The sequence below is a fragment of the Ammospiza nelsoni genome, chromosome 2 (assembly GCF_027579445.1).
Source record: "Ammospiza nelsoni isolate bAmmNel1 chromosome 2, bAmmNel1.pri, whole genome shotgun sequence".
Taxonomy (NCBI): Eukaryota; Metazoa; Chordata; class Aves; order Passeriformes; family Passerellidae; genus Ammospiza; species Ammospiza nelsoni.
In genome coordinates, this window is record NC_080634.1 from 110407512 (window position 1) to 110479600 (window position 72089).

Below are 72089 nucleotides of genomic sequence, written 5' to 3' on the forward strand. Positions count from 1 at the left end.
TTGATTTCTTTAATGGCCGCAGCAGAGCAAGAGAAAGGGAATGACTCAGACAAACGGGGGTTGACACAACCAGAATTATATTTTATAATACCACTCTGTACCTGCAGAGTACCCAACTTGCAGATAAAGCCAGTGTTAGCTATCAATTGATTTTTATATGCTGAAATGCATCTTAACTTTTGGGGCACCCACACTGCACTGCAGCAGACTGAGAGATTTGTAACCCTTCCAGTTAAGTGAACTGTACTGCACAGAAAACCCTGAGAAGTCATCATAAATCAGCCATAAACCAAAAAATTCTTAGATAATAAAGATCAAGATAATTCACTATGATGCATTAATTTATAATAAGTCATAATTATAACATAATTAATGAACAAACATTCATTAAGGACAAACAAATCACCTTATCAGACAAGACACAAAAAAACCTACTCTATAACTCCATAATACATTTCCTCATCCTCTCTTAAGTCCCATTAAGTGCATGCATTCTAGAGGGTAACTGTAATAACCAAATATTCAAGGGCATGCAAGAAAACAATTATTTTTTAACAGAGGGAGGCAGAAAAAGCTTCTATTTTAATAGAGTTAAGGAAAAAATAAGCTGGACAAAGCTGAGTTTATTGTGTTTACAGTCAGTGGTCACAGTCCTTTAACACCATCACCCCCATTTGGGAATTACAAGGAGGAAAAAGCAAACAAGTGCATTTCCCTCAGGCAGTGGTGTTTGTTCAGCATTTTGAAAGAGTGCATAAGATTGCATCTGGCTTCTACAGACCCAAATAAGTGTCTTAAGAATGAAATTTTAAAAAAGAAAAAAAAAAAAAAAAAAAAAAAAAAAAAAAAAAAAAAAAAAGCTGTTGAAAAGAAAATGTGCCCTTAAAAAACAAATCTGCCTGGGGATATTGTTTGAGACAATGAAAGCTTTATCAGAATCCCAGAACCACTGAACATTCTGAGTGACCCATTGGTGCTTTTGGGGAAGCCAGGAGCAAATCTGCCCTTTGTCAGGGAAGCAGGATCTGTGGATCCTGCTCTGAGAACTCACTGGAAGGCCACACTCAACACCTTTCCTTCAACAGAGGTGACACAGAGCATGCTGGAGGCACTGTAAGGACTGCAGTGGAGAAAAGCACAGGGAGGATATGTAATAGAGAAGAATATAAATACAAGTTGCACATAAAGATCTTCACACTGGCTATTTATAGTAGCTAGCAAAGGTTCCTCTACATCTATGTCACTCTATTCACCTTAAAACAAAACAAACCAAAACAGAGATGGAGGTTAAGTATTTAAATAAATTTACATAGAGTACTTCACCAAGTTGTTTCATTAGCAGCTATCCAGTTTTAATCTGATTGTCCAGGCCACCCCCATCTTCTAGCAGTACCTGGAAATGTGCCTTACACAGCTGTGATGTCTCTGCCTGCAGAATGACCACAGGACCTCTGCTACCACTGGTAAATATAAAGAAAGCTTGTAGTCAGTGAGGCATCTGAGTAAAACTTTATTTGATGTACTGATGTTGAAGATTGCAATGCAAGATGTTTTCAATTACCATCTGTATGGCAGATTATCTTTTGTCAAGTGGGCAGTTTGCTTTATCTCTCTCTTTGAGTGACCACAATCATACCTCCCTTGGGAGGGGACATCTGCTGATAACAGACTGTTGAATGTCACTGCATGGCTGATAAGAACTACAACATCCCATTTGGAGATGCTCCGCCCAGGGGGAGGAGCCAAGCATTCCTACCCAGATATAATCCAGAGGTTTTGAGACACCAGCATGGCTTCTCCACAGGATTCCCCAGACAAACAGCAGCTGCCTCTACTTCCACTGGATCTTCAGAGGAAGAATACATCCTTCTCTACAGATCCCCCTTGCTCCAACAGAACCACCCCTGACACTGCAGGAGGGCTGCAGCCACATTTCCAGTGGGATTGCCACCAACACACCAACCCACAGGGTGTCAGGTTGGGTTCTGACTCTGTCAGTGTTGTTCTAGTGTACTGCATTGTTTATTTTATACTTTATTTTTCCTTTCCCTATTAAAGAACATTTTTTCCTGCTCCCATATTTTTTACCTGAGAGCCCCTTGATTTAAAATTTATAGCAGTTTGGAGGGGTGGGGAGGGTTTACATTCTCCATTTCAGGGGAGGTTCCTGCCTTCCTTGGCAGACTCCTGTCTTTCCAAACCCAGACAATTGCGAAACTCTTAATGAATAATGGCCAGGTGTTTTCATTTTCAGCTTATTAGAGGAGCTGTCCACACTAGAGCTTTGCTAATGTTTTGTCAAGCCAGCGTGTTATTCCTGGATATTACATCAACAGCAGCCCTTCTATATATCACCACTTCAGTAAAACCCTTAACATCACAACAAAGAGTTTTCACAGTGACTGGTCCTAATGCTCTTGAGCATTGGTGCTCAGCTTGAGGTCAGTCAGAGTTTTTCATGGAAAGCCATATGTCACTTTCTAAAGAATGGTGTTTCTTCAGATCTCTTCAGGTGGAATTGCAAGCTTTTGTACCTGGTGCCGCTTATGAAAAACTGTAGTCCCAAATTTTTATAATGGCCACATACAGAAAGAATGTCCCCATATTAACAGACCTGCATGGGCAGATCTAGGAACTATGTTATTAATTCCTTGGACATGAGGAAAATTCACCCTCCTACAGGAGCAGACCATCACACCAGCCAACACAGCTTAGCAGAAACATCAAGAAACAAGAAACTCCAGGAAACACCACCTCACTTCTGATAGGAAGGTTCATGGCCCACAGTTCTGGGTTACTCTCATTCTGAAATACTTGCATCTAAAGCAAGGGAGGGAAAAGTAAGGATTTGTACTCATGACAAGATTAACCTCTGTTCACTGGGAATTAGACAGTAGATGGATTTGTTTTATTGAGGCTGCTGCATGGCCATCTGAACATAAAGATTTTTTACCACCTCTGACTTGAGTGTGGTATAGAGCAGGCCTAGAACAGAATGACTCCACTTTTCATGAACACACCTTTGAAACATATAGATGCCTCATACCTGAATTTCCTTTTTCTAATGTTTTCCACCTGGAGGTACTTAGAGAAGTAGCAGCAGAGTTATTTTTACTTAAGATAGATTCTAGAAATATACTGGGGAAAAAAAAAAGAAACAAAAATCTAAAAAAAAAGGCATTTTCCAATAGTAAACTAAACTATTACTCCCTAACTGCGCACGCTGTTCTGATGAAAGAACAGTGAGACCATTTGCTGCTATTACCTAGGTAACAATCATATATATAGAAATAAATCCCACTGAATTCTTGTGTGTTAGCCTTAAAGAATAGATTACACATGAATACAATCCATAGCATAAGTCATGCTGTGCAAAAGCTGAAGGAATTAATAAGGTGTTCTCAGTACTTTTGATAAGGTGCAGCAGCTTGTGCCACCTTAGTGACTTAGAGGGAAAGGAAGGATTTTTCTTCCCCTCAATCTCCTTCAAACATACTTGCTGCAGAAAGGAGGATTTGTTAACCTTATAACACTGACATTTTAAAAGTACAGATAATTATAAACAAGGTGAGAAAACCCTACCAAATGGGTTTAAGTGGAATACTTATAAGGTCTCTTTTTTTTTTTTTTTCCAGCAGCTAAATATGTACTAGACAACTTTAATGAGGCAGCACAAACAGGAACTATCTCAAAAGACATTCACCCAGAGATAACACAATCCAATTTCTGTTTGGTACAGAATTTAACTCACAGTAGCAAACACTTATCCTGTTTAATTAAAAGAAACATTCATATAAGGAACATGAAGTTCTTGAATATGAAGTTAAATATAACAGCCTAAGAAAGCAGTTAAGATTAAGAATGGACTACAATTACAAGTTAAATTATCTGCAATCCTTACACTTCAGAAAATTCAATAGCTGTACAGATATTATAAGCTTGAATACAAGGTATCAGATCTCAGCTAATGCAATCTGTTCAGATCAGTTGATAGCTTATCTTTGGCTCTTTGTATGTATAAGGAACCTGAAATTATTCATACTGGAGTTGTTGCCGAATCCTGTAGTTACCTCTGTAGTTATGTGACTCCTTTTACCACAAAGCAAAATGTGTTTCTACTCAGAAATAGCTCAGTAGATTTGCTCTGTCAGTGTTTAGCCAGATGTTGTGACTTTGGTACCAGTTTCTTAAACAACACTAAAACTAAGGCTCAAAAATAAAGCTTAAATTTTTCCTTCCTTCCAGGCATATCGAGAAGGTGTCTGGGAACAACCAGACAGAGTTATCAGAAATGAATCATATTTTACCAACCTGATTGCCTTCTACCATCATCTACCAGCTGGGATGACTGGTAGCATGGATGATGGGAGAACTGTGGATGTCTTTATCTTACATTTATTAAGGTCTGCGAAGTTGTTTATCTTGGATTTATTAAGGTCTGTCTATTTTCCTACAGCAGCCCTATACCAAAATTAGAGAGATATAGATTAGAAAAACAGACAGTAAATAGCCTTGAAATTTGCCTGGACAGCCCAGCCCAAAGGTTCATCTCCAGACTTCAAAGTCCACCTAGTGGCCATTAACCAGACAAACTAATTCTTCAGGAGCCAGAACTGGAACCAATAATGTCCAGTAGTTTTATTAATTACCTAGATTATAGGACAGAAGGTGCTCTCAGCAAGTTTTCAGATGACACAAAACTGGGGAGAATAGTAAAATACAGTGGGGAGCAGGGCTTCCATTCAGAAGGACCTCAGTAAGGTACAGAATCTCACTAAATTCAACAAAATCAAAAGCAAATCCCTGCACCTGGGATGGGACAGCACAATTCACAAGAGACAGGATAGGAATGACTGATCAGGGAGTAGCTTTGCTAAAAAAAGCCTTTGAGTCCTGGTGGACAAATTCAACATGACCCAGAAATGAAGACCAAATGAATGCTGAAGACCAACAGCACCCTGGGCTGGTGGAAGTGCAACCAGGAGGTCCAGGAGGGTGGTCCTTAACCTCTGCTCAACACTTGTGAGAGCACAACTGGAGCTCTGTGAGTTTTGGGCTCCTCAGTAGAAGACAGGGACATCCCAGAGCAAATCCAGCACAGGCCAGCCAGGGTGGTCCAGGGCATGGAGCATTTGGCAGAGGGGATGAGCTGAGAGATGTGAGTTTGTTAAGCCCAGATAAGAAGACAGGTCAAAGGAACCTACTGCAGTCTAAAGCTAATTACTTGCAGGATATGAAGATATGAACAAAGATGGACAGTGGAAAGATGCAAGACACCATGGACATGCTGGAATACAGGAAATTAGACACAAGGAAAATGGGTGGTCAAACACTGGAACAGAGATCCAAAACTCCATCCTTGAAGTTACTCAATTTTCAGCAGGGCAGCTTTGTCTAGCTGACTCTTTTATGAGTAAGGACTGGACTAGTAGGCTTCCAGAAGCCCACCCAAAAACCCCATGATGACCATGATTCTGTGATTCTAGCTGTGGATTCAGCAAACAAAAGAAGTAAATGCGGTATATCTCAGCATATCAGCACCTTGATGTTTCTACCTAAACTATTTACAGATATTTTTTTTTGAAATTCTAGTTTATGTTACTCTTAGAAATGGTCTCTGTCTGCTGAAATGATCATTGGGCCCCCTTTACTTTACTTATCTGATCATGTGGTGTATTACAGCGACCTGATGAAGGTCTCCAGGGTGAGAGAAGGACGAGAATCTTGTTTCATGATCAGAAGGCTAGATTAATTGATATGTGATATATAATACATTATAACTATACTAAAAAGAATAAGGCGAGAAGTTGCAGAGGCTGCTAAGCTAAGAATAGCATAGAAAAGAATGAATAACAAAGTTCTGTGTCCAGCAGAAAGCAAGGACCAACTCTCGTGTGAGTGGTCAGCAAATCCAAACACTCACAGAAGCCCAATCACCGCTGCACCTTTTGCATTCCACACCAGCCAATAACAATTGTTTACATTCTTCTTCTGGGGCCCTTGCTTCCCAGAAGATGAACAAATCCCAAAGAAAGGATTTCTATGAAAAAATGTCTGCGACATGGTGTATATCCTCTTACTGCTGCCTCCTAAATTAATTATTTAAAAAGGTACCAAACCATCACCCCATCACAAGAATGAGGAAGAAAAATGTGAAAAGATCCAGAGATGCTCACAGAACCACACAAGAAGTTTTTGGGAAATCTTGGAATTCCACACATGCTCCCTGAATCTTTAGTGTAAACCTAAACTTAGATGTGTTCTTTCTTCTTCAGGAGGTGAGAGTAATTTTGCAAAGGTAAAGAAACTTCTGAAAACCCACAGCTCTCTCAAATTACCCAAAAAGAAGGCAATTTAGTGTCAGATTACTGTACGTGACACTGTGACTACCATGGCCAGCGTGTAGGACTAGAAGATGAAGGTAGGAATGGAAGTAATGAAAAAGCAAAGTGGAATGAACACCATAGGACATTGTACATATGGCAAGGCCCCATCATATACTTTTACAGCATTTTCAGAGTCCAGTCTCATTTTAGGCTCTGTGTGTTGAATGAGCCAACCAGTCAAGGGTGCCCCTAGACTGAGAGCATCTGTTTTAAAACAAAATCCCTGTGTTTTGACTCTGCCTTTTAAAGGGGTGACTGGACCAACCAAATCCTGTGTAGCTCCATCCTTTCACTGCACCAGGTAATGTGAAAAGCTCTTTAAGGTAAGCCTACAGCTGTTAGCTAGCAGTGATAAATGCTTTGAGTGCATTAGCATGAATATATTATCCTCACCCTCTGATTCCCACAATAAATTAAAAACTGGATCTGCTCAAATTGCATGCGTGTGGGGAGAAAGTTCAAAATCAGCAAAGTGTGACTGTATTGTAAAGTTAAATTTGTAGGTAGTTCTCATTTAAAGTTTTATGGGCTTGCAAAGATTGGATAATATGTCAGAATAGTTAGGAGGGGACTGGGAATCCTATTTGCAGTTCTCCAGCAGGCTCAGTCCTCAGGCTGATCTGCTAATAAAGGCAACCCTTGGACCATGGAAGAACTACTGAAGCAAAGAAAGGTGTAATGGTCAGATGCAGTATTAATACCAATTGTGAATTACATATTACTTTGGCCAAGTAGTGATATAAAAAAGGATGTTTCCTGTGCTGGCTAAATGAGGAGAGAGAAGAGGAAACTGCTGACTTTAATCATTACTTGGTATGCTTGGTTTCTCTGTTTATGAACAACAGGAAAAAAAATATACATTTCTCACTTAAACTTATTCATACAAAAAAGGGAGGCCAATAATATCAGGGTGCTACATGAAAGACTGCTGAATTATTTCAAGAAAGATGATGTACTACTAGGAATTCAATTAGAGCAAGGCAAGACAAAGAATGGTGGGAAGTGGAACCAGATCAAAGAGGACAAAGCTTAAAACTGTATTATTAGTAAAACACCAGTAGTAGTATCTTTACTATGTACTTAATATATGTGACATTAGGGTCAATCATCAGTGTGGGGGCTTGCAAGGAATCCCTTGACACTCACAGAGGGACCTGTCCAGCCTGTGCTTGGAGACAAAGGAAACATCTAAACAAAGGCAATTCACCTCAGTGTGCTGTACTCTGGTATTTCACTTCACCCAGGGAACATCAGGCTCCTCTAAGCACTGTGGTCCTTGCACTGTGCTGTAGTAGAAAACTTATAAGACTCTGCCTGTGCACAAAAAGGAATTTGCACCAGACTTTTATGAAAAAAAAAAATATTCCCAGCTCTAAGCAAGCAAGCAAGATAGGAGAAACGCTATGGGATAAAGATTTGAAACACTGCACAAAGCACCAAAGCTATAAAATCCTAGTTAATATACATGGAAAAATAATTAGTATGCATTGAAGCCTTGGGAAGAAAGCAGATGCACAAGCATTTTTACTGTAGATAAACACAGTGTGGCTGCTGCTGAATGTAAAATACAGAAGATAACTTTTTTCCTTCTTATCCCTCGTCATGCTTGATGATCTGGCAGCAGTTTGGGATGGTAATTAAGTAACAAACTCATGGAAATTAATGTTTTACCTTGTCCATTTAATCTCATTCCTAGCCTGTGAATGTATGGGATGAAATCAAGTATCCCTGTGGTGTCCCTGTTGTCTGAAGTATACTGTTGCTCTATGCTAAGAAAAGATGCAGGTATAAGGATTCTCTACATTTGGATATGAAAAATTGCTGTGAAGTGTGTGGAGAGGTTGTGTACTAAAGATATGTAATTAACTCTGGAAGTCTTCATCAGGCATATACTGTTATAAAAGTTAATAAGAGGTAATAATTTTAATAAAAGGTAATAATAACAATGATTTCCTTTGTTTTCTCTTCTTTTCTTGTTCATTCTTTTCCTTGTTCTCCATTGCTCACATTGTTCATTAGTGATCTTTTGAGGGTGGTTCAAGACCATCCCTGTTCAAGAGTTCCAGCTTCTTGAATTAAAAGTAGATAAATCACTCTAGCCCTAGAAAAACCTATGAAGAAAATAATTTTCTTTATCTTTCCCAGAAATTAATGTGCAGACTAGACCAGGAATAGATACTCTGAGAAGCTGCTATTATCTTGGTATTTGAGCTTACTACAGATATTCACAACATATGGGGTCAAATATAAACTTTCTCATTTCTCTTGACTGTCACTATTGGATCCATAACTAAAAAGGGGTTGAGCCATAATAGCTGCTTTCTTATCTGGCACTTATAGAACATGCTAAGCAAAAGCAGGATTTGACTTGATTCAAGACTTGAAGTGCAAGAAACTCATTATATGTCATAGCAGTGTGAAATTTTAAAAGTAAATAGAGATCCAAAGATGCAGCCTATGGCACACTGAAATACTCAAGAAATATGGAAAAGCAAAAAAGGGAATTAAAGGTTTGGTCTATTCTCTGTCATTGCTGAAGATACATCAAAGAGAAAGGAAATGTTGGGTCAGACTGTAGCTTACACTGGAATCAAGGTGATTGATTTTATATCATGTTTGAAACCCAAATTAAGTCTTGAGGTGAGGAGCTTCCATGGACTCTCCTCTTGCCTGGTGAGGCTGCCCAGCACCCAGAGCTCACTTCTCCCACTCAGGACTGATGGCAGTGCGCTGGAAGAAAGGGACAAACCAGCAGAGACAAAGGGCTTTTGTGTGGAGACAAGAAAGAGGTAAAATGTGATTCTCTGACAGACTGCATAAATCTGACCATATGTCCAATTCCTTAGCAGCCCTGGCGAGGGGAGCAGCATCAGAAGCTGAATAGGGGATATTGCCCAGTCTCCTGTGAAAAGCTGTGCCTGTGCCACCCACAGTCCTGCTGAAAACCAGCTCTGAAATGCAATCACTCCTCTTGCCAAAAGCGTCCTCTTCCCCACAGGAGTCCAAACCTTCCTTCTCTCTCCCCTTGTCATTAAGCAAACATTACAAACCCACTCAGCACTTTCTATTGTTGCCAGAAGAGCATTTCTGCTACTGACTTGTACAGCAGAAGAGGTACAAGTAGCCACATGTTCATCAGACATCTTAATTTACACTCCTTCCAAAACCAGCACGCATCTGAGAGCTCATCAGTTTCTAAAACAAATTACACATCACTTATGACATATCAAAACTGAAGCAAAGCTCAGCAGGACTTATCAATTCTCAGCAAAGACTAAATAGCATGGTGAGAGATTTCTAATGCCTGTTTAAAGGGCTTTTTAAAAATATGCATATGGATACCTTTAGCCAGAACATTTCATCATGACTATCTAAAGACAAACTGCAGCTGTCAAAATCAGAGGACAAAAACATCTTTGTGATTTTTGTTGTTTAATGATGAATTTGTCTCTTGCACACAGAATATCATATCTGTCTTATCTTGCTGGTATTTCAGGGCACATTATTTTACCATATAGGAGCTCAATTCCACATTCTTTGTGCCCCTTCAAGTATCAAGACAAATTTGTCTTTGTCCTGCTGCTCTGGGGTACAAAGAATTTTCCAATACCTTGAAATAAAATTGCCAAAAAAAAAGAAAACCAGGTGAAAGAGGAAAAGAGCTATCTCATGGTCGTTGTGTATGTATTGCAAAGAAGAATCTTCAATTTTAATTCAAGTTGCTGTTAGAATCAGATGCAACCAGAAGTGAAGTTCAGTAGCTCTTCCAAATATTACCTAACGTGCATTTGCTCTGGAAAAAAACATCTACCTCAAAATATCAGTGGAATAAAAAAGCAACACATATATTTAAAATCAATGTCTCTGCAGACAGCATCCATTCTCCATTGTCTTCACTTTGGCTTGGGAACTCTCTGTTTTCCTCAGTGTTAGGCTTACCTTCAGACTCTTCAAACACTGGGGAAGATGGCTGAGAAAATAAATTCCTGCCTGTTGGAGATGTTCTAACCAGACTCAATCACAGGGGCAAAGGATACCCCTTCTGATGGCCCTCATTTCCCTTCCAGCATCCAGTGACTGGTCTCACAAATACCATGGTTTTTTCTTCAGCTATATTCTAAGTGCTGTTAGTCCAGACACAACCCATTTGGTATAATTCAGATTAGCATTTAAGGTTAATTTTGGGGTCACACCAATATCTGGGAAGTCTCATTCTAAGGTGGTGGACAATTTTTTCCTCTAGCATCTCTTTCTGCCACAGATTCATCTTTTTAAACCCATGTTCTACAGGCAGCCATGGAAGTCAAGGCTGGAGGATACAAGCATGCATCTCTGAAATTAAAGACTGCAGTTTTGTTCTATGTGATGAGGTTCATAGAAGAAAAGTGTAGGAAATTGCTGCAGTGCATTTGGGACAGAGAGAGAATATTCTTCACTTTGTTCCAGGATTGTGCAACCAGTTTACATGGACTGGGCAACTTACACTTCACTGATGTTTGCTGCTCTAAAGCCCCTAAAACCAAAAGAAATCTTTTCATTGACTTCAGTGGTTTTGTATCCAGTTCATACTCTACAGTGCAATCTGTATTTCCCACTCAGATCAATAAAACACAAAGCAAAATATTCACTATGTCGTGTAATCCATCCTGTTCCAGCTCTGTAGCAGACAAATGAGATGTCCTTTTTTGAAGCTCACAATGAATAAATGAGACTTTCTGCAAGTTTTATATGTTCATCAATGATCATTACTGCTCAACTGATTTTCTAAGGTCTGAGATATTCTTCTACCTGCATTTAATATATGCCCTTGGTTTACTTTTTTTTGACTGCAGTTGAAAGTCTCCTGGCTCTGATTCCAGGCTGAAAGTTCCCTATTTTTTATGACTACAAGATGAAATAGTACTACTTGCATCCTTCACTAAAGAGTGGATACCTCGTCATTCATCAACATTTTACCGGCAAATGAATGAGCTTACTGAACAGAATATCTCTACTGAAAAAAAATTCCAATTACTATTATAGAATATTCACAGCAAACAAGAAATTGAATCCACCCATAGGGTTGAAATTGAGAAATCCTTTTTTATTAATCTTGTGCATTGAATCAAGGAACAAAAATGGTGGCACTATGAGTCACGTTGATAATTTAAATTACCTTAAAATTCCAAAGCCAAACATTCAGAATGGCCATCTGACTTGCATTTTTCAGTCCAAAAGCTGCAAAAATTATTAACTAGCTATTTTGAAATATACACTAGTTTTCATGTTTTCATCCACGGTACAGTTTGTTGAGGCCACTGATGCAATAACATATCAGTAAGAAAAATGACAGGTTTCCATACAAAGTGAGCCTTTGGGGAGAGTATCTAATGGCCTGTTGGGTCAGATTGTATCAGAATACCCGATTCTTGTTTCAGACACTGATTTTTTGCTTTTTTAACATTTTACAAAGCTTCTGTTTCATCTGCCCTGGGAAACAGACACAACCTGGGGCTTGCAACAGCAGCAGTGAAGGAACAGCTGTTGTCCTGAGTGCCACAGCAGAGGCTGGGTGTGACAAGGACAGGGCACAGCTCCCTCCATAGACAGCAGCAGGCACAAATTCCCAAGGATTTTTCCTGGGAAGGCAGTGAGAAGCACAGAGAGAAGAAGAGGAAACAATTCATATCTCTATTCACTGCTCCCGTTTTTGCACATGTGGAATGTGTTATGAAGATTGTTTACCCAGAGTGATTTGGTTAATTGGATATGGGTGAAAGTTGTTTTGAGTGATTAGCCAATCACTCAGAGCTGTGTCCTGGCTGTCTCAGACAGTCATGGGCTTTTCTTTACTACAGTGTATTATCTCCTGAGTGTAGTTATAATATAGCATTAGTGTAATATAGTATAGATTTAATAAAGCAATTGTTCAGCATTCTGAACCATGGAGTCAGAGCACATTATTCCCCACATCAGGAGCTCCCTGTATCGATACAGGAGTGCAGCTGGGGCCAGTTCTCCCCTGCCCACCCCTCCTGGTGTGCTGCTGCAATGGTCAGAGCTGACAACACTTCCCAACCACTTCACTGTGCAGTGGATCACTGAAATTATTCACATTTACCATGCAATCATGGAAAAATATTGTATTAGAACATCAGAGGTTGTGGTCATGGTATGGTGGGCAGGAACAAGAAGCCAAAGGAAAATATGGCATTAGAGCCTTGAAAACAAAATCTGCTGCAAGAAATCAGGAAAGACCAGAGGACCTTTTTCTATATTCTCTCTTTTAGCTCGAAAGGAATTTTTGCCTCCAGATGGTAACTAATTAATCCCAAGTAAAAGTCAGTAAAGGTGGCTAAAACACTTTTTGGAGCAGCCATTCCTCACACAAGTCGCCCTTTTCTCTTTGACCAGCACTGCCCTACTTAGAGAACAAATCTCACTGCCATCTTAATTATGAATTTGACTGGAAACTCCACAGTATAGAGGGACTGGAAATTTTCAGGGGCTCTCCTTTGGTGTTGGTTGAGTTCTAGCACAACAGAGCCTTAGTCTCAGATGGAATGCCTAGCTATGATGAATTTACCAGTAACTAAAAAAATATTAATTTCAGTAATAATAGTACCCTTATTCTGATTGACCTCAATCCAAGAATACAAGTCCCAAAGATACCAGAGGAAAATTTAAACACTCTTTTTTTAAAAGTGCTGTTTTTTGCCTGAAAATAGACTCTTACAGATGCTATAAATACATTCAGCATAATGGTCAACAGTTTCTAGCACTGCTCTGTGAATCCTTTTAGCTATGCTGCTGACTCCTAAAATTGAAACCAATTTAATTTTAATTTTACTTCATTGTGCTCGGAAAGATTTTTCAACATAGGGTTTCGGGTTTTCTTTTTGTTTTGTTCTTTTGTTGTTGTTGTTTTCAGTTTTTTTTAAAGCACTGCTGTTTCAGGTTTTGCAGGCAAATAGTGCTGAACTCATTCAGTCTGTTTGCCAGAGTTAAGGTCAGTGCAGCTTTAGTTTTACAAAGAACACCATTTCTCTGTTTCTCTGCTAATCTTGGCCTGAAAAGACCACACAGTTCCCTCTCCCAGCTGAACAGTTTAGCCTTTGTTCCTTTGTTTGGGTTATGCTATTAATCTGCTAGGTCGATAGCACAAACGTGTGAGCTGCTGGTGCACCAGATGACTGACAGGCAATTAGCAGCTTCCAGAGAGCCCTGCTCTGAATTCCCCAGATATGTGACTGTGTTGGGAGGCAGAGGCTGCTGATCTGACTCTTTTGTAAACTTTTGCTGCAGCGCTAAAAACGAGATCTGTAAAAGAGCTAGTGTAACTGTTCTCAGGAGCTACAGCTGCATGAGACCCACAAAACTGAACCAGAGGGGTGAAAAACTTAACTGTAAGCAAATAATTAGCCTGTATCTATTTCGATTTCTCAGACAATAAGGTTTGCAAAGCAGCATTAGTTTTAATCTTTGCCCAAAGAGCAAGTAAAATTCCTCATTAAAGCCCAAATCTGAGAAAACATTCTTCTCCAACTTTGTCTGAAAAGGTGTGTAGCCTGTAAACAGTGAAACTTTTACACTTGTTGCTCGTGAAGTTCTCATTTTTTATCTTCCTGTTGCTAATTTCTTATTAAGATGATCACCCACTTTATGTTCTGTTAAGCTCTGCTAAAAACTAGTAGTGGGAACAACATTCTATAATAGCATTTCTGTACTCTCCAATGATATATATTCTGGTTTTTTTAAGTTTATACATTTGAAAGCATGTAAATGTGTTCAATGCTACTCCAGTTCTCTGTATGTAGAATAAGTCTAAGACATGAGAGTTGCATATCCTTCACTGTCAACATAATAAAATATTTTATTTCCTCAGAAGATTTTTCATGTGTATAAAACTTCATCAACTGACGTGTGTGAGTGTAGGTCATTTCTTACAGACACACGTGCCCCTGAGAATCGCCAAGTGACAATTTCATCATTTTTTGACGGGGTTTGGACTTGGTCAGTCACCACCGGAAGAGCAGGGACACCTTTACCAATTCACAGTTAATGTGCACAAATCCTCACGGAGCCAAGCAGGGGACAATCTGCCCATCTGTGAGAGCTGCTGGCCAAAGCTGTCCAGGAGCAGCAGTGCTGGATCACATCCCCCTTGGAGAGCCACATCCACAGACAGGCACAGCTCTGCAAACCACTGCAGGGACACAGTGGGAATTTGTGATGTGAGAAATGCTACTCACTTCCAAAATTTAGAAAAGTTTATTAGAACTTTATCAAAAATACAACAGAAGACTGGATAGAGAAAATACTACGGGGCCAAGAGCACAACATTTTCCCCACCATGTGCTCATCCACACAATAGAGGTTTCACTTTTTAACCCTTTTGCCCCCCAAAGTTCTGCCCATCAACTCCTTTTCTGCTGTCCAGTGGTGGAGTTCACTTCCTCAAATCCTGATTGGAGGTCAGATGTTGCCATAGTGACATGCTGACCCTCCCAAATGTCCCAAACCCAGGCTGCCCCCTGATAACAACATAACAAAACACAATTATAAATCTGTAAAACTTTTCCTAGCATGTATACATGATATTTGTCTTTTAATTGTGAGAGTCAATCATCATATTACTCATCTGTCACAGTGAGAAGATTGGAATGGTTCCCTCCCAATCCCCCTCCCACATCTGCTGCAATGATTGCTTCTGTACAGACACACAACAGCCAAACTCCTGGGGGTTTAGCTTTAGTCCATGAGGCTCGAGAACCAGAAGCTGCAAAGAGCATCAAATATAGATGGATAGTTATCATTGTTATAAATGGATAATGAGATGATTGGCTCTCACAATTAAAGGATAACAATTGTGTGAATATTAATAAAAGCTTTAGTGATGTATAGTTATGTTATTGTAGTTTAGATGTCCTCTGTTCTCCCCATAGGTCCCTTTCCCTCCTGTATTGTTGCCATCAGGCAGCCTGGGTTGCCTAAGACAGATAAAAAGAAGGTGTGTACAATTTCCCCTTCCTGGGGACAGTTGGGAATGGCAAAGCTTGGTGCTCAGGGGGTGAGGCATGGCAACACCTGAGCTCCAATCCAGTGACAAGAAAGCAGTTTCCACTGATCAATGGCAAAGAAGAGCTGACTGACAGACCTTTGGAGAGGCCAGGGCTGGCTGATGCAGCCCCCAGGGGTATAAAAGCCTGAGCATCCAGCTTGAAGATGAACTGGCTATGTGGTATGCATGAGGTAGTTCCTAGCGCTGTGAATTTTTCCTTATATAGACCTTTTGTTGTATTTTTGTCAAGGTTTAATAAACCTTTTTAAATTTTCAAAGTGAGCAGTTGTTTCTCACAAAATCGACTTTGCCAGGATAAAGGCAGGAGCTGAGGGAAGTTTGGATTTGTGCCTTTGGTTCCCAAGAGAAATGGCATTCTAAAACCTGAGGCTGAAACATCCATGTTGTCACACTCTTACAGCTTTAAAAACAGCCATAAAAATAGGCTGTGCTGGAATTGCAAGATGTTTGGAAGGGAGTATAATAGCACTGCACTTCCATCAGGTAAGGGCTGTTTTCAAACAAATGGAGCACAATCTGTTCACTCTTACGCTTCTCAGAATATCCTTGCCTGTTCCTTTTGTGAGCTGCATGATATTTTATGTTAAAATGCCCATGTGTGAAAAGATTCAGAAAAATTCATCAGTGTTTCTTTTAATCCAACATCTGCAAAGCTTTTCAGATGTTCCACAGTGAAAATCATTTTCTCCAGCTAGAACTTTCTGTTTCATTACATGAATCCCTTTTGGCTTTCCCTCAAGCAAATTTTATTGATGTAATAATTTAAGTTGTTTCCAATTAGGCCTCAGAAATTAGGTATTCTAAACATTTCCATTAGAAATTCTTGATATTACTTTAACAGCTACTTTGTTAAACAGCTTTGCAGCAAGCACACTTACTTCAAAAGATAACCAGGACAAATCCTGAAATAAATTCTTCTTTTCTTGTAGCATCAAGGGAAGAAATGGGAACAGATAGAAACAAAGTGTGTGTGTTTAGGAAAGAGAGGCCATTTTTTCTCAGTTGCTATTCATTTCACCTTTTTTTAAGACATTTTTATTACAGAGCTATCTGCTGATACAGCTGAAATTAGCCCCCCCACACTCCTGTTATTCCAAGATAAGTGTTCTGCTCAGCCTTGCCCTCCTATTCTCTTAACTTCCAAGTGGCTCAAATGTTTCAGCTTTCTTTTTCCGATTGATGTGAAAAACAGATAAGTAGTAGAAAAGGAAATAAGAAACCAAAACCTAAAACAGATGTACCAGCCAAGAAATTATTTTAGAAGAGATGAAGTTTCACAACCTGAATACATCTAAGTATTTTAAATCATTCCAATATTATTAAATTTCCTGAGAAAAAAACTTGACTTGCTCTCAATGAAAAAACTTTAAGAAAATGGCTCTGATTCTGCCTCCTGTGACACCAACATGAAGACAAAGGTATTTTAAGCCCACAGCAGCTCTGAGTCAGAAAGTACTCCTCATCATTGTTATATACCAAGGCTGCTCTTGCTGCAGAAAATCTTTTGTACCTCTCGGTACCGTTACAATTTATCTCAGTTCCAGCTGGTTTCACATTCACCAGGAGTCCCAGCTGCCTGCATCTAATCTTCATCTGTGGGATCCTGATCTGTGGCAGGGCTGGGGAGCATCCCAGAGCCCTCCATGTCTGCCCAGCTGCAGTGTCCCAGCACAGTGGGACAGGGCTCTATCAGTGATGCACAGAGCAGTGCAGAGAGCTCTCACAAGGTCCACAGTGACCAAAGGCACCCACAAGGGCAAAAGCACCACAGGGAGCTCACATTCAGTGGGAATGCATCAAGGGTTTCAGCTCACAAAAGCCTCCAAATCTGCTTTGCTGTCCAGTTCCTCTCAGGGGATTGAAACTTAGACCTTTTGTGTGTGTTTGTGACCCTCGAGGCTCAGCTCCACAGGCAGGAAGGTCACTTACTTCTCCCAGGTGTCTGTCACCTTGACCTGAGCCTGAGGGCTCCCTGTTTAATGCTCACTTGTGCTCCCGTTGTTTATTGTACCCCAACTCCAAATCCTTATCCATGCCTGGCTGCCTGCAGGGAAGGGCAGTCTCCTTTCAGCAGAGGATTAGATCCCTCACAGAGTGCTGAGGGTAAAAAGACAAGTTCTCTCCCTACTGGCCTCTTTTACAGACCCATTAGTGTGACATAACATACATGGCACCACAAAGTAGCCACAATCAGGTACCCAAAACAGTTCAGCTGCCTGTCCCAATAGTCCCACTCCAGGTGTTTTAAGTTGCACCACTATTCAGCAGCTTTGACAGAGAAGTGCTGATTTGTTACCTCCCCTCTCATTGGAGAGAGGGACGAGGCTGCAAGACCTTGTGCCAACACATAGGAACACAAATCAGCTAAAATTTGGGCATTAAAATAAGGTCAAACCCTTGGGTAATGTGCCCCCTAAAGCCACAACTACAAGAATTTTAATGCAGATTTCAAGACATATGCCTTTCATTACCCCTGACTTGATCCCTCAATCCCAGTGGATTCATAGTTCCCTATGAGCATCCTCTCTCAAAGCATTTCAAAGGAGAACAAAGCTTCAGACACCTCCCATCCTTGTTCACCCCCATCATGCTTGTTCCCTGCTCTGAGTTCCTTTCCTATGAGTTGATTTCCACTCTGGGCACCCATCCTTGTGCCTGCACTCACTCAGCACTCATCTGCTGAAGCCAAGCAAGGCTTTTGCCTCCCATTCTCCCCTTGGTTTCTGCTGGCAGCCTCAGGTTGCTGCTCCCCCACTTGGGGGATATCAGTGATGCAGTTTTCTACATTACCCAGTAGTAGAAAACACAGTATCATGTCCTTAGTGCTTTAAACGTGCTTTTCCTTTTTTTGCAACACCACCTTTCAGGTTCGAAGCATGTGTTTTTTCACAATGAAAAGTAACACAGCTTTCAGAATCAAAATAGACAAAAGTATAAGTTATTGGAAATTGAAGAACAAAACCTGTGTGTAATGAATAAATCCCCCCACTAGCACAAGGTGCTCGGTAGTGATTCCCATTTCAACACAGCCTTGTTATTTACATTTAAAGCATTTGGTTTTCTGATGTTAAAATACTTGCATCTTCATAAAGGCAGTGTGGGCTCTGTGACACCCAGAAACTCACCCTGTGCTATTGCTTTATGGCCAGGTGAGATACAGGAACCTACCAATGACACCCCTCCATCTCTCCCTCTGTGTATTTTGATAAGATTCCTTCAGCATGTAATTAACTGAATACCAGGAATATTCATTAGCCTAAGGAGCCTGTTCCTCCTCAGTAAACCACACCACCTGAGCTGCATACATCTTCTATTCAGAGCAAAACAGGCACATTTTCTTAGTGTAACAATTTTTTTTTTATTTCAGTTACTTTTTCACATAAAACTTTATGTAAGCTACAAAAATCGTGAAATGCAGAAATGGTATTAAAACTGCAAACTTAAAAGTTTAGATAAAAAAAAAATCAGTCTTTCCCTGCTAACAATGACCATTTAAAACGAACCATATTTTGATGGATTCATTTAATAAACATACCATACATTTCTCAAAAATAAATAAAGAACAACATCAGAAAAACCAATACTATCAACAACATGAAGCCTTTAATCATCTCTTTTCTTTTCTTTGAAAGACATAAATGAAATTTCTAGGCACGGTTTTAGGCATTATAGAGGACACAGAGGCAATAGGTTAGTGTGCACTGCGCTGTACAAAAATACAGTCTGAATAAATTACATTGCTAGCCATAAGATTAGACTTCACTTACCAGTCAGTTCATTGCATGTTTAATAATATACAGTTACATGCTAATCCATATATATCATTTATATTTCAAACACATAGGTCTCTCTATATTTGTTTTTAAAATTTACAAAAGCTAAACGAAGTTGTGCAAGAAATCCAGAAGAGGTGCTGGGTATTTGTCAGCACCGGACGGTATACTTTAAGCTTAAAAAATACAAATAACTAGCCCTGCTTGCAAGTTTGCTATATATATATATTTATTCATATATATTTGGAAGAAAAAAAAATGGATTTGTTGTGGGAGAGAATCATTCTGCCAGTGAGATAAAGTCCAAGAACTGAAATAATGGTGACATGACACAAGCACAACATACAAAATTATTAATTTGTCGTACGTACACTCAGGACACAGACTTGCATCTTTTTCGTGGCTAAAAAAACCCCAAGAATCAGCACAGAGTTGCATTTACCTTTAGTTCTGTTCTGAAAAACAGAATGCTTGCCAAAATTTGCAAAGGTAAAGAGGAATAAAAAAGACACTGCAGTAGCAACCTAAGCTAAACGTAGGTACCTAAATCCATATACTGAATGCCCAAACACAAAGGTCCTGAGGAGTCTGAGGTGGGTTCTAGTGGACTGCATCACCTTCAAGAGGAAAAGCAGACATTGGGACTGAAAATCAGATCTCTGACTCAACTGTGAATCAAGAACCTTGTCTTTAGGCATTCACGTTTGTAAATTGTTGTGCCAGAACGCCTTTCACATTAACAGCCAGTGCCTTGCAGAGCACACACCATTCATTTGCATCTGCCTTAGGCCTGGCAGCTGCTTTCACTCAAACTCTACATAAAGAAAAACTATTTGATAAATTAGTGGCTACGATGTGGGTTCAGCATTGCACCTTCTTGTCAGCACAGACAAGTGCCACAATGCTGGCCCCAAAACACCATCTCCTTAGAAAGGTACAGACATCTTCTCACAGTGGGCTTCTCTGCACTAATCTAATTCCCATGCCAAACTACAATGTTCTCCATGCTGCTAAATAAAAGCAGAACTACACAGCTGTTCAGAAAGATACTGAGTGAACTATGTACTGAATATCTGCCTCAAGTCAGTCTCAGGAAATAAAGCAGAGTTACAAATGCTCTCTTGGTGCCTGTGAAATAACTGGAGCCAAGTTTTCCTCCCAACCTTTTTGTTCTCCAGGCATTGCCATGCAGTCCCTTCCATGTCAAGCTGTCATTTTGCTCCATCTAATCTAATTAATCACCACTGCTGATTCTGAGTATTCTGCCACAGTAGTAAAGACTGAACTCCAGAGTGTGCCAGAGTTTTATAAACCATCTCCACAAGCCAGCAATACTTGCACAGTGACCTCCTAAAGGCAGCCCTGTGGTCATTGCAGACTCTCAGCACCCTGGAGATGGTGGACCAGCAGAAACACAAGAGATGCCATCTTAACACCCATTATTTCAGGAGCCTTTTCCATGGAACCAGCAAAACCGTTTGTGTAGAGGTGGATGTGCAACCCCAGCATATCTGCTTGTGTAGAGGTCCACAGAGAATATATTTGAAATTTCTCCATTAAAAAAAATAGTTATTTCTAAAGATTATAGTTGTATAAAAATATGCTTATAATTAATTGAAAATATCCAAATAAGCAAATTGTAAACAAAAATAAAAGTGATGCGGATTAAATTCATGTGAAGGTTCTCCCTATTTTATATTGGGTTTAATTTCATGAGTACAGTCTCTGGATGTTTTAAATGGGAAACACACTAGGCAAGGAGTAATCAGATGTAGATAATCACCAAAAAGTCCATTAGAAACACAGTTTTTAAAAACAAGAGATTACCTCCTGAAGTGCTAATGTTTTAATACGGACATGATGGGGTCTCAGCTGTATTCTTGATGATCAGGGACATTCACAACCTAACCAGATTTTTAAAAAATGGCAGTTTTTAAATTTGCAACACCCTTAGAAAAGTATTTTCAGCAAGTATTATATTACACATGGAATAGCAAGAAGTTATTTTTGTCCAGTTCTACCTTAACTTGATGTGAACTTTTAAGCATTTCCCATAACACAGAGTCTGTACAAGGGCATATACAGAAGACAAACCATTGTGTGTTTATTTTGTAACACCAATCAAAATTGGGGGTACCAATCCAAGACTTTCAAGAATGTGTACAAAGTTAGTATTTTAACCACTGCATCACAGGTCATATTACAATTTTATGATGAATCATTTCTCTCCCTCTGCATATATATCTGCATTATATATATTCATTTATACTAACAAATACCTTTCAAAAATATAACTGAACTTGTTCCATATGCATTCGTTTCATGACAATGTTTGCAAGTTAAATGGTTACTCAGAACAACTGCAATTCATTCACACATTTTAGATGTCCCAGGGACAGAACAGGTCTTTTTCTATTCCCCTTTATCTTCACCCCTCCAGCAAAACACTGAGAACTGAGACAACTTCCAACTACACAGTCAGAAGCACATGTCTCTGGGTTTGGACTTCCTTCAACAATCTGCTACAGCTGGCACGGTGATGTCGATTACTAATTCATGAAATCCTGTGTGGGTTGGTGGCTTGTTTGGGTTTTTCTTTTTTTTTTAAATTATTCCACCAGCAGACTGTTGAATGCAGATATTAGACAAGTCATTAACCAGTTACATTCACTGCCCTCAACACAGTCCCTTGCAACTAATTCCTTAAGAGCGTGTTTGAGCAAGTAACAAGGGGCCAACTCAGCCTATTGTACACGATGCCATTGCCTGCTTATCAGACATCTGAATCCTCTATGATACAGGGAAACTTCTAAATGGAGCCCATACCAGCTGCTCCCCTGAAGGCAATAGCAGATGCTGGCATTGCGTTCTCATTCCAACTAGTTTCCTCACAATGATCGCTGTCACGTAGATCCTTTTGCTTGTTGTCAGGAAAAATGAAGTTTATGTATCAGCAGCTTGCAGCATCTGCCTATGAAAGATCAGCAATCCTAGTGTTTGCAGTTCTTCTAAATGGTTGTAAAAGCTGGTTACAGTGTTCACACCCAAAAGGCAAAGGCTATTTTATCAACAGAGCAGACTGTTTGGTGCTCCACAAGTGTTCTAAAAAAACTGTGAGCTAGAAAAGATGGGGTAATCCTTTTTTTAATTTTTCTTTTTATTAAATTATTCTAGTAATAGTCTTCATAGTTCTTAGGGTTCAGGCAATAAAGAATGGCACCCCCAAATGAAAATATAGTTGCACCCCATGCCAGGCCATAGCCCCAGTTGAATTCATGGTATATTTTCAAGCTGACTGTTTCGATGAACTTGATTGGATAAAGGACTAAGCTGCAGACCTGAAGAACAACTGAAAGAGAAAAAAAAATACAAATGTCAGAAGAAGCCTTATTTTGCTTCCCTAAAACAAAGAAAATATTAAATAACTAAAATTCACATTTAGAATGCTTTTGGAGATTCTTAGCTTCTAAGTGCTGCCCTTTTAAAACCACCTTCATTTCATTCACAGACAACAGAGCAGCTCTTCCATACTCCCTTGCTGATCAACAAATATTATGACTGTGATATAATGATGATCCTTCAAATGTCCACAAAATAAACAGTGAGAGTGGCATTTTCCAAATTCTTTTCTGTTTCTCCTTTGTATTTGAGTTTGCAGTCATTACTCCTTCCATAACAGCAAAACTTGTTCTATTGCCATTATAAATAAGTCAAAACGAGAAGCGAGAATACGTATTAAGAAATGTTGCTGAGAATCAAATAATTTACTTATCCTAGAAATAATTCATTGTCATAGGTGATATATACTTGTGCTCAGTAGAGACTCAGTGAATCACATATTTCATATTCATTACTGTGTTCTGTAAGCAGAATTAATGACATTCTTGCACAGAATACCAAGGAAACTATAAAATTTGATCAGTCACTAAACTTCAAGCCAGCAAACTATTATGAATTTAGGGGGTGGATTAGAAATACTGTTTGATGAAAGAAGATAATAAAATAGGTCAAATCCAAGACATTAAAAAGCTTCAAAATCAATACTTCCTATAGCACTGCCTCTGAGATCTACAGACACACATTGGCCATTTCACTCACACACACCCTTGCCCAACTGGCCCCTTTCATTAGCCCTGGAGACAAATGCTCACCTGTCCTGAGGACAGGGCTGCTGTGGGGAGATCAGACCCCATGTTCATCAGAACCTCAGTGATAAAACTCTGTAAGACACTCACTGGAAATTTCAGCTCATCTACCTTAGCCTACAGAGTAGTTTTTGGACCCTTACTTGAGACTGGCAATCTCCCATAATGTTTGCACAGTGGATTTTCTAATGTGGATATCAAAATCCTCAGGACTTTTATTTAAGTCTACACTTATTGAAGTATTATTTAATATTATTCCATTTGAATATAATTTTTTGTCTGTCAGCTCACAAAATACTGTGCAACATTTGAGAAACTCTGGCAGGCTACACTGGGAAAAGCACCTATTCTTATGAAAAGATTATGCATTCTAGTTCTGTATAATGAGAGCATCTTTACATCCAAAAGCACCTCAACATATGCTCAGCTTTCAGACACATCTTTAAGACCATTCAAGGTCAGAAAGGATTTCTGAAAATGTATGGAAATATATGAGTTTTTCTTTAGTGCCTTCCTGCACTGGGGATGCAGCATCTCTGCTGAGTCAGTGCAGAACCTGCTCCATGTGTGTCTGTGTCAAGTGCAAACCAAGGAAGTCTCCACCTTCCACACTGTAACATATGAAGTATGCTTAATTTCAATCTACAGATTGGACTTGTCAAAACACAACCGAAAAAAAGTGATTCTCTTGGAAGAGGAACATCTTGCTAAAGCAGCAACACACACAAGAGGGTTTTTTGACATTTCCAGAGTGAGGGTTCCAGCTTTCCCTACTATTGATCCAGATTTGCTGTTGTAGAACTCAGAGCAAGTGCTGGCAGCAAGTGGCTGGTGGGAGCAGCCACCCTCCACAGCACTGTCACCACTTTGCACTGATTTTGCCTCCTGTCATTGTTTTTCCCTGTAGAGCAGGAAGGGAGCTGTGCAAGCTAGAGACAGCAGTCAGCAAAGTTATGAGAAATGACCAGCATGACCCCAAAAGATGTTGAAAGCAATGCCTGTAACTTCTGATTTATTTCTAATGAATTTAAAGGAACTCCTGCTAAGGGAAGTGTGTACTATCCTTCTTCAGAAGCACAATTCTTTTCCTGTAAAAAAAGCAGACTGCAAAGGAAATCTTTAAAAATTTGCTACTCAAATGCTGTTCAGAGAAGACTAATCATCTCAAACTTGATTGTTCACTCCAAATGTAGACACATTTTTATGAAGCACTATGATGTTTGTGATATAGGAACAAGAATACCAGTTTTATTCCATTCACATGAAATATAAGCAATTATACATACTCATCATATTAAAGATGCAGAAATCATAAGAAATGCTTTAAAAGTAGGAAAATATAATTTCAGTCATCCTTTTTTTTCTTTGTACAAATGTTTGACTGTAAATTTTGACATCAAAAAACCCACTTATGATGTGGCTTTCTAATTTATCTGTAATTATGAAAATGCTGGTGCTGGCTAGTAAGTTCTGTACTTCTGTTCTCTACCTCCTGCTCATTTCAGATGAGTAAAGCACTTCATTAATCAGTGCTGGGTGTTTCAAAGATTACCTGAAAAAGTAGCTGCAACAGTGACAGGAAAAAGAAAAATCCTCTTTGCAGTGCCAGGCAAGCTGGCAGTAATGAGAGTGGACACTAATCTCAGAGATTCAGGATGGACATCAGCAAGGAAAAAAGTATCACAAGGAGGGCAGCAAGGGCCCAGGACAACATGCTTGGAAAGGCTGTGACATCTTCATGCCTGAATTTCTTCAAAACTGGGCCAGACAAAGCTGTCACTGTTAGAGACCATGCTGCCTCAAAAAGGAGATTGGAGCACATAACCTAAAGAGTATTCTCCCCAACAGTATTTCTTTGATATTATGACTCTTTTTGCTGCCTTGTAGCAACCTGAACTACATTCTACCGAAGTCAGTCCTACTTTTTCAGACCATTCCATCAACTTCACGAAATCAAATTCTGGCTTTCAATGTTTTTGCAATTTTTCCTACTTCCATTGTAAAATTGACAAGTAAACTTTCATTCTATCTTCCACTAACTTTCATTCTATCATTATGAAAACAGGTGATAGCACAGAACTAAGGATGCAATCCAACTGTGCTCTCTCTATCAGAATTAAAAGATACCTCCTTAAGTATTCTTCAGTTATTGTCTGCCACCATTTTATATTACTCTCTTACCTGTAATATTTTCACTTAGCCACTGCTTTCCCTATCTTGCATGGAAAAGCACCTTGTGAAATGCATTAAAAGCTCACTAATGTCACCAGGATAGTCTTCAAAACACTGTCACAATTTTTGAAACAGCACCAAAAGGCAAGCATCTTTACTTTTTCTTTTGTTTCTTTTATGGACTTTCAGCAAGCACACTTCCTATTTCTGCCCCTTAAGTTAGACTTGGTTAGCACTTAGTTAAACAGTAAGTGTATCATGAAACTCCTGCACTGACAAGTTTGTGAGCCTGCACTTTGAGGGCCAGTTTGATTAATGAGCTCTAAGACACCCAGCAGCTCCATGAGCTGGAGACTCCACTAGAGCACAGAGGCACACGAGCCAAGGCGGCTCCATGCAAGATTTCCTGCCACTGCCTCCCTGTCTGCTCCACATTTTTCCACCACCTGAGGTGTTCCTCTAGTTCTCAACATTAAAATACATACTGTCAGCTCTAGGAAGACACATTCACATCTTTTCATTACTTGCTGGCTTATTTTCAGCATCTAGGTTGAATTTTGGTTTTTTTGGTCCCTTTCTTTGTCATCTCTTCCAGTCCCACTCAGTCAATCTTCTCCCTCACCTACAGAGTTGCTAACTGAAAGCTGAAGCTGAGGGAAAAAAAAAATAATCAAAACTTGAAGGAAAAAAAATAGCCTGGAGCCAACTGTTTAGACTCCTATAAAGCACCTGGAAATAACTTGTCCATTTTGTCCTTTCTTCCACACAGAGACCTTTTCTACCCAACACCCACACATCATTAAATGTCTCTGGGAAATTCATACTGTGCCCTTTTTCCAGAGGCAGCTGATAGACTCCCAAGCACAGTTACACAGAATATTTGGTCTTGCTAGCACATTCACAGGTCAGGGTGATGTTTATCCTGAAAGATTTGTGAAATCCACAGATGAAGGCTTGAATCCATGGAAAGCTGTATAAGGCACAAACTGCTATAATTTAACCTTCCCCTCTTCAGTGGGGGATTCTTTCCATAATTCTTTCAAGATACATCATCCATATTCATCTCTACAATTGCTGACATCAAAGATAAAATCTGTAGGAAATGTCTTCTAACAATGTAAGTGTCAAATCCTGAAAGGATTCTCCTCAGATTTGCTAGATAATGAAGAAGACTGGGGCAGGTTGTCTTGGGCTCATCATCTCTCCTCCAATATGCTTCAGGTTATGGCTCCTCAAAATGCACATGCACACACACAGAGGCAAAGGGAAGATGTAAACACCATCAAAAGCTAAAGAATCAATTTAATTTCCTCTTAGATTGAAGTAAGCATTAAAAGCCTTCACCATCAACCCTTTGTAGTAAAGACTAGAAGCAATTTTATGCAGAGGAGAGCACATGAAGAGAAACAGTAGGATTTGAGGAAATCTTTTCTTGTGGAAAGCAATTTCTTTTTTTAGTACAAACTTAACTACTGAATGAGCAACACAGCAAGACAGGCATGTATGGCTGAATAATTACCAAGTTAACTATATGATGTTATGAGAAATGAAGCCAAAGGCCAAACAAGAAACCACTACAAAATTATATAACCCCATTTCCTTCAAAGTTAACTGCCCAGCATACCTTATAAACCTCAGAATTAACACTTAATTTAAGTACTAGTACCTTTATTCATTTAACCAGTACCTTTATTCATTTAACCAAGCAAGCAATGCAACACACAGAACAAAACCAGATGATTTCCACTCAGGTAATCTGATCCTAGGTTGCTTTAATTTCCTAAAAGCAAATGAAATGCAGTCTAGGAATATGTCCAGAGCACATAAAAGTGCATCTTGAAGGGCTTGGTTCCATCAAGGCAATGTTATCAGCAGGGGGCAGCAGGAGCCTTCCCGGAGTTCTGCTTCATCCCAAACTCCTCCAATTCCACATTCTCATCCTCTCATCTCCCTCTAAGTGGCTTTTTTTAATACATCCCAAAGGTTCTGTCATCCTCTTCATTATGGGCTATCAGAAGGGGCTTAAGCTGCTGGCTCCAATGCAGATGTGAGTGACAGGATGAAGGCAAACCATGGTTGGTGAGTCTCAGGAGAATCTGAAACATCCATGCTGACAAAGCCCCAAAGCACCAGAATATGTATAAAAGGAGATGATTTGATATTTTAATTGTACCTCACTGGACCAGTCTTACAGACAATTCAGATTCTTAGGTCTCCCTTAAGATTTTGTGATAGTTTATATAAACTGTTCCATTTTTGTGTTTTTAAAACCAAACAGGGACTGCACTGTGACAGCTTGTTAAATTAATAACCAAGCGAGATGACACAACAAAATTAATTCCTTATGGCACAGGGGCATATATAAACACCTTGAAAGATAATCCTATTTATTTTCACATGTAGAGCTTCCAGGGCTCACCTTTGGGTATTAATTTCCCTGTTTTAAAATTGCAAAAGAGAGAACATTAAAATAAAAATGGCTTTGCACAAAGAATAAAAATGGGGACATCAAGCAGCACAAAGTCACAGATTAAAAATGGTATTTTAAGATTTATCCTCTGTAGTTTCTCCTGCTGCATGTACTTCATAAAACAATAAATATAATGCAAATAAATAATTGTTTATGAACTAATAATAGTGCAACTGCAAAAATGATTAATGCTGTGCAGAACTTACAGCCTGAGAAATCTCACTGGAGTTAAGACAGAAGTAACCAAACACCTCTGAATTAGTATGCAGAACGAGGCATATCTCCCTCCATGAAGGTTCAGCTGCTCTCAGGAAATGTTTTTAATGATGCCAGTGCTTACCTGCAGCAAAGAGCATGACTGCAACTGGTCTGTAGAAGCGCCTCCGAGATCCCACGCAGATGGAGATCAGCCCAACCAGGAAAGCTATGAGAATAATGGCAGCACCACCCAGCAGCAGAGCCAGAGTAGCTATCTGCCAGTCTAGGGGGAAAAAAACACAAAGAGGGGAAAAAATAATTATGTAATTTCAGTAAAACAAGCCCACAGGCCTGACAGAAACAAGAGAATATGAGGAACACAGAGGCTGCATTGAGGATTGAGTAAATAAAGAGCTGTGCCTTGAATTTCTTTTTCCCTTAATTACTGAATCACCTTCATAAAGCAGATGTAACTCAGAAGCAAAGTGCCACAACCTCCCACGCTTACTCAAGCCTTAGTTGGCTTCGTTGGGATTTTGTCTCAAGTAAAACTGAGTAATTTGGTGCCCTGGTTTTTATCCAATTTAGAATGAGAAATTGAGGCTGGCTCAGAATTAGCTGGTGTTATGTTAGCTGCCCCTCAGTCTGCTGTAACTTTCTCACAAAAGAGAGTGAAACTCAAACCTCTGCATGAGCTGATCAGGATGACACAGCAAGGGAAATGCACAAAGCCCCATCATACACACCTGTCCCTTGGGAAATACCAAGGCCACAGTATGAGTAACAAAACTGAGGAGATGCTCAAAGGTTAAAAGAAAAAAAAAAATATATATATATTTTTTCAACACTAAAAGATAGCTGGAAGTCAAGAATTTCTAAAGGCAGTAACAATCATTAGCTGCAGACCCAGTCAAATCTCAAGACCATTTTAAAATGTCAGTTATCCTCAAGAGTAAGTTCTTCTTCCCCCCAAAACAACCTCTGCACTTGTCCCAGACTATTTTCTAGTTATTCTGATATATAATGGATGCAGTTATAACAAAATATTTTCAGTCTTAAATCACATAAATCAGAATCCATTTGTAAGCTGATGGCCATGATGCATGTGTACAACATTCAAAATCTAACTTAAGAGCCTCTGTGGGACTTTAGAAAGGCACAGGCACTGGGTTGTCTCTTTTCCCAAAAGAATATCTAAGACCTTTCCTCTCTCCAGTAGCAGGCATAAAGAAAAAGAATCAGATCACTATTTACTGCTTATCACTACTATTTACTAGTTCAAGAAGATGATATAAATTCAGCTCATGGGAAAAGCATATATGGATCCTCTGCATCTCATTACTTTGAAAATGCATCCAGTCATGTGATACTCAGAATAAAATGCCCAAGTTCACAGAAAATAAGATTATTATTTCTAAATTAAATGTAGGTATCTTAAGGTTACTAAAACAACAACAACAACAACAACAATGAACATAGTCTTTTGGAAATGAGTAAAAAGCACTGTTTTAAATAAACATTGGATCCAGTTTCAAGAGGAATCTAATCTGCTGAAGATACAGACAGTGCAGCTGTGGAGTTTGGGAATGGAATGCTGGCAGCTGTTATCACCAAAAAGCCCTCACATATTACATGAAAAAAAATGAAGGAGATTAGAAGAAAGTGGGTAGAAGAGCTATAAAAACATTGCTTGAAAAGAAAGTGATTTTAAAGGTATGTTTGTGCAAGTACACACATTTATTTTCATTCTTTCCAGAAATCCAGGCATGTCCTTTACTAATAATTTAATTACTAAGTACTCAGCCTTCCAAGATATTTTACTCCATGTTTTCTTACTGGACTAAACCCCAAGGCTGGGAACAATCTTTCATCCTATCATCAACATGCAATTTCTTAATCTCTAATGCCAGTTTGTTGTGTGTCCCACTGCTACACTATCACTATGGGGATGGAAATATGATTTTAGGACTGGACAGAGATGTTTCAATGAATGGTTTTTAATATTAACATGAGCCTTCAGAAACACCAAGAGGTTAGTGTACTGATGATTTAGAAAGGATTTTTCCAATACCAAAGTGCATTACAGATACAAAACTCAGAAATAAATAAACAGAATGAATCACTTTGGAACAATATGAAAGGAATCCTTGCACTGGAAAACTGCACAAAGACCCACATAAATCCGTATCACACCAAAGTTAAAAGACACATAAAATTGATGAAATAAATCAAAGGGCCAGACAGGAAAACTCAGAAACTAAAATGTTTTGAAAGTCACCACAAATAATTAAATATTAAATGTTATCTTTGCATTGATCAGGTGCCAAACTCTAATGCAAAGGGATGTGTATGACACTGGAGTAGCAACTAAATGGAAAAAAGGTTAAGCATCCTATTGCTTTCCAAAGCAACACTGGAAAAATCACCAAAAAACTGATAATAAATTAGGCAAAGATGATATAAGTGCAGGGTTAGAATAAAGTTTAACTTCCAGGACAAATATATAGATTTTAGAAAGGTTAAAAAATAAACAAACTACCTTACTATAGCACTGATGTGGGAGGTAAAAGGACAAATGAGTGTTGGGAGACACCTACACTCCTAACTAAAAAAGAACTGCCTTGAATAAACAAAATTAATTTCTTGAGTAAGACAACCTACTCAGAGATGCTGACTGCAGGACAAAACCAAGGCTCTCACTGCTCCTCACTACCAGCTGGGGACCAGGCACTGAATGCTGTGCTCTGGGCACATCTGGAATTGCCTGCTTATTTTAGTCCCTTTCACAGGAGCACACAGTGCTACCAGCCTTTGCCTTGAGCTGCAGGGACTTTGGCTGAAGAACATGGTGAAAGTCAGACATTAGTGCATGAAGAATACAGGAATAAACTTTCATATAGTGGCTGCCATAGTAACTAAATGTTTAAATTTCCTTGTCTTCTCGGAAAAATGTTAACTTTCAATTCCAAAAGCCATTTATTAGGTGATAAAATAAAGCTTATGGTGGACTAAGAAAGCAAAATCTTCTGCAGGGGTCTTCTACTTAACAGCAATTTTTTATCTTTTTTTTTTTTTTTTTTAATCCAGGCCATTGGTCTTCACACAAAGTAAAATAAAGATCCAAAGAACCACTAGCTCTGAAGGCAGAGCATCCTGTAAATCAAATATCTATAATATAAACACATAGAGGAAACAGAATTTTTCTACAAAAAGATCTGTAGTGTTTCTCAGACTACCCAAGAGTGATTTACAGGACACAGCACTAGAATGGGATCAGGAGATTGTTCTGTTACACAGTGCTACTGGCACACAGATCATAAACATCATAAGCCCACTTTACAGCATCCAAAATATGCTTGTATCTCTTCTAGGCATGCACCAATCTTGCAAAGAAGTTACTAATAAGAACTGTAAGTTCAGGAGCCTCAGCAGTTCAGTGAGACTGCTTCTTCTCACAGAGACAGAAATATGAAAAAACAGAGGTAAAATGGGGCCTTACAGATGATAATTATTACTTTTCTGCATTCAGAACACAATTGGTTACACTTGAAGAGTACACGTCAGTCTTTTTCACTGTACACCAGTACAGGTTTTTAAACTACACATCTATTATCTAAGAAAAGTACTAGGAACTAGTAAAAAAACTAGTAAAACTCACAGAAATGTTAATAAAATTTTAGACTTGAAAAAGCACTGTGACCTAATATCATGCCCAAGTAAGATTTCCTTTATTGGTTTAGATAAACTAGATTTTTCAAATGTTCCAACATTTTAGCAATACATTAAGAACTACACTAGTAGTGCCACCTATCCCATGCAAACTAGAATTAAGACATTTTTGACAATTATTAGGTAACTCGAGAGATTTCTTAAGGAAAGTCTCACTTAATGTATCCTATTTTTAGGTCTGAAATTCCCCAAGAAGCATCCCAGAGTCTATAACCATAAGAAAGATATACTGCAGTTCTGACAGGGATTACAGTGTTTGCATATTTTTAACTGTAACAATCTGCCCATAAGTTTAGGGATGTGGGCTTCAGTATTTGGAAATATATATAAATATGAACCTAGGCACTTGAGATCTATTTTCAATACGTATTTGGTGAAAAAAATTATTAAAATTACCATCTTCAGTTTAAAAAAAAATAAAAAGCCACCAAACCATGATGATAGAGTTTATTTTCAGTTAGTTCCTCATACAACAGCCTTTCTGGGGGACAGCTTGGTCTCCTTGCTATTTGGAAATTCTGCCTGTTTCTTAGTGACCCAGAGGCACAGTGTCAACTGTACACTGACATTTCTAACTCTCCTCGCTTCTTTCCCCAAAAGAAATGACCCAAGGCTTTGAGCTGTGATTTTTAATTAAGAGCAGTGCTATTTCCTCAATTCCTTGGACAAAATAATACTTCGCTACTCTGAAAAAATCAGGGAAAGGCATAAAAGAAGAAGAAATCACATCAAAGTCCTGAAATGTCTATTTTAATAACTAGGTCCTTCTTTTAATACATGGAAAATCAATGCAAAAGGCTAGTACAGACGTCATGTTTTCAGTAAGGCACCCTAAAATAAAATATTTTTTTCAACGTGGTATTCTACCAAGTAAAAGAAGTAGAAGTGGTGGGCATAGAAACATACTGTGGAATATGTGAAGCATTTGTGTATAGGGCTATTCCAGACAGTGCATGTGAAGTGAATTAATTTCTTAAACAATCAAATACTCCTTTCTTCCATTCAACAGCTCTTCACCAAGTCTTCTCATAAAGGCTGAAGTACCAAAATGCATGCAGCTTCACACATGATGAAGGGAATGCCTGACCTTCTAAACAAAACAAAATCTGGGTAAGAAACAAAACCACAACACTCAAGTAAGTTTTTCTGATTCATTGCAATGCTTCTATTTATCAAGTACCTGACCTCAGACAATAAATACTCTAAGAATTTGCAATATAGCATTTAAAATCAAGAAAAATGATTTTGAAAGAATATGTGAAGCAGAGAAACTTGAGGCACCCACACATACGAAATTAAATGTAACCCACTGAGTATCATAAAAATCAACTTAAATAAATAGGATAGCTAGAGATATTCCCAATTGCTTCATATTCAGACTTAGATATCAAATAGCCAACAAAAGTTTGAGAAGTGTAGTACATATACAAAAACATAAAGACAAACTCTAGTTCCTAGAAGTGCTTTGGTTGCATGACCAATGAGATTTCTTCTTTCTTCAGCAGGATCCTGAGCACAGGCCTCTGTGCAAGGAGTTCTGTGGGAAAGCTGAGGAACAGCAGGGGCCATTAAGGTCTCACATCAAATTACTCCACAGAGGTCACCTCTGGAGCCTCAGCCTGAGGCAGAATGATGGTGCTCAAAGAGCTGCTCAGAAGAATTCTGCCCTGGGTGAAGGGGATGCTGGCTAAAGCTGGGAAGTGCCTGTGAGTTCCTGGGTTCCACACTCTGCTCCTGCAGAGCCAGCCTGCAAGTGCAGTCCTTTGGGATCCCACAATGGACACTTCTGCACACTGCAGGCACAAGTGCTTCCTGGCAAGATCCACACCAAACCTCCATAAACCCCTCTAGCCACAGCTTTTCACATTGGAGCCTTGTACAAAAATGACAATAAATAAGTATTTTCTGTTCACTGATTAATATAGTATGCTTACTAGTGCTGGCTGCTGCACAGACATACTCTGGCTTTTGTATTTTTCTTTTTATTTTATGGATTGAGAATAAGATTTTTCTGAAGTAGGAAAATTACTTGTGCACGTGGCTATTCCAGTCACTCGGACACTTGAAAAGCATTAGCATTACCAGAGCTACAGAAACCAGCCAGCTCTGGCTGAAAGCACAATTTCCTTGAGGAAACTCACTTTACACCAAAGCTTTCTTTTAAAAGCCATAAATTTAAACAAATGAAACAGCTACATTAAGTCACAGATATGTTAAAAAGAAGAACATGACATTTTCCCTAAGAAATCTGTCTTTATCCACACACAGCAGCACACGGGACAAAGCCCTGGGTAACCCAAGTGCTGCACAACACCCATGGGACCAACAGGAAAACATTCCCATAGCTCCAATTCAGCAGGACACTGACAACACCCAAAGAGAAATTTAAGCATTTAATGCTGGGTGCCAAAATGCTTAAGTGCCTCCTAAGGATAATTCAGAGGCTCCACATAAGGCATCAGTCATTTTGCATTTACTGTACAAGAGGCTTGTAGGATGGTTTAGTGTTCCTGATGCCAAGTGAAGAGTCACTTAGAATCAGTCAAAGAAAAAGAGAACAAGCAGAGAGAAATCCAAAAAAACAGCTTTCTGCTGCAGACCCTGTGTCTTTCAGAGGCGCAGAATGCTAATGGATAATGAGGGCAGGCAACCAGTGAAGGAGGAAGGGCAGAGAACTCCTTAGCTGCCATACCCAGGAGCTAGAGAGCTTTCCAGAAGCTGCAAGGCCTTTGCTTCCCAGCCCTTGCTCCAGACTCTAATCTCACACCTCTGCTCCCTTTTCCCAGTGGATTTCCCGATTGCTAGGGCAGGCTGTAACTGCCCTCCTCTGTCTGCTAGACCCAAGGCACAAAAATATTTATGAGGTCCATGAACAAACAGGTACAAGGAAGCCCAGATCTGAGTCTTGCTCAAGAGAGCCTCTTATTTAACTGGTCCCTTCCAACGCTCTGTTGCTGCTGGTGCACCTTTCCCCTGATGCACAGGAATGCTGACCATCACTGGATGGTGGCCCAGACTCAGGGCTCTCCCACCTTTGAGGGAAAAAGGCCTTAGCAGCTCCCTACAGAGCTGCAACCCTCTCACCTGGGCTCCTCCTGTGGCTTTCCTCTTCTCAAGAGCAAGGTAACTTGTCACTATAAGACACGAAACAACACGACGTGGACACACTGCTGTTCTCAAGGTAAAAAGGGAAGTTGATTTTCTGACTCCAACATTTATAGATTTCCAAAAGTGACAGTGGACTGGAGGGTGAAAGTGCCACCTCTCCAATGACACTGGACAAACCAACAGTCCATCAAATTTTTCCTCCTCCATAAAAGAATGCAAAACAGTAAGTTATCTACAGAAAGTGTGTGAGAAAGTTTGTTACAAGAATGCAAACATCCAGAAGGCTTAGAAAATCTTAAAAAATCAGGGTGACAGTAACTGAGATGAGAGAGGAAGAGGTTGACTATTGCAGTCAAGATAACAAACAGCCCACTGGCAGGATGCTCCAGTGCTCTCCTCCCAGCTACCCTCCTCAGCCTGGAAAGGATGTGCTTGATAGTCTGGGGGAAGAACTAGGCAGCCACTATGCAGACTGCTCACCTCACCATGGAAAGCAGTGTCCTGTGACAGTGTTCACAGGGGTTCTTGGAGAAGGGAAGAGATGAAGGATCTGACTCTATGTTTCAGAAGGCTTGATTTATTATTTTATGATATATATTAAAACTATACTAAAAGAATAGAAGAAAAGGTTTCATCAGAAGGCTGGCTAAGAATAGAAAAGAATGATAATAAAGGCTTCTGTCTTGGACAGAGAGTCTGAGCCAGCTGACTGTGATTGGCCATTAATGAGAAACAACCACATGAGACCAATCACAGATGCACCTGTTGCATTCCACAGCAGCAGACAATCATTGTTTACATTTTTTTCCTGAGGCCTCTCAGCTTCTCAGGAGGAAAAATCCTAAGGAAAGGATTTTTCATGAAAAGATGTCTGCGACAGTGTCCCTCACCTTCCACCCAAAGATGCCATTGGGAGTACAGGGGACAATTTGGTTATCTGTAAAAATATGGTAAGCAGCTCTACTGCTGTGTGAAAGAGACAGCAAGACAACAAACTGGTCTAAATGCCTGGGGGCTGCAGATGCATGAGCAACCTGAAACACAGCAGGTGCTTGCTCATCTGCCCATGGACACACACCTCTTGTGAAGAATCAAGCTTGCATTCCTTGTTTATATGAAATATATACACTTTGCAGAGGTGTGGGTTGGGGTGAGGAATGTTGTATGTCTGCTCTGTGGTCCACTTTTATTTCTAAAATCACCAAGTCCTTTAAACACAGCACAACTTCAAATAAAAAATTAAATGGTGCCATTGTATAGATCTTTATTTTACCTTTTATAAGCAACACACATTGCACACTACTTTTGCCAACAGAGGACTTGAAGACAAGCACAGCATTACAGAAAATCATGTAATTCATTCACAGAATAGTACAGCATGTACTCAGGCATTTCCTCTATTGGATACACAGCATTCTTCTGAGATTTGCTTGTTACTATGTCATTTTAATTATTCTATATTCATTCATTCAATAAAAATAATAAAAAACCCTCAAACTGCACACACCCACAACTTTGAGAACTTCACAAAAACCTGGAACTCTTAGAACTCTACCATTAGGAAAGAAGTGTGGGAGATGTGTTATACAAGCTTTTCACAGTAAGCTCAGTATGTCTGACCTCTTCTATAAAAGCTACTACATTTTAGCAATCTGAAATACTATGCTTTGCATTGGAACTGGAAGTAACTATTTTCCACAGTTATCAATGTTCTTCCAGAAGAATGGCAATCTTCTGCAACTTTCGAAACACATTCCATTGTTCCTTGAGAAAAACAATTAGCATTTTAAAGAGTTTGAGTTGTACTTTCCATCAGAAGAATGACTTTAAGTGGAACAAGTGAAATACATAAAGCAATACAGCTGGCTGGACTTTACAGGTAACCTCCTGTTACTCTGAATCTTATGTGGTCATCTTGGGCCACAAATCAGTAGCAGAGGCAAGGCCACTCTCTATGCAATTCTAAATATAAAAATCTCATCAAATATTAAAACTTCTTGCATTATCCCTAACTCCAGGGACATCATATTTAATAAACAAAAATTAAAGCAACAGGATACATTACTGATTTTAAAATTGCAATGAACAACAGCAGTAGTAATAACCCACTATAGCTACAAGTCTTTATTTATTTCTTTTAAGAGTATTATCACTGATAAGGTGTGAGGTGCTCTTGCCCTGATCACACAAACATCACAGATGAGCTCTAACCATGTCTTTTACTGCTTGGAGAAGAGTGGCTGCAATGGCAGCCTCCACCATACTAAAAGGTCCAGACTGAACAGGATCTGCTGCTCCCATGGCCTTGGGTCCATTTGTAAGAGAAGGAGCATTCCTTGAAATATTCTATCAGGGGCTGCTGAGAGGGGTAGTTAAGCCAATTCAAGGCATTCTGCACAGTTTGAAGAAGCCAGATAGACATTAGGCATGAACAGAGGCAGAAGCCAGATAGACATTAGGCATGTCTGTCATCACAGAATCACCAAGGATAATTTAGGTTGGGAAGGGTGTCTGGAAGTCACCTAGTTCAGCTCCCCATGGAAAACAGGGCCAACCTTCAAGTCAGACTCAACTTCAAAATTAGATCAGCCTGCTCAGAGCCTTAGACACTGAGTGTGAAGTAGTATGGCTTTTGATTATATATCCATCTTCAGATACAGTGCTGGGGACGATTATAGAGTTAATACACAAAACAAAAGACTACAGTATTCAAAACCAGAAGGAATGCTTTATTAATTCCTCCTTAGATTGTATGAGCCTCTTTTTTCAGGTAAGTAAAATCACATTCATTCTTCTTTTATAGCAAACTACCAGCTTTGCTGAGCTTTTTACAAATACATGTCAACATCAAATCTGAGCAATGATCCAGATTTTCTAATGAGGAAGTTGCTTTTGAGCTAGCAATTTCCCCTTGGAACAGCTCCTTAGATTCTGAACAAGGAGATACCATCCAAGACTATTCTGGCATGTCAATTCTGATATCTGCATCTAATGCGTAATTAAGGTTAAGCCCTTGAAGTGCTACCGAATGAACAGCCTCTGATGCTGCTTTTATTTTAAGAACAAATTAGAACAAAATTACAAGCGTAAAACTAGACTCAATTTGTTTACTGTAGCACTGTGCTACAGGCTAAGCTTACCTTCACTGTTTGCTCATCACAAAGTTTAATACACATTCAGAGACTCTGTTGCTTGTATTTCCTGGAGATGTTTTGTTTTTCAAGCATCCATGGGCAGTTGTAAAAGGGCATAATATTCTTGAAGAAAACTGAACGTTGCATAAGGAAATCCACAGGTTGTAAAGTAACAAAGCCATATACCCCACATTCTCCAAAATGAATACAGTTAATCAAAACCATTCAAATGTATTTTTGTATGTGCTGTTTTCACAATAAACTGAAATGCTGCAAAGGAGCCATTGTTTTCTATGAATAGCATATACACATATTTAAGTTAAAATAGACAATGTTCACCTGCAGGTCAGATTCTATGGAGCCCTTTATTTCTTCTACATTACATTTGTGTATCTTTCATTTAAAGAGCCATAGTGGCTGCAGTCTGTTGTAAAAATTCAAATTTACTGTTAATTATCCGCAGGAAGAAGAAAAGTACCTGTGATGGTACAGATATACCAGGCAGTTTTGTATGGGATGCATTTAATTTTAATGCTGTGACAGGAATAAATACTCACATATAACTCTTGATAAATCTGCAAATAAACCATCACAAACTAGCTATAACGCATTTCAAATAAGGTCTAAAAAAATAAATTTGTTTCAAAACACACAAGTTTAAAATACAGTGGGTCTAAAGACAACTTGTGCATTAGCCAAGGTAAGCTTTGATCACAGAAAACAGCTATATGCCAAGACAGGTGGTGAAACTTCAGAGCTTTACAACTGCAATTCTGAATTTCAAGATTTTGTAACGAAGCTTTCCACACTGGCAACTTTGTTATTCATCTCCTGAAGTTGCTGCTAGTGGGAGATTTACTCAGATCTTAAGGACTCCAAAAGAAAAAAAAGGCAAATTAAGATGAGATATTTTATAATTTTCAGATGCCAAAAAATTAATTTGACTCACTATTTTACATACTTGAACCATAATTATTGTGAAGTACTTCCACAAGTTTAAAAGTAGTATGTGAGCAAACAACACTTGCAAGTTACAAAAAAGCCATTGGAACAGTGAAAGAACGAATGTGAACACATGCTCCAAGCACTAGCAATGCTCCAGGAAAAATGAGATTATTCCCTGCTACAACAGCCAATGCCACCATGCTCTGTGCATTTCCTTCTGCTCTCCACTACCAAGTTGCCCTTCTGACAGCAGTCAGCGGTCCTACATCTAATTACAACAGAAGTTTTTAATTAAACCTCAAATATGCTTTAACAGCTTCTAGTATGAGCATGCCCTTGATGGTGCCACTTGAGGTGCTCTCCTTCAAGGGATGATGGAGTAAATCTCTTAAAACCATGGGTGAAGATGCCTTTTTTTTCCTGTGTGCTGCTGCTTCTCACAGCTAGCTGCAAAGCTGCCTGCACTGGTATCAAGCTAAAAGAGCTTTCCCTGTGGGAGCTCTCCACTATCTGCAAAATCCTGCTTGCTGGATTCACAATGTAGGCGGAAAGTGCACTTAAAATATTAATGCCAGCGCTCAAGACGGTCTCAAATATGAGCCCAATCCAACTTGGTGAACTTAGTGGGAGCCCTCCTATTGGCTTTAATGGCAACTGTACCACAGTAGCAAAGGCAAGAGGAAAACAGTGCAGTTTCTCATATTACAGGTCTAGTCAGAATGCAGTACTCTGTGCTGAGCATGAGGAAAGTGAAGGGTTTATCCCAGTCACCTCAAGTAAAACAACCATTCCCTTCTTCCACAGTAGCTTCTGAAATTTGGCTCTACTAGACTGGAAAGTATTTGAGGAAAATGGGTAAAGCTCATTCAAGGGACTTGAATAAAACTGGATAGGCGGGAATTTGCGCACGATAGAAGAAGGCACCAGCAGAGGACAGACCAGCTTTCCAACACACAGCATCCAGCGAAAACTACATCTCATTCCTATCCATCCTCACCCATTCATCTTCCACAGACAGACAGGTGACCAAGAGAGGAACAAGAGAGATTAGTGTCTCTTTATGCTGTTCCATGAGCTGTCCTGCTCCTCTCCCCATCCCACTTTTGTGTCTGTCTGTCTGTGTGTGTCTGTACACACGCATGCGTGACGGGAGATGGATGGAGGGGGGAGCGCAGCAAAGCGTGTGGGGCTGGGGGGCATTGGAAGCAGGTTCTCATTCAAGCCATCTGAAAAGTCTTTCTGTAATCATGGGGATACTATTTCAGGAGACAGGGAGAAGGGGCAAAGGATTCACGTTGCTAAGGAGACACGTAGAAGCTGACATTCCTACATAAATTTCCATTTATACCAGGGAAGGAAAAGAAAGCACTCCAAACTTTGTGCAGACACCCTGGTAACTGACTGAAACCGGCATTTCTTTACAATTCATTTTATATTACTTAAAACAAAATCTCAAACAACATTTTAACTCTCAAATATTACTGCACACGACAAAAAAAAAAAAAAAAAAAAAAAAAAGAAAAGAAAAAAAAAAAAAACAAGCACAGCAGCCATGGAACCTGTGTAATTCCAACTCAAACTGAGATCAGTTATTTCCCAGATCCTATACAAGGACTTCAGAGAACACAGGAAAACAAACACACCAAGAATATAGTCAGTCCTTTGCTTTCCCCCCCAAAATACACATCTTGTCCCTGCACGATTTACCCAAAGAGCACAGCAATCCAAACAGATGATTTATCAATGCAAGTGTGTCTGTGTGGACAGGAATGGGGATAAAAATGATGTGGGGGGAGGCTGGCTGCATTTACCAGTGTTTCTCTTGGGGCTCCAGAAGTTGCTATCAGGCATAAAGTAAATAAAACCACCCATGAAAACCAAAACAATTATCACACTACAAAAGAATTTACTGAAAAATATTCAACAGGCAGCTTGTTTTTTATCATTCACAACCCGTTTTTGAAGTACTCCAAGCAATAGTGAAATGACGTTAAGAAAAACAACAATCTGTGATCAAAGACCTAAAAGGTGAAGTACGAATGAGCATCAAGAAATCACAACGGGGAGTGTGGCATGAAGGCAAAGGAGCGTGAAAGACGATAGGGAGATCAGTACGTGATAGAGAAAGACACACACACAAGCAGACCCGGCCTGATGGATAGAGTCCAAGCAGAGGCGTCCCCACTCTGGACAAAGTAGCAACCGGTTTGGGTTTAGGAAGCCCCAACTTTCCAGAATCTGAGACTTCTCAGATGGGGGCGGAGGGACAGTATAAGATACTCGATCCCAAACAGCTTCTCCGCAGAAAAAATAATCAAAACTAGTTCAAACTCGGGATCTTTTGTGACAGTACCACGGCACATAGGGAACCAGTCACCACCATATGTGATTCGTTTCGCTCACTGAAGCCTCGCACTTCCCGCAGCCCGAGCACGATCCGAGCTCGGCGCTGCCCCTCCCGCACACGCCGGGAGCGCCGCCGCCTCCGCCCCAGCCCGAGCGCCGGCGAGATGCGGGTCGGGGCGGCTGGGGGAGGACGGGGAGGAGGAGGAGGATGGGGACGGGTGAAGAAGCTCGGAAGAGAAGGGAAGGGAAGGGAAGGGAAGGGAAGGGAAGGGAAGGGAAGGGAAGGGAAGGGAAGGGAAGGGAAGGGAAGGCGGGCGGACAAAGGTGCAGGCAGGGGGCTCCTGCCTGCGCTGGGAGCCGGGCGGGGACCAGGGCGGCAAAGGGCGAGGCGAGGAACCGGAGGGGGCAGCGGGACACGGCCCCGGGCACTGCTCCGGTCCGGGGGGACTGGCTCCAGGAGGGCTGGGATACACTCCCGAAGGAGACTAGGGTGAAGGAGAGGCAGCTCGAGGGATGCTGGTGGGTCAGCCAGGGCACGGCGAGGGGAAGGAATTCTCAGTGTCCGGGGTGCGGCCAAGGGAACGGGAGGCGGACGAGGAGGGGAAAGCAGCAAGGGCTGGCGGCGGAGGGGAGCGGGGCAGCGGGGGCAGCCGAATCTCACCGCTGTTCAGCGTCGACTCGCAGAGCCAGCTGTCCAAGTTGCCGGGCTTGCGGCAGGACTCCCAGAGGGACAGGTAGTACTGGTGGTCCGCCGTCACCCAGGCGGGGCTCAGCACAGCTCCCAGGTCCAGGCACAGCGCCAGAAAGATGCACACCAGCCCCACCAGCTTCAGCGGGGTCAGCACCGAGACCCGCACCTCCTCCATGCCGCTGCCGGCCGAAGCCATGGGGCCCAAGGGAGACGAGGAGGACGCGCAGCCGCCGGCCCCGAGGGGAACAGGAGCGAGAGCCTAGCTCCGCGCAGAAGGGGCGGGCGGAGGGAGAAGCGGCGAGACCAGCGCTGTCTAACGGCGGCGAGAGGCGTTCGCAGGCGGCGGCGGCAGCGCCGCTCCCTCCCGCCCTCCTCCGCCGCGCTCCCGCCCCGGTGTATCAGGTGCAGCAGCTCCCCCGGCCCTCCGGCGCCGCCCGGCCCGGCCCGGCCCGGCGCGGAGCGCTCCGCCCCGAGCCCGCCCCTGCCGGGGGAGGCCGGGCCTCCGCGGGGAAGGGGCGGGGGCGCGGCCCCTGCCGGCCCCGCTCCGCCCCGCCGGGGCCGACTTTGGGGAACTTTCAGCGGCCGCAGGCGGCGCCCGGGGCCGCTCCCATCGCCTCGCATCGATTCCCGCTGCCCTCGAGCGGCCTCCCCGGCTTCCCTGGGAGCCTCACCGCGCTGGGAGCGGGAGAAGCGCCCGTTCTGCCCCGGCGGCCCCACAGCCCCCGGGTGTGGCCGGCACTGAGGGGGTCCCGGGCCGGCACACCCGGCCCCGCCGCGGCATCGCTGCAGCGAGGAACGGGGCGAAAGGAAAGGCCGCCTCGGCTGCAGGATTAGCCGTTCCTCACCTTGATTCTTCTTCTGGAGTGACCTTTAAATCACAAGATATTAGTGGAGGGTTTAAAAAAATAATTCAGCGTTTCATTATTCGTGTGTGGGCTTACCTGCGATTCGCGCTTCCGTCTCCCGTCAGCGGCGTTGCTGATCCCAAATTAAATCTTTGAGGAAGGATAAGTACTTTGCCTGGTTTCCATTTAGTCTCTGTTTATTTTGTTTAATTAGCACTGTGGTGCTGAGAATGTCAAGGGCAAATGTTTGGGTTAGTTATTAAACAAGGTACTAGTATAATTCACTGTCTGAAGCAGCTCTTCCTCGAGATACAAACACACACAGGCACGAAGGCGGAGTGTAATGTCCATAAAGGATTATTGAAAAAAAGAAGAGCAGGAAGAGTCAACCTGCGGATTTTAAAGTGAATGCTGCTACTTACGTTTGAGGGAGAACTAGAGAGAAGGAAGATAAAAGTTAAGCCAGAAAAGCCATTATCTAGTGAAGAAACAGGGAAAATCTTGTCCATGAGTGCTAATTATTTTATCCCTATTAATAGTACTTAGAGGGTTTTTTTACCTTCTAACTAGAGGGATGTTCACATTAATCTCAAAAGGTGCAGGATTAAAACCTAGTGGTTTGCACAGCTTTCTTCCAAGTTTAATTTCATTCTGTTCACAGTTTAAGGCTGAAACAGAAAGAAAAAATATTATTTACATGACAAACTTCTCGGAGCACCAACAGCTTTGCTCTTACAGCTGCTCGTAGGAGTTAGCATATGAGGTCTAGTCCTGGTTTCTCAGTGGTGTTATGTTAGAGAACACTTACAGCATATTGCAAGAATTTCTCTTTTTCATTTAGACGTCTCCTCTGCTAGAAGCACAACCCCCAAAGCTCAGTACCCTGATTCCATAGCAGGTGTATCACAGTGCATATAATACTCCGAATGTTAGCAGAAGTTTGGTTTATTTCTAATGGGCTCTTGGCCATAGGTATCTGTGAATTCAGCTACCACCAGTCTGTCATTAATTCTGAAAAAGAAACTCATTTCCTTGAGCTGTTGCTGCTAGAGCGTGGAAATAAATTAGAAATTTGGAGGTGGAATTTTGTGGCGTTTGTTGGTTTTTGGATTTGTTTAAGGTGTGGTCTTACTTCGCTAGGTATGTACCAGACACATATGTTAAACAATTTCTTTGTTGGAGTCATGTTTCTATTACATCCAAAACATAAAGTGTTAAGTATTAGAAGAACGTAGCAAAAATAATTAAAAAAAAAATAGAAAGAAAGGAGTTAAACAATAATTTATAAAGAACGTAGATGTGCCAAGCTAAAGACTTCAAAACCACATGAAGTGTAGAATCATGGTTCTGATCTAGTAATTCAAATAAAAGGAAGAGAAAAAGTAAACACCTTGCTAGAATATGTGAAAACTTGTGATATAATATACAGAAATAACACTTGCACCTATAATTAATGTTGCCAGTACTTTCTGGCAGTAAAAACTCAGTTTTTTATTTTTATAAAAATATTTTTTATTTAATTAAACTATTGCTGTTTGTGCTGGAGTTGCCTATACCAGATACCTGCCTCAGGCTGATTTTCTTGTTTAAGAGTTACAGCTAAAATTCAGTCAAATGTAGTCTGAAAAATAGACGTTTTCACCATCTACAAAAAAAAAAAATCCCAAAGATTTCAGCACTTTACTCAGTGAGAAGCAGAAGGTTGACATATAGCCTGCCCCAAAAACAAACCCAAGCACAGCCTGCACAGCTCAGTACAGTGTACTGTGCTCTAGGGAGATGTTTTAGTATCTCACAGTCTCCAAAGAATTCATCTGAGGTGAGTGTGTGGAATCCATTTACAGCTTCTCTGTCTGAATAAATGATGTATCAGCAAATGGACGCTTGGGCAGGCTCCAGCCTCCACCTTCTGGCCTCCCACTGTTCCCAAAGTACCTCAGAGAGTGCTGGAGCCACTCTGGGAGCAAAAAGGAGCAGGGACATGTCAGCCTGCCTCAAAGACACTGCTCACAGATCTTACTATAAACAGCCCACATGGTGCCACCTTCCAGCATTGGGGGTTCAAGGGTTAGGAAAGCCTGGGCATCACAAAGGGCAGGGAGGGCTGGAAAGAAGGCAGGGGCAGTATAAATGTACAAGGAAGGTTAAGTGATAGAGGCAAAATGGGAGAAGAAGCGAGAAAGCCAAAGTAGCAGAGTTCATAACAAAGTAACAAGCACCATTGCTTCAGAAATTTGACTTAAGTACTGTGACTATCTCTTTTCCTATGGTCAATGGATGTGAAATCAACTGCAAAAGTCAGCCCTGCCCCCCTGGGTGGTCAGTCCAGAGAAGGAGCAGCCACTGAAGCTGTTAGTTGAAGTGATAAGGATCTCCTCTGTGTCCCCAGGAAGACCTGACCTTTGCTGATTACATAAGTTGTGGTTCAGTGCAATTTCACACAGTGTGCCTCTCATCTGTACGAATAAGTTACTTTTTGAAATGTCTGAATGACTTACCTGGTTTCATTTTCGGAGCTCAAACTGGAAAATGAAATCAGTTACAAGGATGTTTCTAACATGTAAGATATTAAAAGCTTGTTGAATATTTCCAAATACCAGGTGCAAAGCACTGCCCATTCTTACCATCAGTGGGCAGTTCCAATGAATCTCAGTAAGTCTGTACATGGAATCTCTCTCAGGAAATAGGGAAAAATACACCATCTCTAAACCTAACAGAGATGTTCATTACTGTGTGGATTTTCTGGGTCCCCCGTTGGAGGAGGAAATGATGAATCTGACTCCATGTTCTTAGAAGGTTAATTTATTATTTTATGATATTATATTATATAAAAGAATGCTATACTAAACTATTCTAAAGAATAGAGAAAGGATATAGACAGAAGGCTACAAAGAATGATAACGAGAATTTGTGACTCCTCAGAGTCTGACACAGCTTGACAGTGATTGGTCATTAAGTTAGAACAATTTACATGAAACCAATGAAACACTGACCAGTTGATAAACAATGTCCAAACCATATTTCAAAGCAGCAAAACACAGGAGAAGCAAATCAGATAATTATTTTTTTCATTTTTCTCTGAGGTTTCTCAGCTTGCAGGAGCAGAATTCCTGGTGAAGGGATTTTTTTTCCAGAAAGTATGACCATGACAATTACTGTTTATGAGAAGACACATGCTAAAGTCAGGAAAACCATCAAAGTATTTCAAGATAATTAATACTGTTGTATTCAATAAAAAGTCAGTATAGAGATAAAAATTCAATGAATTTATAGTAAAGGTTCTAAGCTCTACTGTCTGCTTCATTTCCTTGGAGAGGCAGGGATCCTTGGGAAACATAGCTCATGCTCATGTATTAATTAGCATGCCACCATTTACATTAGTCAGAGCACATGTAGAAGCAGCTGAATTAAATCCGTCTAAATCTTGTCATTCCCTCACTTCTAAGTGCCACACTTTGGAGCAACAATATCTTTCAAAGTGCAATGTATTAATCTCCATACAACTTGAAATGGAACAATTCTAATTTAAAGCATTTCCAATGAGTACTATTTTTCCAAGATACATAAAGATGTTAAGAAAGTGAGCTGCTACTACTATTACTGTTGTACTAGTTCATGTGTCTGGCAACACCATTTTTGTGTCTTCAGGTCAGGAAATAGTGAGATGATCTTAAGCCTTTACTTCTCCAGGTTCAACGATCCCACCTCTCTCAGCTTTTTTTATATAGATTGCTCTGACCATCCTCATTGCCATCAGCAGGACTCGTTCAGCATGACTGTACCTTTCCTGCACTGGGCAGCCAAAATTTTGGACAGAGCTCTCCAGAAATGGTCTTACAAATCCTGAATAGAAGTGGTGAATCACATTCCTGGACCTGCAGGCTGCTTTTTTACCAAGGCAAGCCAGGATGCTGTCGGCTGTCTTTGTTACAAGGGCAAGAGCTTTAAAATTAATGACATTGGTGGTGCTTGTTCCCCTCACTGCCTGTCTTGATCACTAGGTCATTTTCATTCAGAGCTGATCCCAGCTGTTCATACCCCAGCCTGTACTGGTGTGTGGTATAATCCTCTCTGAGGTGCAACGTTTGGATTTGCATCCTTGACCTTTGTGAGGTTCCTGCCGGACCATTACTGCAGCCTGAGCAGCTCCTTCAGAATCCCAGTGCTTTGGCTGCTCCTCCTCTGGCTCAGTGCCACCTGCAGATTTGTGGAGAGTTGCTCTTCATGCCATCCTAAGGTCACACACCTTGCCAAGGGTCCTTTCAAGTCAAAGAGCTTAAGGAATTGGCCTGAATATGATGGACAATGCATAGGGAAACATGAGGGATTCAAGCTTTTCCCTGTTCTGTCACGAACACGACTCTTACAGGAGAGCAGTAGCAAGCAGTCAAAGCCCTCTCCCAGAGCTGCCTCTATTATCAGGTTTTTGCAAACTCAATAGGAAAAGCTGTGTGACAGAGGTCCCCTGAGAGGGTTCCAGCCTTGCAACCTTTAAAAAAGGATCCAAGCAAGCAGGATGTTGGTTTCTGTGGGACTTCTATTCTGCATAGTATCTCAGCACAAGACCCTGTGATAATATCAGGAGCACTGAGGCAGCAGCTGAGTTCTTTTTCTCTGGAGTGGGGTAGAATCTGAATTATGCATGGGCTGAGGTCACTGCTGCTAACATGCTTGGTTTTAAATTAGACTCCAAAGCCAAATAGCACCCAAACTGGGAAGTACAGCACCACCTAAGAGCTGCTGCATTTCCCTTATCCACAGTGAACCTGTCACTATGTGGCAGGAGAAAGCCTTGGGTGGTTTAGTATTGGCTATGACACAAAATGCACAGTCACTATGAAAAAAATGAGCCAGATACTGAAAAAGCATGTGAAAAGTTTATCTTAGTAGGAATGGAAAATAGTTTTATGTCCATGCAAGAAAACAAAATGTGTTTTGAAAACTGTGATGAAACAGAATATGACATATCAAAGAAAATAAAAAAGGTGAGTAGAAACTACTCTTTGCACCAGGTGGTACACTCGTACCAAGGGGAAATATATGGTTAAGCTAGTGACAAACAGAAAATTCAATGTGACTGATTCATCCAAAACTAAGAAGAGGAGCATCATTGTTGCAAATTTCAATATCCTTTTCATTTCTTTTCTTTTTTTTTTTTCTTTTCTGCAGAGGCTGGGGTTATAGGAACATTATCTCCTGATATATTGCCACCTCATATGGCCGAATGAGCTACTGTGCAACCTCCCAAACATCATATCTGGGAAAGTATATTTGTTCTGCTTGTTGATGCCTGTTGGAATTTCTTTCACAATGTTTTGAATCTTTCCCCAAATTGTTGTCATTTGTACATCTGACTGAGTGCATTTCCTCACTCATATATTTTAACACTTTTCATATGCCCTCGAGCATCAACAGAAATGTATTTTTCATTGGCTGAATTGATGTTGCTGTTTCTTCATTGCATTTGTAATGTGACATTCGTGTTTGTTTTGTTTTGTGTTTTGTTTTGTTTTTTTTTCTCCTAGTACTCTAAATGACAAAGTATTTAAAGAGAGCAAGCTGGTTCATTCTACTCTCCTATATTAAGAGAGTGCTTCTAACTGTAGAGTTAGAGCTAATCTAATTAAAATTAATGACAAAACTCAACATTTGAAAAAAGGGATATATTGCTGTGCTCTTTGATTGCTTTGGTTAACGTGAAGGTCACCTAGATAACCATTTCCCCCCACCAGCATCCGTTCTGTGGTTCTAGGTTTCCTGCTAATGAGAAGAACAGCCAAGCCTGGAAGTTTTGCTGCTGTTCCAGGTGTGACCATCCCAGTGCTGTGCTCCCTCAAGCTTTTTTTTTTGCCTTCCTGTGGTCCATTTGTCCTTTGACAAAGGCACCAGGTCTGTCCTCCGGCAGCATTCCTGCAGTTCCCTCTCCCTGAACTCCAGCCCTTCTGTCCCCTTGCATTTCCTCTCTCTCTGTATTGCCCTTAGAAGAAATGCAGATGAGGAACGGGAGGGCTGATTGTTGAGGGCTATCCTATTACTAATCTAGCAAGGCTATTTCATTATAATAATATGGCAGAATTTCTGTCATAGTCTTTGTGCTGCCTTCAAAGCAAATTGTTCAGATCTTTCTCCTAAATGAGGGAAAGGACAGCCATCCAACTGGGGTTTTTTTAAAACCCTGTCTGGCATTTTTTTTGATACCCTGAGAATCTATAAAGTGTTTTACATCCATTTTTTGTAATCTCCTCTTCTGTCAGACAAACTTCATGCATGTTTGACATTTAAAAAAAAGAAAATTGAGACCTAGCAGTTCCCTTTCCTCTTTCTCCCTCCTCCACACTGTACACTCACCACTTGTTTTTAGCCAAGAAGTGGTGCTTCACAGCTCCAGTTGCTTTGTTATTCATATTAAGACAGCCAGTAAAAGAGTTTCATTTGGCTTCTGTCAGTCATACAAGAAGTAGGGAAAATAAAAGGGAAGGGAAGCTTGCAATCAGAAATACAGCCAAAAAAGTTTTGCATTGAGAAGTCTCAGAACTTCATTTCTTAACAGAATTGAATGCAAAGCAAATAAGGTGATAATTTTTTAGACAATTGAGAAAATAATGGATATTTACTAAGACTTTTCCCTAGATCTATTTTAAGTGAGTTTTTTTTCCCACCAAAATGCTTTGTTTTCAAAAGGCAAAAACCCCAAAATCATAAACCAAGATTCAAAATGAAACCGGAAAAAGCATTTTTACTTAAAAAATCAGTTTTAGACAAAGAAACTAAATTAAAACTCTCTTGTGGAAGGTGGCTTAAATTTTCCTTTAACATGTGTGTCTCTCCACTAGCTGGCCAGGTAAATTGCTCAACCCCCTAGTCCACTTAATCTGGACAGTGAAATTCCACTCTTAAAATCACTGAAAAAACAGTGGTTCATTTTCCTAAGTCTGTTTACCACAGTTCTCTGTTTCTTCCTTTTCTGGATGTCTCCACATTAAGAAATATGGAGAATGAAAGAGGCTGTCATGGTCTATTGAGAGATGTCAAGGCACCTTTGATGTTTTCAGTATCCTTGTTCACTTGAAGGAAAACATTAGTTATGAAATGATGGACCAAAGAGCTGGTGAAGAATGTGAAATTAGTAGAAAAAATAGTACAGTACATCATACAAAAATTAAATTTGTCATTCAAAAGAAAAAAATAGCTCATTGTGATGTTCAGTGTATTAAATCTACCTTCACTAGAGCACAAAGCATGTATCAGTCAATTACTGATTAAGGGAAAAGCTGTATGTCAAATACAGTATATGATAGATTGAAGAAAAATCACTTTGACTAGCATGAAAATTAAACCCAGTCCCAGATTCTTTGCATACCCCAATCTCTTACTGAGTTGAGTAGATGAATACATTAGGAATGCACACTAGTTGGGAATGAGGCTGGTAATGAATAACCCATACCCTTCTGGGGTATGGGTTCGTTCCTTTCAGTTCATTTCTTTCTCCCCTCTTATCCTCTCACAGGGGCAAACATTTGTGTTTTGGTGTTCATTACATAAATCAATAATTTTTTAAAAATTCAACTTCCTTTTCAGTTGGAGGAGTACAGGGTTGCAGCAAGGCTTTCCCTATTCATTTATCATTTACAGAAACTTTATATAATCCCCACAGCTTTCTGTCCTTGTGGGACCACAGTGGGATGGCAGCCAGCTGCTGGCAGCAGCCTGGCTGGTGTTGCCCTTGGCTGTGAGCAGTGCCTGCACAGGCACACACAGAACAGATGTCTGTGGCATGCTGCTCTTTGGAGATGAACCATTATAGACCTTTCACACTGCTCATCCAAAATGTGGGTTGGAAATTGCCTCTCTGTTTTGAGTGGGATTCATCTGTCTGAAGAGCCCCATTGGTGCAAAGAATGAAGGGTCTGATTCACAAGCAGATGCAGCCTGAATGCACAAGGAGCATTAGGAAGCCAGGTAGCCAAGTGCTGAGGGCTTGCCTCTGCCTGAAGGCAGCTGCAGGTCTGGGGGCTGAGAGGAAAAGGTTCCATGGTCCTGTTACATTGCATGTCTGGCACTCAAAAAATGGCATTTGGGACCAAAAACTGACTAGAAACAGCAACATGATACTGAAAGCAAATTGATTCACACCACTGTGAAGTAAGGGTGTGTATTGGATTTGCCAGGATGCCCCGACAAAGGCAGGAATGATGAATCTGACTCCATGTTCTCAGAAGGCTAATTTATTACTTCATGATACTATATTATATTAAAGAACACTATACTATACTAAAGAATACAGAAAAGATACTTATTGAATGCTAAAAAAAATAATGAAAACTTGTGACTCTTTCCAGAGTCCCAACACAGCTTGGTGGTAATTGGCCATGAGTGAAAACAACTCACAGCAGAATCCAATGAAACAATCACCTGTGGCTAAATAATCTCCAAACACATCCCACATGTGAGCACAACACAGGATAAGCAAATGAGATAAGAATTGTTTTTTCCTTTTCTCTGAGGCTTCTCAGCTTCCCAGGAGAAAAATCCTGGGCAAAGGGATTTTTTTCAGAGAATGTGAATGCCACAAGTGTGAGATGGGGGTAGGTTGCAAGAGTCATTTCTTCTTTTCAGCCTACATCACACCTATCCCACTGCCTTGCCTCCCCACTGAAACAGTGTGCCTGACAGGGAATTCTCTGTGGGAATGCCAATGATTTTACATCAGTTTCTCATTGAAACAATTCACTTTGTTTTGGTACAGAAAAAAATACTGTTTAGCCTCTTTCTGTGCTTTATAGCACCAATTCCCACTCTGGAAGGAGTACTCACATACTTTAGGTTCGATGTGCCTTCAGTGCCCTGGCAGACAGAGGCAGATGTTTCCCTCCTTGTGCTCCATCTGCCAGGAGAACAGGGCTGCAACCAGTCTCACAAGCTGCCAGAAAAAAGCTAGCAGAGAGCAGAAACTTTTAAATGCTGCAAATTTGTGCCTCACTGTTACCAAAGAAAACAGAAATTAATTTCAAAGTATTTTCCCATAAATCTCCATTCCTTGCTATTTTAAGTGAGCTACACTGTTTTGTTGTGTATGACCACACAAGGTTTTAAATTTATGGGGTTGTTTTTTCTGGTTTGTTTTTTTTTTGTCTTTTTTAATAAGTTTCAGCTTTATGGAAATTCTATGACATCCTTGAAGGCTGGGATCAGATCCAAACTGTCTGTGCCATAATTATTTTCAAAACTATCTGAATTTTGTGTCAACTTTAACTCGACGCCAATATTTCTGTTTCACACAAAAGCATCAGATGGTGCTGTGTATGAACAAGTGCATGTGGACATGATAAACTAGCACCTCCATAATGACTTGGAGTGACTCCATGTCCCTGGCTTCAAAAATATGCAAATTTGGGTTTGTCATAGTGAATTTTTCTCTTCTTCCCACTCCAAGAAAGAAGCAAGAAGAATGTGAATTTCAAAATGTAGTAGCAAAATGTGTTGGTTTTTACAAATTGACTATTTAATTAAAATGGATGAATTCTATGGCTAGAAAATTACTTCCCAGTGTGAGGAAGACACAAAGGACTGTTGTGAAAATTAGAAATAGATATGCAATTCGGGGACAATAATTTCTGTCCAATATTCAAGAGTCTTCCTATCTCACATCCCTTTGAAATGATGACTCTATGCATTGGTTTATTTTTTGTACTAATGAGCCATATGGATTTGTTCTTGCTTTTGGTAGCTGTTATATTTGCATTTGGGAACTTGAAAAAACAACTTAATGTGTAGCAGGATTTTAATAAGATTTTATGGAAGCTCCTGGATCAGGCTGACCTTTCCTACTCAGGTGTCTGGGAACTCTGCCTTTTTTCCATGCTTCAGAACCATGTGTTTTTTCTTTAGAGTCTCCAGAGAAATTAAAAGAAAATACAACAGCCTTCCAAATACCTTTGCACTGTTATCTGTGAGGAAAGCTGAAGAAATGTCGGGGAGGTAATAGGGAGAAATGCAATGAAAAGTTAAGAAGGCTGGAGTGGAAGGTGAGGATGGGTGGGGACTAAATGTCAAGGGTACTGGCAGAAATTGTAAAAATGAAAAAAAATAGAACGCCAGAAATACCTTCAAAGTGATGAAAAGAATTATTATGTTCAAGGAGGTATTCCGACTGTGCAAGAAGTGGCAGCAAGGTTGAAGTGCTAACATGAAACTGCAGAAATGTCACTGCAGTACAATGGGATTTGTAATCCCCATCACAATGTAAGAGTAGTCAGTTGTGGAAACTCAGATACCCACAGATGTCACTGAATTCAAAGTCGTGGACACCTGGTAGTCTGTATGCTCTCTATCACTGACATGGAAAATATGGATTACTCATAAAGACACAAAAATTAGTAGTCATTTAATAGGTATATCATATTAAAAATGTAATGTTCAAATGAGAATGGAATGAGCAAAAAAAACATGGACTTTTTTTTTTAAATACAGTTCACAGTGAGATCAAACTGTGAGTATAAGGCTTTAAGAATAACATGGGCTAGGACATATAATAGATGAAAGCCATCCACCATCCTAAGTTGTCAAAGTCTAATACTTGTGAAAGCTGTAATTCAATTGAAAGTATAAAATAAACCAAAGCAACATAAAAATGCAGCACAGGATTGTAAATGGGACCATCAGAGGAGATACCTCACCTGATAACAGCAAGGCTGTAAATATGAGGATGACAGAACTGAGAGAAGCAATGGGACTAAGCTCATATCATGGCAATGAAAAGCCATAAAGTGGGAGGGCAAAGAATATTTATGGGAGGAAAGACATTGAAAACTGAAGAAGATATGGGATGACACCATCCTATATTTTAAATAATAGATATGTCATGCAAAAGAGGCAGAATGAAGGAGATGAAATATTGTGCAATAACACATCCGGGTCACCCAGAAACCCATGGAGCTGCTGTGAATTAAATGCTGTTACTGGGGGATTATTCCATATTTCTTTATCTGGTACCAGCAACAAAGAAGAATGACAAAAAATGAGTCTGCATTTAGGTAAATGGGATTAAATTTGATTTAAAATATAAAATTGCAATCTGAACAGCTGTTAACGACTATCAAAAATACTAGCACACAAGGAAAAAATATGTAAAACCCCAGTGTGACTATTCACTAAGCCATTAACAAATTAAGTTTTTGTCAGGCTTTCAGAATACCAAGCAATGTGGCATTGTCTATAAGATTACCACACATATAAATTCTTCACATATTCCCTTAAGAATTTACAAGACATTATAAAGTGAAATATCCAAGTGATGTATATGCAAATCTTTCACAGGTTTGAAAGAAGTGGAAAAAGAAAGGTGATACTATCAGCACTGTCTTTTCTTTAAGCTTTCTTGATTTCTATAATAAAGGTGCTTAGAATAGCATTTTAATACTAGTAAATAAAATATCCTTTAAAATATCTTATTAAAAATTGAAAATTATTTTATTCCATTTGCCTAACCGAGGAGCTAAAATAAAAGGTAAAAACGTTTGTAGAATTAAAATGAAATTATAAAATTAAAGGGTCTTCAAGTCCTTGGAAGATAATTTAGAATTGATAGACATAGATAGAGTGAGGGACAGGAAGGAACCTTTTACAAAAATAGGAAGTTTCTTTTGCAGGGGAACAAGAGCTACAGACTATTTCCAGTAACTTCTTATCTTACTAGAATGAGGCCAAGAAATAAGGATTAACCTCTTACCAGAAGACTCACCTCTCTGTTTGAAGCAGCCAAAGAAGGCTAAAAAGGAGCAGAAATAGGAGGAGAGGAAAATTACTATTAGCTGCATATGCTAAATTTCTGGAAAGCACATTTAGGCTCCCTTTCTATATGGTGAAGAGATCAATGTAATGAATACTTGATTTCCTTTCAAAGGGACTATGAAGTCTAAATGACATTTTTAGCCATCCTATATCTCTAGATCATAAAGCTTCTGACAATAGCCATCTAGAAGATGATGAATTGATAGATTTCAAAATATTGTAATTGAAATTATATACATCCTATACAGCCAGAGAAGAGGATAATGCAGCAGGAGCTTTTAATTAGAATTGGTTTTATTGCATTAACAGCTTGTTTAAAGAACTGTGGTTTCTTATATTACATAAAATGAGACCTCTGTATTATCCATATTTTGCTATATTTAAGAGTGATAATACAAGGACAAAAACCAATGCTAATTTGTTAGTCCAAAGTCTTTCCACAGCAGATAATGATGTGTCCTTCCTAAGAGCTAAATGTTGATTCTGCTCTGAAAACAGACTTGCAAAAGCCCTCAGTAAATAAGTATTTCTTCTATTGACTCTATGCCCTAAGAAGCTTCTGTTTGCTATTTACTGCTACCTGCATACTGAATAATTACACTCAATAAATTCCTTCCTGCTATGCCTTTCTCAGATGGTTGGATAAGATTAGTCACAGCAGAAGGTGCCTTCATCCTTTTAAAAAGGCAATCTATTTTTTTCCAGAAACAGGCATTCATTTAGATGTTGGAACTGCCTTATAATTTATTTTAAATTACAGGGGGGTTTTAAATCACCTTTTCATGCACTTATTGTTGTGGAAAATGGTGTAAATAAATGGAAAATTTAATATTTTATAGTTTTACCTTTTTTTTTCAATGTATGTATGCACATGCATATAAAAGAAAATGTAAATGTAATATACTTATAAACTGTGTGTATATCTGTGTATACCACACATTTTCAGTGGAGGAAGAAAAGAGTCAGAAATTCATGTTCTTCTGTCTTGGTTAAAGCCCCATATAAATGCAAAATGTAGAAATAATCTAAATAGCATTGATGCCCACTATTCCTTTCAATTTACTTCAGTGTGGTTCAGAATCCAACATTTCATTTAAGCACTGGTAAAAATGAATGTCTGCACTTCAGCAGGGAGGTTCTAATGGAGCAACATGTACCCAGCAGCAGGACCTGCTAAAGGTTCCTGTTTAACTACCTGTCAATTTTTTAGTAATTATATTCATAGGCAATGAGACTTACTATAATTCTATTAATCTTTATAAACAAGATAAACAATTCAAGATAAACAAATCAAGATATATGAGCCTGTATATAAATGACAGAAATTTTCACAATTGACTATTAATCTTGTAACTTTGTGCATTTTTATGGAACTCCAAAAACAAGATCAGATATCTCGTAAAAGAGCTCAGTTGGAATGAAAGTAAACTTTAGTTTTCTTGATAGTGGGATTATCATTGAGTAGTTACCATCCCTGTGTATTTTAAAAGTGAGGGATGGAAAGCACATCCCATGGGATAAACTGAGAGGAATTTCAGTCCCTTAAATGAATTATTAATATATCTCCTTGTGACCACCTTGGTACTCTAGTCCCACTCAGATAAGTTTAGCCACAGGAAGTACAACTATTAGCAGAGATCCTGGTATTGTTATCTTCTATCAGACTTTGTCTGTCAGCCAAAGATCTTTTACAATAGTTGAACTATTAATTTTAGATCTGAACACTGTGCATAGATTGCTATCAAATGGTTACAATGAAGAAATAGATTGTAGTGCTCAGCCACGATACATGGTGTGGCAAAAATTAATCATCATTTCTGCTAAGTGTCAGTCTCTAAAACAGTTGTTCCTCTCAGATCAAAGTCCTTTCTAAGTGTTTTTCCCCATGCTAGAATCCAGTATGCCAGAGAAATAACAAAAAGTACTTTGAGTACAGTTAAAGAGGGTCACAACATTGGTGCATCTGGACTTTATTTTCTTTTTAATGTCAGTAATTCTGTGCAGGTAAGAGAAAATACTTATATTCTTGTTTACTGGCGGTGGTCATACATACCACCAATGGTAGGCTCATTAATGCATCTCTTTTCAAGATTTTTATATTCTAAATCTTTTTGCAGCTTCACACTTCCTCTAGTTAATTAAAATCAACCACTCAGCAGAGGCTTGGAAGGTCTCTGTGTATCTCACTTTAAAAATATTTGTTTGGGTGTCAGATATTTATACAGTTGGAGAGGATTGGATTAATACAGCTGGATTAAGAATATTATTTATTTAAATGTTTTCTTGTAGATATTTAGAATCAGACTCATCATGATTAGGGGTCTAAGTCTGCTAATTTTCATGGCAAAACCCAATTTAAATAGTTGGAAAGAATACCAAGTCCTGGTGGCTTTACTACAGCTTATGTATACAGACACAGAAATTGCTTCATCCATCACTGCTGCTCAGCTGTCACTGTCTGTCTAGAGCTGACATCATCACCAGCAAATCAGGGGTTTATTATTTGTCTTTAAGGACAATGCCCAGACTTCTTGCTGGATTAGTGGTTGCTCTATTATCTCCAGTGTTATAATGTCTTTAAGTGTACATCTTCCAATTTGAGATATGATACTTTCTCTCAAAAAAACCCAAAAGTTGAACAACAAAAAACTAAAATAAAATTAATCTCTTCTGGAAAAAGAATGGAGTATTTTTCACTGTATAAAATAAATACAAAGAAGGTAACCATGTCTGATTAGGTGAATGCTAACACTGGCAGGGAAATGCTCTATTTAGTTCCCCATAGAATGAGGATAAAAAGAATTGCTCTGAGCATCGTCTACACATTGGGATTCTCCTTAGAGAGTGCAAGAAAAAATTCTCAACCAACCCTGGGCAGCTTTAAAATTATGGGTTAGCTTTGTGTTGAAGGGAAAGGGGAAAAGTGGCCCAAAAATGCTGCTGGGTGAAGACATCCCCAGGCAGCCATGCAGAGAGGAGGAGCTGCAGGTGCTCGTATGGAGCTGGTGGCTGTGGCTGCAGCCCCTGCTGAGGCTCAGAGCTGGGAAAGGAAGCAGAAATCCACTTTTGCTGGCAACGGCTCTCTGTTGGAGGGACAGAGCATTCTGCCCCAGCAGGAATACAGCAGCACATCTCCTCAGAGAGGTGTCCCCAGGTACAAGCTCCAGCCCAGGGCTCTCAGGCAAACACCCCCAGCTCCAGGAGAGAAGCTCCTGGGGATGCATCCAGCAGCTCATGGGGTGCAGGACTGAACCCCTCACAGCAGCAGGCATGACTTCACTCCTTGGAAAGGATGACTTGTTTTATAAATCCAGCTGTGACCAAAACAAAAGGGCTATTTCTCTGTAATCACTTGTCTTTTGTCTCAGTTCTCATGTTGCAGCATTTACTGTGGGGTTTTTATCTTTTTTGCTGTGTAATAATTATCCTTCATCTGAAAATTAGAAACAAGCTTCTTAAGCTCTCAACCTCAGCTCCACAGGATTAGATATTATCACTAAGTTTTCTGACATCTATTTCAAATGCTTCCTTTTTTTTTTAACTTTTCTTCTTTGAAACCAAAGGAGAAATTTTTGACTTCATTTTCTCCTCCACTAAATGAAGAGTAATACATTTAAGATTAATGTCCTCTTGGGTCAGGCAGAGCAGCCAACACTCCCATGGCTTTGGACACCAGATGGTCTCTAGGAAAATGTTGTGACTTATAGGCGCATTTTAGTCCTAACTATTATGAATTTAGAGAAAATACTGTGATATAAGCCTGGGATCTAAAATGAGAGCTGAGCAGGGTATAAACAACCACACTGGCAGTTGACATCAGGCAATGCTTGTAATCACTCACTGAAATGGGAATTTATAGTGTTCTACAGCAGAAAAAGCCTTCATTTCCTGCCTATCATTTAAAAGGTTTCCTGCAAAATTTTTATCACAATGAAAACCAGTCATAAAAGATACTTATTATTTCCTGATTTGATATCATCTTTAATTTGCAACTTAAAACACACAGTTCAAAGACACAGCTCAGGACTTGAATTAGAGGTTGGTTATGCATTTTCTAATTCCTGCTTTTGTGAATTCTAATAGTTACAGGGAGAATTCAAATGAATTTGACAGCTTATTACAGGATTTTGTGCTAATAAATCTAATTTACTAGTATGTTCTTCAGTGCAAATACATAATTGAGATTTCCAATATTTGGTCTGTCAGAGTATTTTGAAAGTATCCACACAGATCTAACAAAAACTGCATGTATCCCTCACTTCAGCAGAAAATGCATTATTTATAAAAGGTTGGATTTGGTTCCTATGTCTAATACTTTCCTTTTGACTACTTGGGAGATTTTTCTAAATCCAATATCTGTCCAGATTGGGTTTTTTTCTTTTTTCTTTTTTTTTTTTTTTTTGTGTCTCAATGAAATCTCAGCTATGGCAAAGGTGATTATCTTATATCATAGAACTGGAGCACTATGTTGGCATTACTTAATAGTCTTTGAAGCTATTTACCAGTTCCTTACATCTGAAGAGAAAGCTAAAGGAAAGCTTGCTTTCTTTTTAGAAATCAAATCAGAATTAACTATTTAAAAATAAAAGGTCAGAATTAGATGAAAGGAAACATTTCTTAGCAGACAAGCAATTAGATGATGGAAAAATGCTTTCTACTGATGAACCTGTGTCACTTTCACTAATGGTGTTCAGAAATAAGTTAGGTACATTTCTTGTTGGCTTTCTGTACATTCTGGAACATTGTGCTCCACACAGGAGGTGGTACTGCGTGATCTGAGAGATCTTCTCCAGCTCAATAATCAAAGCTTCTGCAAGAAACAGGAATCATTACAGATCAGTGAGTTTTCTTCATTTTTTTTTCAAGTGGAATATAGTGATTTGCCACAAATACTACTTGAAATAATCTCAGCATTTCTCATTTGGCTAGTTAAAAACTTTTGCAGTCCTTCTATATGCATTCACTGCTTTCAGCTAAATTCTTGGTGTAAATTTAGGGGTCATAACCTGTGGTATGTGTATAGTATTAGTGATACAGAGGTGATTAGCTGATTCAGAAACGGAATAAGGCCTAACATGAAAACCCCAACCTCACTGCATGTTGCCGTCACTGCTTCTGATGGTGAGAGTTTGCAAAAAAACCCAAAAAATCTGCAAAATGTTACAGTTGGAAATGAATATGCTAGTGTGCTGATTTTGGCTGGGGTGAAGTGAATTTTCTTCCCAGGGGCTGGTACAGGGCAGTGGTTTTGCTTTGTGCTGAACACAGCGTTGAGATATTTTTGTTATTGCAGAGCAGGGCTTACACAGAGCCAAGGCCTTTGAGGCTTTTCACACTGTGCCGCTGGTGAGGAAGCTGGGGGTGAGTGGGAATTTGGGAGGAGTCCCAGCTGGGACAGGTGACCCAGCTGACCAAAGGGACATTCCAGACAGGGTGGCATCATGCTCAGTGTAAAAGGTGGGACCTCATCTGTGTTCAGAGGGGGGCTCTGGCCCTGGGCAGTGAGTGGCAAGCAGTTTTGTCCGAGGGTGATGTTATGATGCTTGTATCCCCATTCATGTGTTCTATTATGCTGCATATTTTATTCTGTGCCTTTAAGACTGGCTCTGAAGAGTGAAAGTTTTATTTGGGTTTTCTTATCAGCCTGGCGGAACAGAGACAGGGCAGTACATGGTGCTGCTTTTGCTTTTCGCTTTGCTCTCTTGCTCTTGCTTCTGCTTTGCTTCTGCTTGCTTTTGCTTCTGCTCATTAGCTGGTTTAGCTAAGCAGTCCAAATTTCTTCCTGGACTGTTTCTCCTTTCCTTTTCTTGGACCAACTTGAACCTGCTCCAGGCTGGGCCCTGGGAACACCGAGAGTTTGCACCCTGTGGCCCAGCGGGGCCTACTCTGGGCAGCAGCTGCCCCAGCGCCGGAGGGACTGAGAACAGAGCGACCACCCCCAAGAGAGAATTTCTGATTTTGTCATCTTTGTCAGAGCAGTGAAAGAGTGGTGTCATCCTGTACTGTTCATTCTGTGTGCTGGGGGTGCTGTGCCTGTTAAATAAACAGGTTCTTTCCACTACTTCTCTCTGAGGAATCTTTCCTGAACTGGTTGGGGTGAGGGGCCGTGTGGGTTTGCTTTCTGGAGGGGCCCCTTTTGGAGATTCTCTCCCAAATTTGTCCTAAACCAGGACAAGTTGTATTGTGCATCACTTATTGTTCACTTTTTTCATCATTCTTATTATCATTTACCATTTTTACAGTGTTTTACTTTGTTTCTGATTATTAAACTCTTCTTATCTCAAGGGAAAAGTTTTACTTTGATTCTTCTCCCCATTCCAGTGGGCTCAGGGGAAGAGATGGTGGCTGAGCAAGTGGCTGAGTGTAGCTTAGTTTTCAGCAGGGCTTAAACCATGACAGCTGGCAATTTCTGTTACTGACGTCTCCTACATTGTAAAAAGTACATTATAAATGTGATATTTCCAAATATCCTGTGCATTTAGAAGTTGAAAAAATGAAGTATTGGAGACTCAAGAAGTTCTAATCTTTTTGTTAAGTTGTGTTGTGCAGTAGTGACTTAAAGCCTGTCTGTCAGGAAGAGTGATGGAATTAAACAGAATAATAACATTTCTTTGTGATAATTCTGTCACTGGGTTTTTTTTTGTGTTACAGTAATACAACAGAGATACATTTCTAAAATGTTACATATCTGCTTTTCTTTCCTCAGTCTTTTGTTTTTTTAGTTTTACAGCCAGGTATGGTGCTTAGAAAAATTGTGTGTACTAGCCTGCTCACTTATTATTTTTTGCTACTTGGTGAGCAAGAATTCAAACTTAGACTCCTGTGGGAACACACAGTTTTTGTCCTCAGATCAGAGGGAATAATTTTTACACATTTTACTCTAGCACTGGGTGTTTATATAAATCTAGATATATGTGCAAAAATATGATTTTTTCAGTATTTTATAAGATATCAATTATGTGATTTTGCATAAAAACCTAATTTTCTAATGTTCGCTTATTGTATGTGGTAAGCTACAACTCCATTAACTCTTATATTAGATACAACATGAGTACACAGAAAAGTAACAGATATAAATAGAGCTAAGTTTTCACTGTAAACAGGGCTATAAATTTAGCAATTCAAGGGAAAAACAGCAGCCTTCTTCAGTTTTGGAAAAATTGTCTTGGGTTTATCTTCCTTTGTGAATTATATGAGAGTAGAATATATATAGAGACAGATATAGATACAGATATTTTCACTTCTGCTTAACTATGGACTGGATGACTTGTCCCATTTAAAAATTGAGAAAGTGCACTGAAGCTTCAGAAAGCTTTCATTTCTGTTTCATAAAAAAATTCTGGTCTGAAATCCTGTGTCCACTGCTGGAACTGAGTAGCCAGTTCCAACTGAAGTGAACAGAAAGTCAAGGCACTGAAAGGAAGGTCAAGACCAAAGTGAAGAACTGAATTTACTCAGCAGGAAAATCAATTCTGGGGAAATCAGGAAATAATTTGATCTCAGGAACTGAAGGAGACTTGGAGCCTCCTGATGCTGGCCTCCACACAGGTGGGAGACAGGGCCCTGCTGCAGCCCCTGGAACTCGTCCCTCTCCCAAGTCCTGCATCCCCTACAGTGGCTTCCCATTCAGCCTCTCCTTTCCCAGCACAGCCACAGCTCCTTGCTGGGGGGAGGCTGCTGCCCCAGGCATGGTCTGGCAATAAAAGTCTCTTTCCTTTTTCTAGATCAGCCCCAGGTTAAGAAGTTGCTCAAGGCAAGGAACCCCCCATCAGACAGATATTCTGTGCCCCCTGTGTGGCACCTGCAGTTCACTCGCCCTTCTGTTTGCACAGCAGAGGAAACTGCCCCAAAACACAAAATCAGTCTTGTTCAGTTGCTTATAAAATGTGGCTTGTTAATGCACACATAGCATTTTTATAGGCAAATGTATTATTTACATGGCTCTGAGAGTGAGCTGCATTATTTGATCTATACCATGCACTTTGCCTTGCAATACCTGGGGATGCAGACACTTTAGCAGCTCTGCTGAATCTGTGGTTGATCACAGTTTCTTCTGCTTTCTTATCAGTCTGAGGAAGATTTTAGGATAGGAATTACACGTGATTTCTTCAGCTGGAATAGCAGTTCACCTGAGTCAGCCCTAGAAAACAGGCACAAACTGTGGAGCCTTTAAAGCTGAAAGCTTATAACAGAGTAGCTCGATAAGCAAACATTCAAATAAAAAGCAAAACAAAAAAACACAAGAAACCAAATCAGTCTGAACAATATGGGCTGATTTTGGCTTGTTTTACATGAAAGCTATGTGAAAATAATTCATGATTTGAGTGGAGTGTTATGAAATTGCTATAGCAGGAAGCCTAGGAGCGAGGGGAGGAGTTAATTGTGATGTTAAACCCTATAGCCTGGTCCAAAATGATCAGTGGTGGAGATTGTATTGGACATGCCTTTAAATTGTTGGATAGTGTAGGATGTGAGCATGACATAAACGGTGCAGAATAAGGGGTGGAGAACTTTACTCCAACCAGAAGCAGCACAACATGTTTCCTGAGCCAAAATGTATTAAGCTAGGGCAAATCTGAATTATTTTCAGATAAGGGCAAATCTGAATTATTTTCTGCTAAGCACATGCAAGGACTTTTTTATTTCTTTTACCCAGATTATGCTGGGGCAGGATGATAAGATCAAACAAAAATACTATCAATATACACATATGGAAGATTAGTCTCTGAATACAAATCTTTAGCTCCATATTTAGAATAGAATCATTTTCAGATTTTCTTCATATGCATATATACAGAGACACAGTCATGTGCACATATGTGCATGCACACAATTAGTACCCATAAATATTTAAGAATTTCCTTATTTAGATGAGGATTTTTCATATAACAACACTTTGCAAACCATGTTTATAGAATTACATCTACAGTGTAACCTGCAGCAGGACTGCTAATCAAGCAGGGAAAGAAACCATCTAATATTTGGTGATGAAAATTGCTTTAGAGTGACTGATTGTGCTAATCAATCTTCGTCAAGTAAATCACCACTAAAAGATAGTCGATAATTATAGGATCTTTCCCTGTAACTGAGAAAGAAGTGGAATAAAAATAAACTTGCACAGGAAAGCTGTCCTCTTCAGTAAACACAGTAGTTTGCTTTGCTTCCAACATGTTGGAAAGAAATTTGGAAAATGTGTCCAAGTTGTCTTAGCTTTCAGAAATATAATTCTTGTGTTGATTGAGCTAACAGTGGTAAAAATGGCCATTAAAAATAATGTATGCAATGATCCACACAAGACATCTACAAACAGGTTGCAGTCTTGCTAATTTCTTCATGATTCACAAAACTTTGACAGCTTTTATAAAAATGAGTCCACTTCTGGCATTTTACAGTTTAAAAGGAAGAATTTTTCTATTCTCCACTCTTCACAAAATTCTTAGATAAAAGTAATTGTTGGAGACCAGTTCCAGTAGGAAGAAAATACTTTTTCTAAAATTATTATGCAGATTAAGATTATTAAGTACAAATAAATCAGTGAGGTGATAAACTCAGAAAAACAAATTCACAGGCTTCAGTCACAAAAGATGCCCCAAGGAAAAGGATTATTTGGATTGCCATTAAAAGTACAGATCACCAACGAATTGTAGGAATTTATGCAGACCAGAGCAGAATCTCATGTGGGCAGGACAGAAACTCCAAGAGCTGCAGCAGGGCAGGGCAGTGGTCTGAAGGAATTGTGCCTGGGCTCTGTGACTGGTGGGAGTTATGCACAGCTCTGCAGCTCTCTCACACTTAGCACAGACAACATTCTCTTGGTCAGGCACCCGGGAATGTCCCACAGAGCCCCATTCATGTCCATGTCCCAGCACAAGGATTTCCAGTCTGGGTGGTGACATTCAGCACATCAGGGATGGAAATGGAAGGAAGTTCATACATGGCTTATTCCTGATCCAGCAGGGCTGCTGTGTTGATTGTTCTGTGAGCTTCCTGCAGACTTCTAATGCCAACCTAAAGTTCACTTTCAACAACTTCAGCAAGGCAGGGTCAAACTAGACAAGTCTTTGACCATGATGTGTCAAGGTGGTTGCAATCTTGTGGGAAAAGTTAAGCTAAAGAGCCTGTTTCAAAGTATTCAAGAGAGGAAAATGTATTATTTCAGCTGAAATATTTAGTTGATAAATGAACTTCCGGACAAATGATGACATTCAGCGTGTGCTGCAGGATTCTCTTTGGAGCAGATTTTCCCCCATTGTTAAGCTAATGGAGGATGAAGAAGAGTAAAAATGGCATGTTTACCAAAACCAAAACCTGCTAAAGGGGGAAGCAGGCTTCCAGTAAGGAATTTATTGTGCATATATAATTATCCAGAGAATGTCACAAAACCTCAAGGAAAAGCAAAAGCTCAGAGAAAGCTGCAAGCTGTATTGGCCCAAATTCATGGAAGTGTCACTGCTCTTTTGTAGTAGTGGTATTTTTTTTGATGTTGTAACAGGTCTGACTTTATTGTATAGTCATCCATTACAGTGAAGTAGCAAAACTTCTAAAACTTATTTTCTTAGACCAGCTTCAAAAGTGGCTACCACCCCTAACATTAAAATGCAGATAACATTTTTCTGGATGAATAGCTCACACTGCACTTTTGTGTTGCTCCATTAGCCCACTTCACTTATCTATCATTCCTGGAGATGACAGGAAGGTCATATATCTTATTCCCAGCTTCAGAACAAATGCTGCCTTGGCATCTTTGGGCATCTCCTGTCTCCCCTTGTAATTTGTAGCTCCTGAATTCCACTACCTTGTGAAGATACTACCTTGCTGTGTGAGGGGAAATTTCAAGTACTGATGAGAAATATTTTCCACAGGTGAACCATCTGTGGTGAAAATTTTGAAGTGTATTGAACATAAAAGAGCTTAGCATGTGTCTTGACTCTTAGATTAAAAAGCTATTTTAAATAGGTGAGTGCAAAACTTCTGCCCGTTTATTTCTAAGAAAACTACTTTATTGCTCTTTCTAGCTTCCATTTGTGAAGGTGAGGAAAACAAAAGCAAAGTTATTCTTTTATTTTGCTGTATTGGACTTGAAAGCCTGCATTTTCCCTTCAAAACATAGCAGAATTTCCCATTTCTGTTCAGCTTGGGATATGAGAAATGATGCATATTTCCCCTTTGTCCTTGTGGAACAAGCCAAACATCGTGTTTAAAAGCAATTCCAGTGCTGACAAGACTTTTTTTTCCCACACTGCCTTTTCAACTGTCATCAGACACAAGATCCTGGTTACTGCTTTTGGATGATAGCACTGACAATTTCTTGGAAGCACCTGCTCTGCTCTTGAGTTTCCACTGCTGCTCACTGTCCTTTGTCAAAGCTGCTGCTGAAAACTGGGTCTGCAGAAAAGGTATTTTGCCAGAAATTTATAGCAAGACTGCAGCTCAGATTCCATTTTCTTCAATGGACCCTTTTATCCTTCCTTCAGCTAGCCTTTCTCTGTGCCTCAAAGTCCAAATTTCATCTCTCAAAGCCAAAATGATTTACATTTTTAGAGATCAAACCCCACCATCTCTGGAGACTCTGTTCTCAGTGTACACAGTAATAAGTGGTGCATTTCCACCTGTGACAATCAATTACATGCCCTTGTCAATTATCAAGCTCATCCTGCTGATATTGGCAACTAAGTCAAAAAGACCATTAAACCGGGCACCAGTGGATGCTTTAAAATGAAAATTCTTAATGTGCAACAGATGGTTGATGTTGACTTGTTGTTGTTATTTATGCATCAAAGCAGTACATGAAAAGAGTTTTAAAAGCCTGTTTGACAAAAAAAGCCCCAACAAATGAGAGATGAAAGAAATTCACAGCTAACCCTGGGTCATCCAAATGTGAAACATTCTCCACATAATTCTCCACAGGCCTCAATTTATTTGCATGATCAGATTTTAACTCCAAGTCTCCAGAATTTTTTGTATCATGTGCCACGTCCTTATATGATTGCATAAAATATAATCCCAGGTAAACAACTTTCCTTGCAGGCAATAACACAATCATTGCAGAGCAGTCTAAGACATTTCCTTTCTCAAGGGCTGAGCAAAGCCTGGAGTGTCCTTAACAAGATCAAGAGACAAAGACCTGTCTCTCTTATGGCTGCTGAGAACAGCAATCATCCAGGCACTAGAGGAATCTGCCAGGTTTTATGCCGTGCATCAGATTCAATAAGAGGCTATATTTTGCTTTATGAAAGATAACCATATTGCCTCTGACTTCTTTAGGTCTTTGTCAGGGAATTTACTTCAGCCCCGGTCTTCTCTGTTTTAAGATTGCATTCTATTTTCTCAACACAATTCACATAATTCCCAGAAAAATATTTCCATTTTCCCTCTGAATGTTTCCTTGTCTCTTAATATACTGACAGATGAAAATAATTCATATGCTGCAAGTGGCAATTACTAAACATTCCAGAGCTATTTAAAAATCACAATTTAAAAACTTATACTACAATTGTAAATTTGAACATATAGAATAAGAATAGATTTGCAAACTGAAAAGCTGAGTAATATCTGAAATCAGAAAAATAAATTTATCTTTAATCAGATAAATAAATTTGTCTTTTCTGATTATCTGATTTTAGATAAATCTGAAATCAGGTAATCAGAAAACAGATTAAGATCTGTTCCATTCAAATTAAGAATCCAAAGCCAGACTCTCATCTTTCTGCTTAAAAGCAAAGGCAGGAGGTTTTCAAAATCAGTGGTTTACTAGAATTTTCAGTTAAAAGCAAAGCATTCTGAGTGGACTTTAACAACTTCTGTAGACAGATTCCAGTGCCTCTGAAATGGAAAGTACTGGCTATCTGACAAGGAATTCTAGTCCCTGCAGAGCTGTGAGCTTTTGCACAATACCGCTCAACATGACCATTCCTCCACTTGATGGCTGAAAAGTCCAAATCCCACATCAGGTTTGTGCCAACGGAGCTGCATGGTGGAGGTGCTGAGGACACAGAAGGTCCCAGCCCACATGTGGCACATTCCTGAGAGGAGCACCAGGAGCCAGTGCCATCCTCACTGCATGGTCACTGTCACACCATTAGCTGGAATTTCATAAATGGCCTTTAATCCAGGGATTCCTGTTACTGAATTACCCTGAAATTTATTTCCAAATATATTTCTGCTTGATAGACACGTCTGTTTATCTGCTTAAACCTAGCTGGGCTGTGCAATGCTTCCCTCCAGTTTTGGGATGGGGTGGTTCTGAAGTGCAGCCATTGAGAGAGGAACGGCTTCAGTTAATATGGAAGCTGACGGCTCTTAGTTTATGAATGAAAACACAAATTTAAAAAATATATTTTGTACGGAAAATATACTAAGCTGGCAAGAAAATCTAATGTAATGTGGACCTAACCAAAGCTTGCCTTTCTAGATTTAGCTGTCTTTTCCTTGTGCATTCTGGTCTTTCCAAATCCTTAGCTTCTACTGTGCTGTCTCTCCTGTCTTTCTCATTGTTCTTTTACTCTGCAGTCTAAAAGAAATCAAGGTATCCACCCACCCACAAATCACCCTGCTTCTGTGTAGATGCATTTGCATTCTAATAAAAATATGGAGAAATTAATTACGTTTTTATAGCTTCCAGACAAGTAATCATAATTTGGCAGAGTGAGGGATATATAATGTGTTAATATGTGATAATAACAAGTTAATTTATTTTGCAGTGAATATCTGAATTTGCTGGTCTACTCTGTTATCTGTCCTTTGGAGGTCACTTAAACACTAAACAGCCTAATAAGCCTTTTTTCCCTTAAACCTTTTAAATACTCAGCCAGCTTAATATCTTATTTACATATTTAATTCCAAGGCTTATATAAATTATATTAATAGTAATAAGTACAGAAAGTAATTAATAGCTCCACTAAGTTAATCCAAACACAGCTTTTGAGGTGTCATAATGAACTATTTAACAACCAATATGCAATCCTTTAAAGCTTAGATTTTACCCACTTTTGTTATTTGAATGCAAAATCCTCTGAATTAATTCTAAAAAATTACCAAAAATAGTGCCAAAAGTAGAAGACTACAATTTAAAGTGGTCAAAATATCAGACTTGATAGACAGAGCCTAAATGCTTACTGTCCTTTGGCTTTCAGAGTTCTTTTAGCAATAAATCCTTCAAGAGTGGCACCTTTTGTGCATATCATACATTCATGTGAAAACAAAAACCAAGAAAGGCCCCCCAAACCCAGTAGTTCACCAAGAAACACAGAATATATTTCAGTTTTGTACATGCTGAGAGCTGCATGGCTGCTGTTTCAATTTTCAGGTTTATACAAGAAAGAAAAGCTTTCTCTATGAATAATGAGTCCCTTAAAACTGTAGGTTTTACAGGTGTTGATTAAAGACAAATGAGCTTAGAGGCCTGAACCAAGCACCTCAGACTGAAGAGCAGAATCAAACCATTGCAAATTATCTTTATTACTATTGTAGTGTTTCATATTTATGGATCAGAGCATACCCTAGCCTGGACATTTTCACATTCTGTACCTGTAAGTAACTCCCTGTCAACTTGAACATATTTTAAACCAAAAAAAAGAATATGAAATTTTGCTATGTTTTATATAACAGTGACTGGATTTTTTTTTTCTCAAAAATTTTAAGTCTAGTACATATATACAAAAATGAAACAACCAGTTGGGAGATAAGCCAACAAAATTGTTCTGGAGCACTTCAAACCTCTGTAGAAATGAACTAGAACACAGTACAAGCAATGACACCATGGCATAAATAGTTTTGTGATTAAAGGATTAAAAACTCTCGACTTTCAGTTTCCACAACAAGATGAATAATAATAAATTAGCTACAACCAACAGTAATTAACATGATCTTCTCACTAAACTTGCAGGCTAGGTGTGTTAGAAAGCAATATGCTTATTAAAAAACGGTAAAAAAAGTAAAAAGCAGCAAAAGGAGATGGAGTCAGTAAAAAGTGCTGCAGGGCAGATAGCAGAGCATGAGAAGATGACAGCTACACCCTGCAGTGAGGTACACTTGAAATATGCTTTTGTAATAATTTGTGTGTTTCATAGTTTTAATATTCTTGTCTTAAGGCTTCTTAATAATACCAGAATTGAACACAACCCAGGATCCTTCGCATCTAATGCACATGATAAATTGGCCAGTATTCTACTTGCTTTAGGGCAAAACATGAGGACCAGGTTCCAATATTTTGAGTTAGGATACATGCAAATAAGCCCTTGCCACATCTCATTTAGGAAACAAAGCTCTTTTAAACAAACCAAGTCAGCCAAAACCCTTAAATTCGTGTTTAACTTTCAGTCCATGCAACTCCAGTAGGAAGTAAACACATACTTAAATAAGTTGATGAAATGCAGCCTTTATGTGATCCAGTTGCAAAACTACTGGCCAGCTAATGCCTTAGAAAACCATAAAGTGACAGCTGATCATTTATATTTTCCCTCCACTCCAAAAGCACCTGGAAATATGCAAGTAATGTTCACCTTAATGTCACTCATTGCTAACAACAAAATGAACAAAAACTAACCCCCACCTTTCAAGCTAATTTCTCAGTTAACTAGTAAAGGCAAAAGTTAATAATTTAATGTTCTCTACACTTGGTGTTATCCTGTGTGATGGCTGGCTTCATGCAGATTATTGCTATTATAAACCATACTCAACTGTTCAAAAAATCAATAACATATTAAAACACCCCCAAAAAAACAACAAACCAAAACCAACGGTGATATGTCTGGAGCAGCTCCCATGGCAAATTGATTGTTTTCCCAGACACAAAAGGTGAGATTTGTTTAACTTCCTTTACAGTGTAAAGTTAACTACATGTATTTCTAATTTTTATGGTTTCCTGCTATCAAAATACCATTAGACACACTGTGAGGTCATATTCTTTCAGGTAGCAAAATCAGTTTGAAGTAATGGGCTTTAGAATAATTGCAGAAAATTACAATAGCAGAAAATTACAATAGCAGAGACAAATTACAAAAATCTATGTGAAGCATTTTTTTCCCAAGAGAAAAATCTGTCCAATGCCCATCAAAGTGAGAAAAAAGTTGTCAGCAATCTAATGGTTAATCAGAACTCCATGTACTTATTTAATGCAACATTTAGAAAGTGTGCAGGGCTGTGTAGGGTACTAATTATCCAGGGGGGTGTGGGATTTGCATTTTCTTCCCTTGTACTGCTTCAGTTGTGTGCTGAAGCATTTTGCCTCTAATTTAGGTTTAAGTGTAGTCTAAAAGCTATTGCATCTCCTGCCTTCCATGTTAAAAAAATCATGAGAACTGTATTTCACCATCTATCAGTGTGGTTTTTCAGCCAGGCAGATGTGGGAAACTCAGTACAGGGAAATTTGTTTCTTCCCTCTGTCTTTTAAACAATTCAGAAAACAGAAGAGGCATTAGGGAAGTGCAAAGCACGTGCAGCTGGCTCTCACAGACATGATGAAATTTTGGCCCTTCTAAAAATTACTGATACTTCAGTCAACAGTTAAAATTACTTTTTGCCACTTATTCATAAAATGTAAATTCTCCACTAATGAGGGGCAGTGACAGCACAGTGTATATGCCCTTACTGGGGCTATTATTTATGATGCTATTTACACAGTTGTCTCAGAGCTGTCAGTTGTGGAAATGCAGGCTCGAAAAACAACTAGTAATGATGGTTTCAGTGAGACAATACAAGCCATGCTTTGTCAGAGAACATTGAATCTCTCACCTTTAAAAGAAAATAATGCAATTCCTTTCTTGTCACTAGATGACTAAGCAGGAGGTATTCATGATTAGATGAAATTAGAATAATTATTCTCTTCCAGTCAACCTGTTAAATTAATGGCCTAATGAATATATAAGCATCTGTAAATCATGAATTGAACTGACTAGTTAGAAAAATGAGATATTACCTGCATATATGTTATGATAAGCAGGTCTATAGGTATGTCTGTATTTCTACATTTAGTAAATGTGCCTATATATTTGAAAAGAGCACTTCCAGCACAGTATAGCTTACTCATGTTTCCTTCAAAAATTTTGATTTCTGCCTTTGATAAAAGGTGACAGTAAAATTGGTCTGAGTCAGCTGGAATTGCAACCTTCCCCTAAAACCTGCTTTCTCTGAGGCACATTCACTCACTTGCTCATTCAAGAACATTCACATGGGAACCTGTGACAGGGACTGATCAAAGGGACAGGCATCATCTAATGGCAAATAGCAACAGAACACACTGAGAGTTCTGGATGCTCCAGACTGAGACATCTCCCTTCCAGTCAGGGATGCTCTCAGC

The 72089-nt window shown here is 39.6% G+C and overlaps 1 protein-coding gene across 1 annotated transcript; it reads right to left on the reverse strand.

The window, feature by feature from the left end:
* Positions 1-18780: 18780 nt before the first annotated feature.
* On the reverse strand, positions 18781-42538 carry TMEM47 (transmembrane protein 47). The gene is made up of 3 exons (XM_059492243.1): positions 42129-42538; positions 28348-28488; positions 18781-22569 (listed from the first exon to the last, which is right to left on the reverse strand). The coding sequence occupies exons 1-3, from the start codon at positions 42352-42354 to the stop codon at positions 22391-22393; spliced, it is 546 nt and encodes a 181-aa protein (XP_059348226.1). The 5' UTR covers positions 42355-42538; the 3' UTR covers positions 18781-22390.
* Between the last annotated feature and the right edge of the window lie 29551 nt (positions 42539-72089).

What these genes read in the sequence shown, in the direction of transcription:
- TMEM47 (XM_059492243.1), bottom strand. Translation starts at nt 42,354, where the DNA reads ATGGCTTCGGCCGGCAGCGGCATGGAGGAGGTGCGGGTCTCGGTGCTG. An exon ending in CGAGTCGACGCTGAACAGCG is followed by an intron (nt 28,489 to 42,128) that starts GTGAGATTCGGC and finishes TTTTCCCCCTAG; the next exon opens with ACTGGCAGATAGCTACTCTG. An exon ending in AGTCATGCTCTTTGCTGCAG is followed by an intron (nt 22,570 to 28,347) that starts GTAAGCACTGGC and finishes TTTCTCTTTCAG; the next exon opens with TTGTTCTTCAGGTCTGCAGC.